Here is a 72,089-nt window from a genome sequence, read left to right on the forward strand (position 1 = left end):
AAATAAAGATTCGTGAGACCGCTTCACAGGAGACCTACTCATAACAAAATTATGTTTATGCATAATATCTGTTTTATATTATTATTCAAAATTAAACTTATATTGTTTAACATAACTATATCACTAAATTATATTTTAAAAATGCATAGCTATTATTTTGAGTTGTTAAGTCAGTATACCCAACGATCTCAAGCTGATCCAACCTCTGATATATGAGCGTATAATCTTTTTGTTCTCCGTAGGTATTGTAAAACTCTTTTGACTGATTTCCAATGTTCCACTACTGGATTACTTAAAAATCGTCTCAACATTCATGTCACGAATGCAATATCACGACGTGTACAAACCTAAGCACACATTATGCTCCACACTGCAGATGCATAGCGAATCTTCTGCATTTTTTTTCCTCTTCTTGGGACATTGTTTAAGATTAAATTTGTCTCATTTATCCACAAGGGTATCCGTTGGTGTACAGTCTTGCATCTCACATCGGTTGAGAACTTTCTCGATATAGTATTTATGAGATAATTCAAGAATACATCGAGATCGATCCCAATGTATCTGGATACCCAGCACAAAAGATGCATCACCAAGATCTTTTTAATCTAAAAATCCTTAGCTAGAAATCTCTTGGTGTTATGCAACAATTCTATATTGTTGCTAGTAAGTAGGATTTCATCAACATATAAAACCAGAAAAATATGTTTACTTTCACTGAACTCATGGTACGCACAATCATCGACCAAATTCATATCAAAACCAAATGAGATGATGACTTGATGAAATTTGAAATTTCATTGTCGAGATGTCTGTTTGAGCCTATAAATGGATTTCTTTAGTTTGCAAACCATTTTATTTGTGTTTCTGCATCATATAAATAGTTTCATCAATGCCACCATTTAGAAACACATTCTTTACATCCATCTGATGAAGCTCAAGATAGAAATGCACCACTAAAGCCATTATAATCCTTAAAGAGCCTTTCTTTAATCAATGTTTTCTTTCTGTGTAAAGCCTTTAGCGACAAGACGAGCCTTATATCTTTCCACATTATCTTTCGAAACTCTCTTGGTTTTAAATATCTATTTGCAACCAATGGGCTTTGTACATTTAGGCAATGAGACAAGATCCTATAATTCATTGTCCTTCATGAACTTTATCTCTTCATTCATGGCATCATACCATGTAATGCCCGAGAATTATAGAATTGATAAACCAAGATTATTAATCTTCGTTAACGTGAGACTCGGAAGCTATGAGAATGCATGAACCCGCGGTGAGGAAGAGACCGCACCCGCGGTGGAGTGGCAGTAAGTTGAAGCATTTTACAGTACCCACACCGCACCCGCGGTATTAGACGGAGCGCACCCGCGCTGATGACACCGCAACCGCGGTAATGATAACACCGCACCCGCGGTCTCAGCTTCTGCAAAATGGATAGGGATCAGAGCACGGAGCGCACCCGCGGTGCAGCAAGGACCGCACCCGCGGTGCGACGTGCACTATGAAGATTTTGCCACTTGGGTTGCATGCAATTGAAATATATATATATATATATATATGTGACTTACACGTCTCTTTCCTTCAGAATTCAGAAAAGGGCGAAACTTTTGAGAGAAAAATCCTTACGCCTTTTAGATTTGTGATTTCGAAGAATCCGTGTATCCGAATTCGAATCCGAACGCAGTATTGTGTTTCTCTCGCTACGAGCTATACAAGGACGTAAGTTTTTTTACGTTTTGAGATATTTTAGAAATATCATATTGTCAGAATTGAATATGATTCAGATATGGTGTTTCTGCTACCGTAGATATTGTATAATCGAAGTCAGATTAAAGAACAGACTGTTTATACAATTGTTATGAATTTCAGAAGATATTATCTGAGATTAAACACTGGAATTGTATTATTCTTGATTCAAGAATAGAGAGATAATCATGCTTATGTGTTCTGGATAGATTATTCAGTATGTTATGAAGTCAGATCGAAGAAATTATACAGTATGTTTGTATTATGACTTTCAGCAGATCCTGAGTTGAATTCAATAGATATTGACATACTAGAATTAGAAGAAGGATGATATGGTATTGATTATGCCTTTAGATATGATATCTGTGATGTTGAGATTGACAGTGTTACAAGATTGTATTATTATACCGTTGAAACATCAGTTGATTCAGATTGATCAGATCGATTATGATTTCGATTATATCGTGATATCATTGATATGAATCAGATTGTATATTGTTCAGATATTGATCAGATTATATACTGAGTTGAGTATTGATCAGAACAGCTTGTGAATTGAGTTATACATTGATTCAGTGTATTTGATATTGTCATTTCAGATTTGATATGGACAGATTCGAGACTTCGTCTTCGTCAGACCAGGAAGACAAAGGTATAATTCATGTGATATTCGGGAAGCCACAACTCAAATGAGATCTCATTTTGAGTTTCCCAATAAAATCACATACTAGACTGTTATTTATACTTTGAGATGTTTATGCTTTGATATGAGATTACTGCCATATTCAGATATGAATATGATTGTGCTTTGTTTACAGATTGATATTCATTGCATCTAAGATAGGAGAGTCGTTGACAGTCATTGTCAATTATCTAGATGTTCGGTGTATCTCAACTTAGGAGCAGCCATGACTCCTTTGTCAGCCGTCGATACAGCTCAGACCGAAGTCTAAGAATAAGACGTACAGTCACCCCGATTGGGAGAGTAGGTGACAGCCATTGACGTCTTATTCACCCCGGGATCCCTAGAGTTATAGTTGAGTCGAGTCTAGACATGATTTGACTAGAACTGCATGCGTTTAAGAATTGGTTTCATAGACTTTGGAACCTATTGTTATTGCTTTCAGTCATGACAGCATGTTTCATGATTTAGATTGTTTATATGCATGTTTATCTGATTTGAGTTGCATGTTTAGTTAGATTAGATTTCATAGAGGATGAAATCTATTACTATTGTTCTTGGTTTTATTCATGACAGCATGTTTCATGAATTACTATGTGTATATGCAAGTCTACCATGTTTTATACTGTGATTTATTCTCACCGGAGTTATCCGGCTGTTGTCTTGTTTTGTATGTGTGCATGACGACAGGTGGGGCTGGATCAGGGTCAAGAATATGAAGAGAGAGGACGAGTAGCGTGGTGATTCCGGACTTACTGTAGACTAGGTTTATTACTTGAACTTAGTAATTGAACCTTAGAGTAGTTGAATGACTGTTGTATAGAATGTTACTTTTATACTGAATTGTATTTATATACAGAGATGTATATTATTTAGATTCCATTACCTTCCGCAGTTACATTTTAAAAAGAAATTTTTTTTAGACCCTGTTTATCAGAACCGATAATTTAAATCCCAACAATAATTAAGAAGATGATTAGCGTCCGGGTCCCCACATACCACTTTTAAGAGTTAGAACTTTACATGGCTTGACGGAAGTTCATATGATCATTCTCCATCAGTCCAATGTCAACCTCGTTTTCTTGAAGAAATATAATGTAATCATCTGGCATTGCATTTCTCCACTCTCTGGTAGATGTTCTTAATGGTATAGATTCCAGAGGTGCTTGAGTTTGTTCATCTGGAATGGGAGGATCTCTAATATTTATTGTCTTCCTATATTTTGTCTTCTTCAAATTGAGAAAGGTGATCATGATCAATGTCCAAGACACCTGTGAGAACATTTACATATTTATCTTCAAAGACAATATCTCTTACTTTATTTCCCCCCACAAACTCAACATCCTCAAAGAACCGAGCATTTTATGACTCAAAAATCGACTCTACTTGTGTGATCATAAAACTTGAACCCTCTGGATCTTTCAAATTATCCAACAAAATAAAAGTTGATCATCCTTGAGCCAGTTTCTTTTCATTAGGCTTATAAGGCCTTGCCTCAACTGGACATCTCCAAATGCGCAGATGCCTAAGAGTAGGCTTTTTGTCCGTCCAAAGTTCATAGAGGGTTTTGGTTGCTGCCTTGATTGGAACCTTGTTAAAGAAATATGATACAGTCTTTAATGATTTCCTCATAGTGATTTTGGTAAAGTAGAATGATTAATCATACTAATCACCATAGCCTTGAGCATTTTGTTTTGTCTTTCAGCAACACTATTCATAGTGGGCAAGCTTGACGTAGTGTACTGCGGGACGATGTCGCATTCCTCTGGGAATCTAGCAAAAGGTCTTGGACGTTGTTCACCTGAACCTTCATTTATACCATATTATTCACAACCACAGTCAGATCTACTTTTAATAATATTTAAGCCAAGTTGATTTTCATTTTCAACTTTATAATTTTTGAACACATCCAATGATTGTGCCTTTTAATGAATGAGATAAATGAAATCATATCTTGAAAAATCGTCTACGAATGTTATAAAATAATGTTGATCATTCCAAGAAGCCGAATGGAATGGTCCACAAATATCAGTATGTATAATTCTAAGACATCTGAACACTTATTGGCTTCAAATCTCCTTTTGTTGGTTTATTTTTCCCTTTTTGCAATTAACAATTATTAAAATCTGTGTAATCCAAATGTTTGAGAATTTCGTCTAACACAAGTCTCATTATTCTCTTTTCAAAAATATGACCTAATCACTTGTGTCATAACGCGACTGAATTCTCACTAGCTAATTTTTTTTTTAATATCTCTATTTGTTTGCAGGGATTTATTTAATGAAGCAATAACATCCAAACAATAAAAATTATCATATCCTAATAAAAAAATCGGAACCAACCAATTTTGAATCATGAAACAAACTGAATATTCCATTTCAAACAAACAAAAATAACTTAATTAGTCCAAGGTAGAAATAGAAATCAAATTCCGTCTAAAAGATGATACAAAAAATGTTTCATAAAGATCCAAAAATAATTCAGTCTTTAACAATAATCTAAATTTTCTCATCGCCTCAACTTCAACTTTGTTGTCGTCGCCAACATAATGAATATTTCATAATCATTTGGGTTTTCGACAATCCAACAACCCTTTATAGACACACTTATATGAGTTATTTTACAAGAATATATCCACCACGTGTGTCTAGACACTGAAGCTAAATTAACCTCGGAACAAACCATATTCAAAAGCATACATTTCTTAACACGCCAAGTGTGATAATTAGTGCATTGCTTCTTCATTTGCCATCGCTGCCACAGAAAAATATTAGAACTTTGTGAATCACTAGGATTATTCTGTTGTTTTTTCGGAAAATGTGTATTAGTAGCTTCCTTATCATTCTTTTTATTTCCTTTATCCTTCGAGGTAGAGGAATAATGAGCACTTTTTGTCATGTATTGCTTCAACATTTCCTCTTCCGAACACAGTGTAAAACGAGCACATTCAGAGGCCAAGTCTTTTTTGGCAATTATAACTCAACTTGAACTGGTTAAACTGAGGAGGATGATTATCAGAACCAGATGCACCAGCAAGCCCTCATAGCTGTCAACCTTTAGTGCTTTCAACCTTGAAGCAAGATAAGACATTGTGCACTGAGAACTATCAATAAATTCTCTTGCCACGATTTAAAGTTTGAGTCATTTAACACATTAATAGAATTTATGTTAGAATGAATATTTGATGGAGTGAAATCCGAATAAAGAACAAAAAACCCAATATACATATTCAACCAAATATCAAAATAAAATAATCAATATATTCAAATAATGTAAACCTTATAAACATGATACCAGACACTCCATTAATGTTTTATCTTTGGACAAAATATTAACTTGTAAGTGATTTCTTAGTACATTGGTCAAACATGGATAGTAATTATCATGTCAAAAAACTTGCTTTGGACCGATTTATTATTCATTTGAAAAATCGAACAACCATCACATATTTACCACCACAATGGCATATATAATTATATTAAATATTAATCTTTTTTTGAGCCGATTAATATTCATATAAATCACATATACCAAATATTTTTATATTTCAAATATAAATAATTTCCAGAAAAGATGTCATTTTGAGGACATTTATTTCAATCAATCTATTTTAAATACATATAGCCTTATCAATATTTGAACAATTGAATATTTAACCATAAATAGAATAAATCTGAACCATAAAATTTTTCTCAGAAAATCCCTAAGTAGGGATGGCAATGGGCCGGGCCGGGCCGGGGGCGGGTTTGCCATTCTCATCCACATCCCCGAATTTCATCCCCACCCCCATACCCGTCCCAATCCCCATTTTTTCGAGTTCAGGGAATCCCCAAACCCGAAACTTCGGGGATCACGTTCTTATCCCTGCCCCCATCTCCGTTTAAAAAATATTACTATGATAAGACGATGACGAATTTGGAGATTTTCTCAAACCAAAACTTATTATTATCTATTATTATTAGAGATAATTTTAACATTAATATCAATATCAATAATAATAATTAGATTATTAATATTTTAGAAATAATATTATTATTATATTATTAATAATAATAATACTATTATTTTATTATTGATATTATTTTTGGGGCGGGTTCGGGGATTTCGGATATGGGGGTAATAACCCCATATCCGCCCCGAATTACATCGAGGATTTAAAAAAATCTCCGAACCCGAAAAAATCGGGGATCCCCATCTCCGTGTCGAGTTTTCCCCGCAGGGCCCAAACCCATGGGGAAAGTTGACATCCCTATGCCTGAGAGGTGCGCTAGGGGCCTGAAATTGCGTTGCCTAGATGTTCTGGGCACGCGGAGCACCCCAAAAATCGCGTGCCTGCGATTGCCTGGACGATCATGGGCGTGCGGGGGCGCCCTGAAAATGCGCCTCTGCCCGTCTTCGTCTATTTGGGCTCGTCGTATGTAGATTTTGATGAAATTTTTTATCCTATATTTTCGATTTTTCTCTAAAATATTTTTTTGTTGAACAAAAACTGGACGAAAAATCGAAGTCATATACCGAATCCTTAAAATTTTCAAACAAAATCTTTTTCCAAAACTGAAATTTTAAAAGATTTGTTTTCAAACAAAATACCCCGCGCCTAACTAAGGGATCCTGCGCAAATTCAGAAACTGTCCAGATAAAAACCAAAAACTTCACAGATGATCCATATAAATAACACAAGTAGACATCTGAAATCATAAACACAACATTACTGCTATCTAAATGCACATTAGAACTCGTAAATATTTATACATTCCAGAAGTCACATACTCATTAAAAAAAGGCCAGTAAAAAGATTGGTTTAACAAGTCAGAAATGAAGTACTGACTAAATTAGAATCGAAACACGTCGAAAAAATAACTAAAATTGATATATAAAAAAATTAAAGATGTAGGATTATTTGACAGGATAAAATACCAAAACCACAAATATGTTAATATATAAAACTAAAAATGTAATTTTTCTTTTACTATATGCTCCAAATTAAATATCAAATCAAATTGACCACGTTTCCGAACCAAAAGATTTAGTATTTGCTATTTCAAACTGGTAATAAAAAAAATTAAAATCGAAAAAAATACGCAAGTTAGGGGTTTTTTATGCTAAAATTTGAAAAAAACGAGGTTATAAATTCTCATTTATTTTACAAAGAAGGTTTTATGCTCTTTTTGATTTTCACTGGGTTGATAAATGATATTTACCACAACTCATTATATCCATTAATTTGTAATTGGCTTGATGCAAGTTTGGAGCTTTACAATCAGTATAACAAAGACAACAATTCTTGGGACAAAGTTCCTGTCTAGTGTCTGGTTATGGATCTTGGTTTCTCATGAAGAAAAGCAAGAGTACTCTCTATCAAAATTCTAATGGAAGAGAGCACAAGCAAACAACCGGGCGAAGAGGATTTGATACAAGTCTACAGCTAACTAACTGCCCTATTTATGGGGATGTATTCAACATAGAAGATTTCATTACTTTTAAATAATTTTTTAGATTTTAAAAATTAAGATGTATTCAATCCATATCCATATTTTTGTATGACAAAAACTTGTATGCAATGTAAATTTATTCTTGTAGCGTAAGCCATGTCTGATAAAATCAGTGTTAAATAAACAATATCCGATGAATTTACTGTTTTCAGACAAAAAAATAATAAAAAATCTAAATTACTGCATGAAAACCAAACATTGACAAGTTACATATTAAAGAGTGAGACTCATGTGAGACCGTCTCACGGATCTTAATCTGTGAGACGGGTCAACCTTACCTATTTTCACGATAAAAAGTAATACTCTTAGCATAAAAGGTAATACTTTTTCATGGATGATCCAAATAAAAGATCCGTCTCACAAATACGACCCGTAAGACCGTCTCACACAAGTTTTTGCCCATATTAAAACTCAAAACATGTCAACTTACAAACTCAAATTTCAATTTCCCATAAAATTTAACATAAAAGCTTAGTTAATGTTCGTTGTCTGACAATGAATAAATGTGTTAAAACCATTGGTAAATAAGTAGAAAATACTCTCTCTTTCCATAAAAATTGATTAGTAAAGCCCAGTTTGTATCGCATTTTAAAATAATTTCAAGAGGCCTTAATAGTAGGAGACGTGGTTGTTTGTGTGAAATAGAGAAGCTGGATATCAATGCTATTTTCGAAAAGAGTTTGTCTTATATGAGACCGTCTCATGGATCTTAATCTGTGAGACTGTCTCATTGATCTTAATCTGTGAGACGGGTCAATCCTACTCATATTCACAATAAAAAGTAATACTCTTAGGCTATGTTTGGAATGAGTGATAAGCAAAAGAATAGATTGTTAAACACATGTTTGTCTCATTTTTTATGGGTCCAATTAATCAAGAAGCACATGATAAAAAAAACTTATTTATGTGAAAAGACATTCCTTTGTTTTGGGAGGATTGAGAATCCAATTCTTAAAATATTACATAAATTATCATTTTACCCACAAAAAAATCCCATTTTTTTATTTGCACACACATCACATAAATAATTTAATGATGAAACTAAATAAAATTTTAAAAATAGAGAAAAAAATAATTAGAAATCCATATATCATCCTCTGTACTTAAAAAAATAGAGAAAAAAATGAGATAAAATGCAAAATCATATTAATTTTTATTAAAAAATAAATTATCGGATAAATACATAATCTATACATTAAAATTTTATAAAATATTTATTTATTAATAGATGAACACATGATTTTGAAAACAATGCTATAAATATCATTGTATATACCAAATTGTCATCAATGTTAGTTTAGGGTATTTTTGTCATAACAACAAAAAATGTAAAATTTATCATTCTCATTAAAATTTTACCAAACAAAGCATTATTCATCACTACACATTATATATCATTATCTTAAATTTTGTCATCAATCCAATTAGTTATCATATCATACACACCAAACATAGCCTTAGCATAAAAAATAATACTTTTTCATGGATAATCTAAATAAGTGATCTGTCTCACAAATACGACCCGTGAAACTGTCTCACACAAGTTTTTGTCTTTCGAAAAAATCAATAATATATATTTCGAGTAGTATGATTTCAATAATTTTCATTTACTTATCAAAAATAAAATAATGATAGATGCATTTACTTGATTTTTTAAAACATTTTAACTTTATTATCTTGTATGTTTACATCTCTAAATTTATGGAAATTAATAATTAAAATCTACCCCACAATGAAATGAAGATTGCATGAATTTTATCTTTTATCAATGACAAAAACGTGTGTGAGACGATCTCACATATCGTATTTTGTGAGACATATCTCTTATTTGGATCATCTATGAAAAATATTATTTTTTATGCTAAAAATATTATTGATTCCTATAATTCTTAGGTAACTTTCTTTGGCACTCGGATTCGATTCAATCATACAACAATTGGAATCATGAATGAAAATGTCGTCGTAATAAGCGTAGACCAAATTATATAATATTACTTCCGTTGCACTATATTTTGGAATTAAATTTATTTTTATGCTCATAATTTTTGTCGCGTCAAATAATTATTCCATTTGATAATATAATATAAATAATATAGTGTTGGATTTGTACTTTTGTCTATTGATTTTTTTTATTATTTTGAATAAAAATTAGATAAGTACCTTAGGAGCTTTTTGAATAGATAATAAATGTGGAACATCATCTACGTTGAAAAATAATCTTAGTATGAGTGAACTTATATTGAGTTACATTTTATGAATATGTATGACTGATTGATCAATAGGTTCTCTCTGAATGATAGTTTGTTGATTGAATAATTGGTTAATAGGTCCTTTTTGAGCTCATGTGGAATGATAGTTTGTTTATTAAAATTGTGCGACGTCGAGCACGACCTGAGAACGTCGAATGTTGATGTGAACAACCTTCTCTGACCTTTCGGATAGTCAGTTTATGTTTGTTCGTATGGAATCTGAGTGCATATATATGGAGACAATTTCGAGTCCTTTAAGCATATCTCACACTCATTATCACTTTCATATCTTTTCTTGTCCTGCTTCCTGATGCTATGCTCCAACTCGTGATAGTTCAGGTATTTGTCCAATTCCCGTTGTAGTACATGTGAACTAGTTTACTGTTGTTTATTCCATTGTATATTGGGAAACAACCGTCCATTGATCCTCGAAACACATATCGGATGAGTCAAATCTGTTTTCTATGGACACAATATTCGTCAAGCTTCAATTTACTTATTGTTTTAATTTTGTACTGATTTGTTTTCTCACGACATTGTTCATTTGCTTCTGTTTGGATTTTCGTATCTTTTAAAAATTTAACGTACTTTATTCTATTAATAACATATAGTTCAACTTATTATGAGTGTTTTTAAACGTTGTAGCAAACTCGTTCAATGTTTGGATCAATATCACCCTTTCGAGGGTCAATATATGTGTTGGTTTGTTGAGTGGATTAGGATGATATAGAATTTTCGTTGAAAATTTAAGCTGTTTTATAATCATCGGTTTCAGCTCCAACTGTATATATGATCTCATTAACCACACATAAAAAATATAATCTATTTGCATACCTAATTTGAAATAAAACAAAAATATCGAAAACAAAGTGTCAATTGCATATGATTTTATTCATTTTAAAATAACTCCCACTTCACTGGTAATAATTAAAAAAAAGGATTGCTTTTTTGTAGTGCACTATAATTTAGAGAGAAAAGTTCTCTTTAATTTAAATAACATTTTTGTTGATGTCACACATTGACCTAGCGAACTCCGATTTTTATTGCACAAAACAAAATTCATATAATCCAAAAAATTTCTAAATTCATATATAATTGAATATATATAAATTATCTATACTTACTATATTATTGAAACCCTTATATTAAAAAAACTTTGATATTGATCCATTTTATACCAAATTATACTTAATTATTCTATTTAGCATTCCTTATTTAAAAAATATATATTATCGTAAATTTATCAATACACAAATCTAATTGAATTTTATTTAAAATTTATCCAAATCCAAATTCAAATAATTTATCATATAAATAATCCACATAATTTTTTATTTTAATTATTTTTTAAAAAAATACACTAAATTTTTTTATGCTAATAAATTTTATCATTCTATACTCACAAATTATATCTATCATATACATTTTCCATAGAAAATCTGATATAGTATGTAATTTTTTTTAAAAAAAATTTGGCAACGAGCCATCAATTAGGGTGTATCTTTTTGGGTAAATCGGAGATAAATCCCCAAATTCAAACTCATTTTTATCTTAACTCTCTACACCTAAAAAATTTGTTTTCACTCTCTAAAACATTGAAAAAGACAAAAATACCCTTAATGGCCTTATAATGTTAATGATTGATTCTCCAAAGAGAAAATAGTATCAGAGCCTAGGTAAAATTATTTCAAACATAAAAACTTTATTATTACACAAGTAATTAAATGTTTGAGTAGGAGAATTTCTCAAATAATATGAATCTGAACTCATGTTCGAGATTGATTATTTGCAAGATTTATTCCAAAAATTTGGAATATTTGAAAACAGGAAGATCTAATCAATGTTAGATATCAAGAAATCAGGAGAACTTATCAGAATCCTAAGGATAAATTTATGATTTAAATATAATTTGATAGAAATAGTCCTGGATTCCTCTAAATCTCTGGAAATCTTAGATAAATCAAAAGACAGTACAAATATGGGGACGACGCTAATATCTTCTAATCATCTTAGGGTTAATTATCAGTTAGATAAACGCTAAAAATTTCTTTTTAAAAGCGGAAGGTAATGGAATCAACTATTATACAACTAGTATAAAATACAAATATGTAAAATGTCTCTAATTTAAATTAGGTTCAACTATACATTCAAGTAATAAAACTACATCCAAGCGTGATCAACTTAAGGCGATCTTCGGACCCTATCTGTTGTCATGCACACAACAAACAGACAAAGCCGAAACCCGGGAGATATAAATATCCCATATAAACATGATTAAAATGCACATATAAAACATATATACAATCATAAACAAACATCAAAACATGTATCTAGTCTGACTACATGAATCAATGACTCATGATCTAATCTTATCTTAAATCTAGGGATCCCAATCTAATTTAGACTTTGGTATGCTGTATCAAATGTGTCTGAGATAGACGTCGATCTACATATGAAGCTCTTCGATACACCGTAAGTCTAGAGTCTTATCGGTTCTGAGAGAGACTCGGCGGTTCTGCCCTAGCTAGGCTGTCTGCCCTAGACTCGGACTCTGACTCTGTTCTAAGTCAATACATTAACATATCAATCTGATAATCTGCAAATATCAATGCAATAAAATAAAGTATGTGATTTAAGGAAACTCAAGTCAAACCTAACTCGAGTTGTGCAATCCCGAATCAACATTTATTTATACCTTTGTCTTCCCGGTCTGACGAAAACGAAGTCTCGTATTCTGATCTGTCCATACCCAGTCTGGCAATGACAATCATATAAATACAACATCAGTATATAACTCGAATCAAAACCTGTTCTGATCAATACTCAAATCAGTATATAATCTGATCTATATCTGAACAAGGTACAATCTAATTCATATCAACGATATCACGTTACAATCGAAATCATTACTGAATCTGATCAATCTAATCAACTGATATTTTGACGGCATAACAATACAATCTGAATACCCCGTCATTCTGAACACCACAGATATAATACCACGAGTCATAATCGGTATTAATACAATTTATAATCTCAACGATAACACAAATCTGATATCGAATCTCAGTCAAATCGACTCTGAAAATCATAACAATTACATAATCAGTCTGTTCTTCAGTCTGACTTCAATTATACAGTGTCTACGGTAGCAGAAACACCATATATGAATCATATTCAATTCTGACAATATCATAAATTCAAATCTTGTCTAAACGTAACAAAACTTACGTCCAGTTGTAGTCTGCGTTGATAGGAACACAGTACCGAAGTCGGATTCAAAATCTGACGGACGGATTTCTCACAACAGGCGTAAGGATTTTCCGCTATCTTCCTCGGCCCTTTCTTCAATTCTGAGAAATGAGTTGCGTAAGTAATTCTGAAGATTTGCATGTGTATATATATATATATATATATATATATATATATATATATATATATATATATATATATATATATATACATCTGTAACATGCACTGAAGCAAATGGCTCATTTCGCCTATTCCACGTCTCGCGCTCGAGCGGTAAGAAAGTACCGCTCGAGCGCGATACTTTCTGTTCGGTGCGTGGCTCCTTATTCCATTGGCGCTCGAGCGGTAAATCTTTACCGCTCGGGCGCCAGCCTTTCTGTCCGAATTCTTGTGATGCCTTGGTGCTCGGACGGTGCTTTTCTACCGCTCGGGCGCCACATATTCTGCCCGAAATCTTGGCTCACAATGCAACAACGCCCGACTTCTCCTTTCACGTTTTATTTGGCTCCTGTGATATTTACTAATCACAATTCAAAGTTATGGCAATATATTGTATTCTGTATCAAAAAATGTGGAGAAAATTTTTGAAAACAAGGAAGAAATTCTTAGGATATTAAAGAATATTCGAATAAGAATTCAAAACCTAGAACAACAACCAAGTTCTAGTAAAAAGACTTCAGAATGAAAGTTACGATCATCTTTTGGTACTGAGCCATTATTACACCAAAAGAAAAGGACAAAGTGATTATATGCTGAAAACCTTGCGTAGCTGAATGTCTTAAAGTTATATGCTTTTAAGAACATCTTCTATAGGTAAAATAATGTTATGTATCATAATTAAAAGAATTAATGATATTTGGAAAATTTTGAAATATTTGGGAGTTAAAATAAAAATGTGAAGGAATGGTGAGTAAAAAAAAATTTGAATAGAGAGATGGAAAATGAATACCAAATTGTCCCAACTTTTTTGCCCTTTTATGTGGAAAAAAAATTTGTAGAAAAGTTGACTAAATGTCCACTCATGGCTTTTGTCCTCGCACCTTTCTCTTCACGTGAGTCCCCGCTTTTGAAATCCTCGAGACCCGGAAGTCCTTCTAAATTATACCTTAGTTTCTGGTGTTAATCCAATTTTATTATTTTTTATCCATATAAACCCAAAATTTAAAATTGGCATAATATATTAATATCTATACGGGGTTTTAATACAACATTAAAAAAAACTGACAACGTAGTCCGAAAAAGTCATTATACATCGTATACACAAAAGAACCAATATAATTCCTTTCCCCATATAAATAATAGAAAACTACATACTAACATACACATTTGAAAACTGGAGTTCTAATGTGTCTTTTATGTGATATGCACTTAACAAAACAAATAAGAAATTAAAACCATGTCTTATATTATTAGTTCATTTGCGGTGGAGTGATATAAATCGCTTTTACCACAAAAATATCGTCCTATTTTTTTATATTTACTTGAAACACAATAAAAATAATGACATTGGATATACTAGAGATATAAAATAGAATATGTCTTTTGTGAGATAGTCTCACTTTTATCTGTGAGACAAATCAAGCCTATCGATATTCACAATAAAAAATAATATTCTTAGTCTAAAAAATAATATTTTTTCATCGATAACTCAAATAAGTGATCGTCTCAAAAAATATAATCCGAACGTCTCACACAAATTTTTACTTATAAAATAATACTTTATTAGGTTATATCTCACTAACATATAAATTATAAATAAAAATATGGAATGATGACCTCAGCTTCTCCTACCCCAACCTAGCAAGTCCAAGAGAACTACATCAACAAGTTTGGATATTTCCATTGATGACTATAATACTACCTCCAACTCTGCCACCACCATGCCGCCGCCGTCCCCGTATTCCTCCGCCTGCAAGCGTACCACTTTCATCTTTCTTGCAGTATTACTTATATTGTTGACTAGCCTAGCAACATCCCACCCTTGCTCAACTCTGCCAGCCAAAACCCATACCTTGTGCCCACCTTTCACCACTGCACCGCCATTTCCGTTCTCATTCTCCGCCGGCTGCGGTCACCCTTCCTTCCGAATCTACTGCTCACCGCCGTTGCGCGCCACCATTTCAATAAACAAACTATCATTCTCAGTTCTCCAATTTGAGCCAAACTCAACCTCTCTCACCATCTCCCCCAATCCACTCCCCCTACCCGCACCTCACCTAAATAATTGCTCTTCCCCTCAAATCATTTCCGCTCTCAACAGATCCATTTCATTTTCCGGGTCAATATTTCGGGTCTCGGATTCTTCGTGCTCCCGACTTTCCGCTCTGAAACCATGCCCGCCTCCAAATCTACCCAACTGTAGCCAGTGTTCTTGGGAATGCAAGCTTATTAAAAATCCTTTGTATCTTATACACGACTGCGGCGGTTCCTCCGGCCGCCACCGCGAAGACTTTCAACCGGAATGCCAGGTTGATGTTCTTGGAGTTCTGGACAGTATATTGAAATTTGGGATTGAAATAGAGTGGGACGAAGATCAAGATTCTTACTTTGGGAGCTGCAAATCTTGCAGACTCAGAAATGGAATCTGTGGGTTTAATTCATCAGATCCCAATAAATCATTCGTTTGTTTTCCGTCTCAAACCACAATCAAGCAGCAAAGCCCGAATAGGGTTGCCATTTTGTCAATTATTTTCTTGTTTATTTGTTCTTTGATTGCTCTCTCAGTCATTATTGTAATATTCGGGTCGAGAAGAAAAGCTCTGAAGAATGCAGAAGAAGATCCCACCATTATTTTCCTTCGGCGGCACCGGTCCGCCAGTCTACTTCCGCCTGTATTCACCTTCGAAGAGCTCGACTCTGCCACCAATTGTTTCGACCCAAAACGGAAAATTGGCGATGGAGGATTCGGTTCAGTGTACTTAGGCCAGCTCCAAGACGGTAGATTGGTTGCGGTGAAACACCTCCACAAGCAAAACTCGGCCGCAGACGGTGGAGCTAAAGGGTTCACCACAAAGTCATTTTGCAATGAAATCTTGATATTGTCATCGATAAACCATCCAAATTTGGTTAAACTTCATGGGTATTGCAGTGATCCAAGAGGCCTACTCCTGGTGTATGATTATGTACCTAATGGCACTCTAGCTGAACATCTTCATGGAAAGAAGAGTATATACAGAAAAGGGGCGTTAACATGGAATGCTAGACTCGATATTGCAGTCCAAACGGCCATGGCCATTGAGTATCTGCACTTCTCAGTAGTGCCCCCTGTAGTTCACAGAGACATAACCACATCAAACATATTTATAGAGAAAGACATGAGAGTGAAATTGGGGGACTTCGGGTTGTCGAGACTTTTAGTATGCTCTGAAACAGCTCTCTCTTCGGATAACTCATCCGAAGGTGTTTGGACGGGGCCTCAGGGCACTCCTGGGTATCTGGATCCCGATTATTATAGGTCATTCAGGTTGAACGAGAAGAGCGATATATATAGCTTCGGAGTCGTGTTGTTAGAATTGATAACAGGGATGAGAGCCGTTGATGAAAAGAGGGAGAAGAGGGAGATGACATTGGTTGACATGGCAGTGCCAAGAATCCAAATGGGGCTGTTGCATCAAGTGGTGGATCCTGTTTTAGTTGTGGATGGGGAAGCCATGGAGGGAGTTAACTCGGTGGTGGAGCTTGCATTCCGTTGTGTTGCGGCTGATAAAGATGATAGGCCAGACGCCAGGGACGTGGCGGCTGAGCTGAGGAGGATAAAGGGTCGAGGACGAGGCAGTGGTGGTGTTCTGAAGTGTTCAAATTCGAGTAATGTGGTCGTTCCTGATGAGTTCGTAGGGCTAATGGTTTGAAAAGAATGTTGTGAACATGGGGTTGCTTGGTTCAATTTACGTGGTGGAGTTCACCACTACGCCGTGCACACAATCGCACTCGGACCTTTCGATGTTTCATTTGCCATTTGTGGTTTATCAAACATAGTTTTGAGACCAGGTTTGGAGTGAACTCTTGTGGTCCGAATGGATGATTCGTTGAACATTGTTAGACTATGTGTGACAGAACACACGTCGTAGGAAAACTTCTATGGATGATTTGATTAGTTTTTGGGGTTAAATACAATGTTAGCATATTAATCTTGTATTTTTGCTTCAATTCAATCGGGCTTCTCCCATTACGTATAAAAATGACTTGTTATTTGCACTCATCTGCAAATATTTTGGAGCTTCATTTTTTGTTTGACAAAACTTATGTGAGACGGTCTCACGAGTATTATTTGTGAGACGGATCTCTTATTTGGATCACTCATAAAAGAGTATTACTTTTTATGTTAAGAGTACTATTTTTTATTCTGAATATGGGTATTGTTGACCCGTCTCACAGATTATGATCCGTGAGACGGTCTCACATGAGACTCACTCTTTTGATTTAGACTTTAGAGAATGATGGAATACGCAAGATTGTAAATTTGTAGTTTCATCAATTATTGTAAAATTCTAAAAACAATAAATGTTGCCGACCATTGTTTCATATATCAATGTAACTTGAACGAGACTACTAGGATTCTTTTATCATATTAATAACATTGGATTTAGATTAACACCAAACTTTTCTAGATAAAATCACGTGTACGTGTATGGTGTAGATCCTCCCTAGTTAAAGTGAGAAAAATCAAAACTAGTGGCGGGCCATACGTAATCGAGTGTCGTTTTTTTGCATCGTGCTACCATTTTTTAATTCTAAATTCATATAATCATATAATCAATTGTATATGGAGTAAAAAATAAGAGTGTTACATGAGTTAAGAATAAATGGATGAGTGGTTCTCACGTGAGACCGTCTCACGGATTCTAATATGTGAGACAGATCAATCTTATTGATATTACACTAAAAAATAATACTTTTAAACTGAAAAAAATAATAATTTTTTCATAGATAACTCAAATAAAGATCCGTTTCACACAATTTTTTGTGAAAATATTATAAGAAAATACATCGTCGTGTACAATTTTACACCACTGGTGTGTTGAATATTTTTGTCATAGATAACTCAAATAAAGATCCGTTTCACACAAATTTTTGTGAAAATATTATAAGAAAATATATCGTCGTGTACAATTTCACACCACTGGTGTGTTGACCCTTTTACTTCTTCCATCCACATAATAAATATTTCAACGACTTTGCTTCTGCCATCATAATCTAGTGAGACCGTACTCTCCGGAATAATATTCTTGATTGTTGAATTGGTGTTATAATTATAAATTATAATAATATAATTAATAATAAAATAACGGTAAATTATAGAAAAATACATCTGTGCATGATTTGTTTAAGATTCAGTACCCAACAGAATTTTTTTATATTTTAGTACCTGACAAAAGATCACCTTAATTTTTACTACATGTTTAATGTATTTTTACATTTTTACCCTTTTAATTAATAAAAAATATATAAATACTTATTTTTGTTGGACATTTTCTCTTTCCACTCATCAATACCGATGCATTTGGATGACATGTATATTTAATTTAAATATTTTTTTATTAAAAAAACAAATTCACAACTAATTGAATTTTTTGAAATACTTAGTTTTGCTTGTGAAATACTTAGTTTCAATTTTAAAATACTTGATTCAGTAAATGAAATACTCAGAATGTTTATTAAAAACTGGATATTCGAATATGCATTTAAAAAAAACAAATTCGGAACTAATTGAATTTTTTGAAATAGTTAGTTTTACTTGTGAAATACTTAATTTCAATTTTAAAATACTTGATTTAGTAAATGAAATACTCAGAATATGTATTAAAAAACTGGATATTCGAGTATGCATTTAAAAAAAAACAAGTTCGCAACTAATTGAATTTTTTGAAATACTTAGTTTTACTTATGAAATACTTAATTTAAATATTAAAATACTTGATTTAGTAAATAAAATACTCAGAATGTGTATTAAAAAACTGGATATTCGAGTATGCATTTAAAAAAAAAACAAGTTCGCAACTAATTGATTTTTTTGAAATATTTAGTTTTACTTCTGAAATACTTGATTTAAATATTTAAATACTTGATATAGTAAATTAAATACTCAGAATGTGTATTAAAAAACTGGATATTCGAGTATGCATTTAAAAAAAACAAGTTCGCAACTAATTGAATTTTTTGAAATACTTAGTTTTACCTCAGAATGTGTATTAAAAACTGGATATTCGAATATGCATTTAAAAAAACAAATTCGCAACTAATTGAATTTTTTGAAATACTTAGTTTTACTTGTGAAATACTTACTTTTAATTTTAAAATACTTGATTTAGTAAATGAAATACTCAGAATGTGTATTAAAAACTGGATATTCGAATATTCATTTAAAAAAAAAAAACAAATTCGCAACTAATTGAATTTTTTGAAATACTTAGTTTTACTTGTGAAATAATTACTTTTAATTTTAAAATACTTGATTTAGTAAATGAAATACTCAGAATGTGTATTAAAAAACTGGATATTCGAATATGCATTTAAAAAAAATCGCAACTAATTGAATTTTTTGAAATACTTAGTTTTACTTATGAAATACTTAATTTTAATTTTAAAATACTTGATTTAGTAAATGAAATAATCAAAATGTGTATTAAAAAACTAGATATTCGAATATGCATTAAAAAATAAATCCCAACTAATTGACTTTTTTGAAATACTTAGTTTTTCTTATGAAATACTTAATTTTAATTTTAAAATACTTGATTTAGTAAATGAAATACTCAGAATGTGTATTTAAAAACTGGATATTGGAATATCCAACGCAAGTTCTCCAAATGCTCGCATTTCCATCCAAGATCCATTTGTATGACATGTTCATTTCATTTAATTATTTTTTTTATTGCTTAAAAAACAAATTCGCAACTAAGTATTGAACTTTTTCAAGTACTTAGTTTTACTTGCGAAATACCTAATTTCGATTTTAAAATAGTTGATTTGGTAAATAAGATACTCAGAATGGGTATTAAAATACTGGAAATTCGAATATGCAACGTAAGTTCACCAAATGCTCGCATTCTATCCAAGATGCATTTGGATGACATGTTCATTTTATTTAGATATTTTCTTTATTTTTTTAAAAAAAAATTCGCAACCAAGCATTGAACATTTTGAAGTACTTACTTTTATTTGCGAAATACCAAATTTCAATTTTAAATACTTGATTTGCTAATTGAGATACTCATAAAAGTTAATAAAATAATGGATATTCTAGTAGACAATGTAAGTTCATCAAGTGCTCGCATTTCTATCCAAGATGCATTTAGATTACATGTACTTTTCATTTAAATATATTTTTTTTATTTTTTAAAAGAAAAGAAATTCGCAACTAAGCATTGAATTTTTTGAAGTACTTAATTTTACTTGTCAAATACTTAATTTCAATTTTAAAATACTTGATTTGGTAAATGAAATATTTAGAATGCTGTATTAAAATACTGAATATTCGAATATGTAACGTAAGTTCACCAAATTCTCGCATTTCCATCCAAAATGCATTTGGATGACATGTTCATTTCAATTTAAAATACTTGATTTGGTAAATGAAATACTCAGAATGTTGTATTAAAATACTGGATATTCGAATATGCAACGTAAGTTCACCAAATGCTCGCATTTCCATCCAAGATGCATTTGGATGACATGTTCATTTCATTTAATTATTTTTTTATTGTTAAAAAAATAAATTCGTAACTAAGCATTGAACTTTTTGAAGTACTTAGTTTTACTTGCGAAATATCTAATTTCAATTTTAAAATACTTGATTTGGTAAATGAAATACTCAGAATGAGTATTAAAATACTGGATATTCGAATATGCGACGTAAGTTCACCAAGTGTTAGTCTTTCCTCAGAAGATACATTTGGATGACATATTCTTCTCAAACAACTTACTCTTACTCCGGGACAAGTATGCTACTATATTTTTGTTAAAAGTAAGTGTTTATTTTGATCTACAAACAACTTACTCTTACTCCACGATCAGTAATGAACTGTTTCATTTCTTTAAATGACATTCATAAGTATTCTAATGAATCTTAGTTGAAAAAACCAATCATGACTAAATTTACGTTGCATATTCGAATATCCAATATTCTATCACATATTATGAGTATCTCATTTACCAAATCAAGTATTTTAAAATTAAAATTAGGTATTTCGCAAGTAAAAGTAAGTACTTCAAAATGTTCCATGCTTAGTGATCGAGCAAAACTTTCATTGTAAAAATTAATAATATTCAAGCTCGAATTAATCATAAGTGTACGATGTCAAGTAATAATATAGCGTAAAAGAGTACGATTATCGTTCCTCTAAGGACTGTATTTCTCAATTATTATTCTCAGTTATTCAATTTTTAGCAGCGATACTTCAGATGATTGTTTACTACTACGATTATTAAATAAAAACTCAATGAAATGGTTCAAGGATTAAATGATGAAATAAATAAGCTAGAATGATTGATTAAAGTTCAATTGAGAAATGAATTTATTGAGAATCTCGGTTCACATACCTCTCGCTAATCTACTTAATTCGTTCGACAATGATCTATGCTTTCGACGAGATTTCATATCCAATTGAACACGCCCTTTCAAGCTATGTCAAAATAATTCAACTCAGTGAAGTAATTAAATCTCTTTAATTATTTATCAAGGGTGAATTGCATGTCGTTTTATTAAATCCACTAGCTTTCGACCTACTGAACTATGACTATCGACGTATAACCGACTTCATATTTCTCTGTAAATTGTAAATCCACGGATTAAGTTACTCGTTCCTATCACGAGATATTCTCTCGAAGAACATTGTCCGGAAATCTTTAAATCTTCGCTCTAAGCCTTTTTTCTTTTTCAAAGCTTTTTGGCTGCTGAAAAGTCCTTGAACATGTCATCCAAATGCATCTTGGATGGAAACGTGAGTACTTGGTAAACTGACGTTACATATTCGAATATCCAGTATTTTAATACTCATTATGAGTATCTCATTTACCAAATCAAGTATTTTAAAACTGAAATTAATTATTTCGCAAGTAAAACTAAGTACTTGAAAAAGTTCAATGCTTAGTTGCGAATTTGTTTTTCTTTTAAAAATAAAAAAATATTTAAATAAAATGTACATGTCATCCAAATGGATCTTAGATGGAAATGCGAGTACTTGGTGAACTTACATTGCCTACTAGAATATCCAGTATTTTAACACACATTATGAGTATCTCATTTACCAAATCAAGTATTTTAAAATGAAATGAACATGTCATCCAAATGCATCTTGGAAGGAAATGCGAGCATTTGGTGAACTAACGATATCCAGTATTTTAATACAACATTCTAAGTATTTCATTTACCAAATCAAGTATTTTAAAATTGAAATTAGGTATTTGGCACGTAAAACTAAGTGCTTCAAAAAGTTCAATGCTTGGTTGCGAATTTGTTTTTCTTTTAAAAATTAAAAAAATTTATTTAAATGAAATGTACATGTAATCTAAATGCATCTTGGATAGAAATGAGAGCCCTTGGTGAACTTACATTGCCTACTAGAATATCCAGTATTTTATTAACTTTTATTAGTATCTCAATTACCAAATCAAGTATTTAAAATTGAAATTAGGTATTTCGCAAATAAAAGTAAGTATTTCAAAATGTTCATTGCTTAGTTGCGATTTTTTTCAAAAAAAATAAAGAAAATTTCTAAATAAAATGAACATGTCATCCAAATGCATCTTGGATAGAATGCGAGCATTTGGTGAACTTACGTTGCATATTCGAATTTCCAGTATTTTGATACCCATTCTGAGTATCTCATTTACCAAATCAACTATTTTAAGATCGAAATTAGGTATTTCGCAAGTAAAACTAAGTACTTGAAAAAGTTCAATGCTTAGTTGCGAATTTGTTTTTTAACAATAAAAAAATAATTAAATAAAATGAACATGTCATCCAAATGGATCTTGGATGGAAATGCGAGCATTTGGTGAACTTGCGTTGGATATTCCAATATCCAGTTTTTTAATACACATTCTGAGTATTTCATTTACTAAATCAAGTATTTTAAAATTAAAATTAAGTATTTCATAAGAAAAACTAAGTATTTCAAAAAAATCAATTAGTTGCGATTTTTTTTAAATGCATATTCGAATATCCAGTTTTTTAATACACATTCTAATTATTTCATTTACTAAATCAAGTATTTTAAAATTAAAATTAAGTATTTCATAAGTAAAACTAAGTATTTCAAAAAATTCAATTAGTTGAGATTTTTTTTAAATGCATATTCGAATATCCAGTTTTTTTAATACACGTTCTGAGTATTTCATTTACTAAATCAAGTATTTTAAAATTAAAATTAATTATTTCACAAGTAAAACTAAGTATTTCAAAAAATTCAATTAGTTGCGAATTTGTTTTTTTTTAAATGAATATTCGAATATTCAGTTTTTAATACATATTCTGAGTATTTCATTTACTAAATCAAATATTTTAAAATTAAAAGTAAGTATTTCATAAGTAAAACTAAGTATTTAAAAAAATTCAATTAGTTACGAATTTATTTTTTTTTTTAAATGCATATTCGAATATCCAGCTTTTTAATACACATTCTAATGTAAAACTAAGTATTTCAAAAAATTCAATTAGTTGCGAACTTGTTTTTTTTATATGCATACTCGAATATCCAGTTTTTTAATACACATTCTGAGTATTTCATTTACTAAATCAAATATTTTAAAATTGAAATTAGGTATTTCACAAGTAAAACTAAGTATTTCAAAAAATTCAATTAGTTGCGAATTTGTTTTTTTTAAATGCATGTTCGAATATCCAGCTTTTTAATACACATTCCGAGTATTTCATTTACTAAATCAAGTATTTTAATATTTAAATCAAGTATTTCAGAAGTAAAACTAAGTATTTCAAAAAAATCAATTAGTTGCGAACTTGTTTTTTTTTAAATGCATACTCGAATATCCAGTTTTTTAATACACATTCTGAGTATTTCATTTACTAAATCAAGTATTTTAAAATTGAAATTAAGTATTTCACAAGTAAAACTAAGTATTTCAAAAAATTCAATTAGTTGCGAATTTGTTTTTTTTTTTTAAATGCATATTCGAATATCCAGTTTTTAATAAACATTCTGAGTATTTCATTTACTGAATCAAGTATTTTAAAATTGAAATTAAGTATTTTACAAGCAAAACTAAGTATTTCAAAAAATTCAATTAGTTGTGAATTTGTTTTTTTTAATAAAAAAATATTTAAATTAAATATACATGTCATCCAAATGCATCGGGATTGATGAGTGGAAAGAGAAAATGTCCAACAAAAATAAGTATTTATATATTTTTTATTAATTAAAAGGGTAAAAATGTCAAAATACATTAAACATGTAGTAAAAACTAAGGTGATCTTTTGTCAGGTACTAAAATACAAAAAAATTCTGTTGGGTACTGAATCTTAAACAAATCATGCACAGATGTATTTTTCTCTAATTTACCCATAAAATAAATTACATTTTATGTAATATTTTGACCGATATTATATATTAATGTTACATAGATAGAAATCAAATCGAGATCTGTAATACAAAATTTGATATACGTGAACTAAATAGGACATGAACTTTTCGAAGAAGATTTTTAATTCAAATGTCATTTGATTGTTCAGAGAAGTAAATTTTATTTAAATTTTTTAAAAAATAAATATTTTTTACTTCTCAGAATAATAAAAATCATTTGAAATCCACTTTTAACATATACATATAATTTAATTAAAATTGATCTGGTTCAAATTCTATTACATAACTTAATTAATATTTTATTCATTGTCAAAAAAAAAAAAAAAAATCAAACACGTACTACCATTATTTCTTCTTCTTCTTCTGCACTCTCCTGATAATGGCTTCCGATCAAGTGAAGCTTCTAAGTTCTTGGATAAGCCCGTTTGTGTTGCGGGCCAAAATCGCACTTAACATCAAGCGGGTCGAGTTTGAGACCATACCCGAAAACCTTTCTGCAAAGAGCGATCTTCTTCTGAGATCCAATCCTGTCCACAAGAAAGTCCCGGTTCTCATTCATGGCCACAGGATCATCTGTGAATCTCTCATCATTGTTCAGTATGTTGATGAAGTCTGGGCCTCTGGGCCCGGGATTCTTCCCTCTGATCCCTATGATCGAGCCACAGCCCGGTTTTGGGCTGCTTACATTGATGAGAAGGTCAGGATTTCTTCATTTCTTTAGTTTTATTCTCTTTTCTCTCTAGTCTCGGTACAGGTACAAATTAAGTAAAAGTCAGCACATCGACCATCCCTTGAGTATGTGATAATATCATCCGATCTATATTCCTTCAACCCGTTCTTGGCAAATCAACAAGTGCTCCATCTTATGATATCCGACAAAGTCTTTGTTATTTTACTAAAAGATATAGCGCATAACGTTTGGTCAAATCAAATTTTAAAACTGTGGGACGATCTGAGTATTTTTTATTGTTGCGGAACAAAGGCAGTTATTACTCAATCATTCTTCAATAATTGTACCATTTCGAAGACATGACCTTTAACTCTGTTACCAATATCAGCACTCAGTGCCGATCATTTTGCTTGGTTGCTCAATCATGTGAAATGATTAAGATTTTCAAATTTTATTTGCAAAACCGTGGCAAATTGCAGCTACAACAACGGTGAAAAACCGTTGTCTTTGACTGAACCCTTCAACCACAAGGGTTTTAACAACAGTTTTTCAGGACTTCTTTCTTGCAGTGATGCATTCTTAAATAAAATATAAAACAAATAAGATAGTTCTTGTCATGACATAATTCTGATTTCAACATTGAAAAAGAAACAATTTAATTGTGCAGTGGTATCCAAACATAAGGGCAGGGCTGATGATTGAGGGAGATGAAGCTAAGAAGGCAATCCTAGAGGAAATAACTAAGGGACTTGCTTTATTTGAGGATACCTTCACAAAATGTAGCAAAGGTAAAAAGTTCTTCGGAGGTGACACCATTGGCTACTTAGACATTGCGTTAGGTTGTTTCTTGGCATGGCTTCGAGTTATAGAAAGAATCAATAATGTCATCTTGCTTGATGAAGCCAAAACTCCCCGTTTGTTCAGATGGGCGCATGATTTTTCGGCCGAACCCGATGTTAAATCCGATATGCCCGAGACGGATAAACTCTTCGAGTATTCGAAAGGTTTCATGCTGAAGCTTAAGGCACTGGACAAGAAGAAATAATCCCACGGTGTTTATTGTGAGTGTTTTTCGGATGAGATAAATAAATAAATAAATAGACTATCGATGGACTGTTTACTTATATGAATGAGATTTGATATGATAAAATTGTATGAGTATTAAGATACTTGAGTTGGATATGGATAGTAATGAATAAATAATAATAATAATATGTTTAGTTTTAATTGATTGACTTTGAATTGAGATGGTTATCTTTTTATTACTTAATTAATGTAAATAAAAATAATATATTAAAGATACTACTGTGATTTTATATGCATTTATATGACAAATAATTAATGGATTGTTTTATTGAAATTACAACTAAACATTTTATTGAACGAGATTAATTCAATCAAGACTTTTGCATACTCTATAGAAGTATTGTGGTATTCAAAATAGACTTTCATGAAGTTTTAAAAAGTCAAGTGGTATTCAACATGGACTTTTATAAACTCTATAAAAGTCTACATGTATTCAAATTTTCCATGGACTTTTAATAACTCCATGGAATTCATTGACATACAAACATTAAAGCCTAATGTACAACTACAAATTGTAAAAAAATGTATTTGGTTCACCCCAAAGATTTGAATGGATTTTTAAAACTTCTAACTCTCTCTCTGTCGCTTCACATCACATATCTTCATATCTTCTCTCCTCTCATCTATTTCTATTACTCTCTCAAATTTTCGAAGTGTATCTCTATATATATTTTCATCTTTCTTTTTCAAATTTTTCATTTTTTGGCTGATTGTTCATTTAATAATTTTTTATTTTAATAACACGGGGAAATTTTGAATTATAGAATTGATTTTGTGATTTTTAATTTATGATTTATACAAATTAATGTAATATTCAATAATAATAAAAGATGATCAAAAAAATGTTGTTTAATTCTTAATAATTGAATAGTTTCGTAACAACAATGATTTTTTAAATTCATTTTCGTATTTTTAATTAATATGTAAGCTATGATATTTTTATACAAAATTATATTCACACAATAATAAATAATATTATTTTTACATTTATATTATCAATTTAAAAATAAGATTACATGTTAATCAATTGATGTATTTTAAAAAATTTACAAACATGCATATAAACCCATATATATATACATGTATGGATTAAACGATTTAACTTTTAAATAAGTAAATTTATTTATTAATATAAATATTAAAAATAATTTCAAATTGAATATATTATATATGTCAATTAATTATTGGTTCAAAGAAATTAATAAAAAATCACATGTTATAGTTAAGTACAAAATTTATAAAATTCTATAAAAAAAAAATCTACAAAAGTCTATAAAAATCTTGCAAAAAAGTCTACATAAATCCACATAAATCTGTTTATAAATCTGTGAGATTCCATAAAAGTCAATAAAAATTTATCAAATCCATAAAAGTCTATCATTTAAAAAAGTCATTAAAAGTCATCAAAACTCTGAATTGAATACACCCCACTAAATTTTTTATGCAATTTAATCCTTTCAAATTTTGGGTTCTTTTGTTTATACACAAATCCCCTGGCCACTTCCTGGGCCTATTCTTCTTCCTCTTTATCCGCGCATGTCTACGCCTTTGCTCGGTGTTTCTTACATATGGCGCCAATTGATGTTGCTGAAATTCGAGATTGTAGCTGAGAAGCCGGATCTTCACTTGGGGAGCTTAGATCGGACCTTCGAAATCTGGAAGCATAAACAAGAACATTAAAAGGGGGCAGGAAGGTTGTTCTGGCGTAGCCCTTCCGACACTCAACTCAAAGAATAGAAAACAGAGATAATATTGTGTGTATAGAGTGGGTGAGTATATGAATGAATAAACACTGAATCAAACTTAGAATTTATAGGAGAAAAATAGAATCCTGATTTGGTAGATTTAGATTCTAAGAATCTTGTACAAAATTAAGTTAAATCTTAATGGGCTTTATCTTTTCGGGCTCGATTTCTGTGGTCTGCCCGTTAATGTATAAGTAAGAGCTCTCATAGGCATGAGACTGCCTATAATCTTGGTCTCTTGAAAGCTCGGCTCGGGAGGTCGGTCAAAACATTTCCAATCGGCACGATAACCCCATCTGGGAGGTCGGATCGGGTCATGTTGGGAGGTCGGTATGTGAGATCGGCATGGGAGCTCGACACCATCTTTTCTGTCACGATTATGAGCGTTTGGGATGACCTACCGCCAACTTTGTGCGAGTGAGAGAACTTCCTGTCAAGCTCTATCGCATAGATGATCTCCCAAGAATTTCTGAATGATGTGTCATTAACTATCTGGGATACCGAGAGTGGGCCTGACCCGTCTTAGGTCCGAGGGTATCAATATAAATATATAGGTATGTAGATAGTGATGATGATGTTATGTTTGAAAAACTTTTTTAATGAGACCTATTATTTTGACTGGCCTAACTTTTTAAATTAGACTCATGCCCTAAAAATTAAAATAAATTATTATTTGAGCTAATTATTTGTGTACATAAAATTTAGCAAATTAAAAATATACAGTGATGATTTTCACGATTGACCTATATGAGGCATTCATTTTAATTTGGATCAATTACATCCCTGTGAGTTTCATGATTTTTTTACGGGTTTAATTAAACATTGCACACTACAGATAGACGTGATCATCTCGGTATTACTCTCGCTACATATCTAATAGTCATAATTGGTAGAGTATGATGATCGAAAAACTCGTGAGAATTTTAAATGAGATTAGAGAATATTCAAAGGTAGATCATGTAGCATGATAAACTCGTTTTATTAGGTATAAATTCAATCTACAGTTACTTTATCTTTAAAATCAGTAAAAACTAATTATACAACATGAAAATAAGAAATTGATACAGTGTTGACATTATTAAAGTAAATTTTAAAAAATTTCTTATATGACAAAAGTAATACTAAGAAGTTTAAAAAAAAAATTAAAAAATATTAATTCATCCATCACATTTTTGCACGATTGCCTTTCAAAATAAATTTACTTACAAAATTATAAGTAAATATTCAATTATTTAATCCAAAAATTGAAAGATATATCTATTAACAGACTATAGGATAATAAAAGTACTATAGGAAAAATATCTTGACCAGTTGATTTTAACCTTCCCAAATACAAAATTCTAATTTCCCATTAAAAAAGCAATGTTGATCATACAAGTACCTAAATATTAAATAATAAAATAAAATATAAGAATTTCTTTTGTTTGGGAATTGGAGGGAAGTGAGAAGAAAATATTAAATAATATATTCAATTTTTCCCTCATGTGTTTCTCCATTTCCTCCTATTTTCCTGGATATTTTTCTACCCCAGCTAGATAACCCACGTTTATATTCCCGTCGAGGAAAAAAAAACCCAATTTTTAACGTTGCGGAAAAGTTGATGCAAAGTGTTCATACGAACACTAAAGACACTTGTTTTGTCCTCTTAACATAGTTTTTAACACTCACAAATGCCACAAAACAGGAGCATCTTCGAAACCTAGAGACGTATATACAAATCGACGATTCTCCCAAAGAGAAATATCACAAATTCACAATCAACGACAACACACAGTCCCTCTTCCAGAAAACAAGAATTCACCAAATTCCATGGAAAGCTCATCAAGTTGTCAAATTCTATACATCTTCGGCGCCAATCGTTGTCATTCAAATGCTCACGTTTTTGTCTCTTTATCAACCACTCTTCAATACAAGAATACACTGTAAATCTTATATATATATATATACACACACACACACGCCTTCGTCCAACTTTATCCTCCAACTAAACCTGACCTCGAGAGCATTAATTGACAGATAGATCTTGGGTTGTCAAGAATCTGCTTCCTTTTTCCTTTTAATTGATTCGTTTTTTGCCTCAACGATTTCGATATATCGATGGCCGATGCATCTTTTCCAAGTGTCGAGGATTGCGCGTCCATTGGAAGGGAGAAGGATACAGTTGTTGCAGACATGGATGGAACCTTGCTGAGAGGAAGAAGCTCTTTCCCTTATTTTGCATTAGTTTCTTTCGAAGTTGGTGGGATTTTAAGGCTTCTCTTCTTGCTTCTACTCACGCCACTCGCCGGGTTTCTTTACTATCTAGTCTCCGAATCCGCCGGAATCAGAGTCCTCATCTTCGCGACTTTTGCGGGAATGAGGGTTTCGGATATTGAATCAGTGGCGCGGGCGGTGCTGCCAAAGTTTTACTCAGAAGACTTGCACCCGGAGTCGTGGCGGGTGTTTTCAGCCTGCGGGAGGCGATGCGTGCTGACGGCGAATCCGAGAATTATGGTTGAGGCGTTTTTGAAGGAATACTTGGGGGCGGATATGGTGCTGGGGACTGAGATACTGAGCTACCGAGGAAGGGCGACCGGGCTAGTGAAGAAACCAGGAGTCTTGGTCGGAAGAAATAAAGCGGACGCGCTGAAGGCAGCGTTCGGGGAGAAACAACCGGAAATTGGGTTGGGTGATCGGCATACTGATTTTCCTTTCATGGAGTTATGCCAGGTTTGCGATTTTCTTTTTATTAAATATAATATATAAGATAATAAACAGTAAAGCCAATCGTAAAATTTATTTTAATAATAAAAGTTTTATTATAAGTTCTATAATTTTAGAGAAGTAATATTTATCAGTATTATTTTACGTTTCCACTAAATTTCATGAAGATCTCTAACTTGTGAGATATTGTAGTGCGAACTTAACTTGATTAATAAAAATATAATGTCAAAAAATTGTGTGAGACGGTCTCACGTTCATATTTTATGAGACAGATCTCTTATTTGAGTTATCCATGAAAAAGTATTACTTTTTATGCTAAAAATATTATTTTTTATTGTGAATATCGGTAGAGTTGGCCCGTCTCACAGATTAAGATCCATGAGATGGTCTATCGTTAACCCACTCAAATATAATTATCAGACGAATACATAATCATATATGTTTTACATTAAAAAAAATTCGTACATGATAATTAAATCTGAAACTGAAATTATGAAAAAGAACTCCAATTTTGGTGGATGAAATATAATATTTCATTACAAATAACTAATATAATATTTATTGATATAAATAAAAATTTACCATAAATTGATAGTATGATATATAAAGTGATAAAAATATCATTCCACGAAAGGGTTAAGGTCCGGTAAAATTAAATTGGGTCAAATTCTTTAAAAAAAAAATCAATTTTCCATTTTTTCCACGGTTAAAATTGTAACTTTTATTAATGTTCTTCGTTACAAGATTAATCAGCTAAAAAGAGAAATTCTCAAGTACCCAATAAAATGGATCAGGTGAAGCACACGAAAATTTTACTAAAAAATGGACAACTTCACTGGTCGTCCTCCTTACAAGAGAGAAGAAGATTATAGTTAAATTAGATATCAAGTCATGAATATCAAAGCACATGAACCAACGTAGCTCGAACCATTGTTTAATTAGAACATGAAATTTCGAGGTATTTTTATTTTTTAACATTGGTCAATTATTTATTTAAAAAAATGATCTACTCAAATGAATTTCAAATACACTTGAAGGGATCAATGTTTTGAATAAATAGTTATTTAAGGTATTTTATAAATTTTCCCGAATTTCGGAGTTTAAAAAAGAACATCGATCTAATTTTAAATTAACTACAATATCCATTCCTCAGATAAATTATTAATGGGATGCAAGTAAAAACTCAATTTTAAATGAAAATTTTAAAAGCAGTACCAATATTTAGGTACGTAATCTTTTTGCCTTCTTAAAATTAAAATACATGACCTACTTCATATGAGATTTGATTTTAGTACATTAAATTTTGCTTTTTGATTATTTTGGTCTATATGTTTACGTGACATCAGACAACTCTACAACTTTCGATGTTACATCAACATTTTATAGTGTCACATCAGCATTTCATTGTCACATTATCATTATGACGAAATAAAATTGAATGTCAAAAAACTTCAATGCATCAAAATCAAAATTTGAAAATTTAATGGACCAAAACTCAAACTAAATACAGTTAATAGGCTAAAAAAATTATGTTAAGAAAAAAGACATCGATGTCCTTTGTTTTTATTAGGGCTGACAAAAGACATCATATAGTTTTTATTAGAGGAAATTTGTAATTTAGTATTTTATGTTTCTCTTTTATAATTTTGATTATATATATTATCAAATTTCAATTTTAAATTTTTATAATTGTTTTTTTTTTGTTAATTTTAATTATTTTTATAGTGTTTTTTATTCAACTCCGACATAAATTTGGTGACTGGAGTGTCGTATACGCACTTTCTTATAAAAATGACTAGAAATGCAACATAAATTGTCAAAATTGTCAAAAAATAAAATATATATATTAAAATTCAATTTTGATATTATAGATAAAACAAAATCGAAAAAAAAAATTAATGTTTTTATTAGTGATTGATATGATTTTTTTAATAAATTTATCAATAAAGTATTAAAGTATCTATAAGTGATAAATTATTATAATCATTTAAATAATGCAGGAAGGTTATCTGGTGCCACCAAAGCCAGAAGTAAAAGCTGTGACATGTGACAAGCTCCCGAAGCCGATCATCTTCCACGACGGCCGGCTGGTGCAGAAGCCGAGCCCTTTCATGGCTCTACTCATCGTCCTCTGGATCCCAGCTGGCTTCCTCCTGGCATGCTTACGTATCGCCGCCGGCTGCCTCCTCCCTATGCCACTAGTCTACCACGCTTTCTGGGCATTAGGCGTCCGCGTCACAGTCAAGGGGACTCCTCCTCCGCCGGTTAATAAATCCTCCGGTGAATCCGGTGTTCTCTTCATCTGCTCGCACCGCACTCTCCTAGACCCTATTTTCCTCTCCACTGCACTCGGCCGCGCCATCCCCGCCGTCACGTACTCCGTGTCTCGACTCTCGGAAATCATCTCTCCCATCAAAACCGTACGCCTCAGCCGTGACCGTGCCATCGATGCTGCGATGATAAAAAAGCTTTTGCAAGAAGGGGACCTCGCGCTTTGCCCAGAGGGCACCACCTGCCGTGAGCCATTCCTCCTCAGGTTCAGCTCCCTCTTCGCTGAGCTCACAGATGAGTTGGTTCCGGTGGCCATGGTTAACCGTATGAGCATGTTCCATGGCACGACGGCGCGTGGGTGGAAGGGAATGGACCCGTTTTACTTTTTCATGAACCCGAGCCCAGCTTACGAGGTGACGTTCTCGAACAAGCTGCCGCGAGAGCTGACATTTGGAGCCGGGAAATCGAGCCATGAAGTGGCTAATTATATACAACGTGTGATCGCCGCTACTCTTTCGTACGAATGCACCAATTTTACAAGAAAGGACAAATACCGAGCGCTAGCAGGAAATGATGGCACGGTAGTGGAGAAGCCTGCAAGGATCAAGTCGGATAAAATCATGGGTTGCTAAGCCATTGGAAAGGATATAAATAAATTTTGAGAATAAATCTGCCCCAAAAAAAATTGAATACTCAATTTTATATTCTTGTATTGTCTGATATGAACGCTAGAATGAAAATTAATGTAATACATTGTGTACTCCACACATAGGAATTGTCTTTCTGTTATTCAGGGAGAATAATGGTACGTGCGTATAAAGGAAATATATTTTCTCCAGTTTTAATAATTTCTCTCATGTATTTAGCATTTGAACTGGTCTTGCGGGCAAAAATTCTTCCATATTTCATTTCGTTGACCAAAACGCAATAGAGATAACGGTGTTATGTATCTTTGAGTAATAATAGTGACATCATATGTACAATTAAGAAAACACATTTCTCTAAAGCACATGTCTTACATTGGCCAAAGACTCTTTGGACTATTAACTCACATACGTATTTCTCTACCACACCCAACCTAGCCACCTGTCGGTCCTCAATGGAGTCGGTAAACGAATCAAAGTACATGCTAGTATGTAGAACCTCTATGTTGCCCCGAGTCAAAATACTAATGATGTACAACAATAACCACAGACTATTCTACTCAATAAGTGATACCTACTTGAACAGTCTGAGGGAGGCTTGTTCAGTGTATAACCAAATGATCACTCATCTATACGAACAGGCATCTCCACGCCCTTACCAATTAAACATAGCGTTCACATCACAGATGCTATTCTCAAACTCAAGCAATCTTTATCTTTATTTTAGGCTAATGATTCGACTAGGAACATGTTTAGTATATACGATACACTTCCTAATTAGTTTTATGATTTTACGTTGCGAGACAAACCTCACGGTACTTTTTGTATATTCAAATACTTTATCTATGAATCTTGCATGGGTATACAGATAAATTTATTGTCATAATTGGATAAAATCGCAAAATATTATTAAAATAAAGATTGTTTTTAAATGAGAGTCAATAATATTCAAGTCACAAGTTAGCTCGCCAAACATGTATTCTAACAATATCACACTTGTCATATAGCCAACAACGGTCCTGACAGGTGTTTCGTTAGTGAATCAGCAATGTTATTTGCAGATGAGACTCTCTCTACTGATGTGTTTCATCTTCCTACAATCTCTCAGATTATGTGGAATATCTCAGTATATGTTTAGATTTCTTATGAGACCTCGGTTTCTTTTTTTGCACAACGGAACAGGTCTTGTCGTAGTAGATCAGGATTAGATCAATTATTTGAGGAATGACACCCAACTCTTAATAAAATTTTCATCCAAACAGCCTCCTTAGTTGCAGCTCATGCAACTATTTATTCGGCCTCAGTGGTTGAATATGTTGTGGTGTCTTACTTGGAACTTTTCCAAAAAAAAAACACTACCATCGAGCTTGAATATAAATCCAGAGGTTGATTTCGAATCATCCACATCTATTTGGAAGCTATAATCATTATAGCATTACAATTTTAATTCTTCACTCCCGTAAACCAAGAGCAAATTCTTAGTTCTTCTTAAGTAATTAAGAATGTCCTTCAGAACTTTCCAATGCAATGGACTGGGATTTGACTGATATTTTCTTTCAACAATTAGTGCAAATACAACATCAGGTTGAGTATATATCATACCTTACATTATATTGCCTATAGCAGACGCATATGGAATGCGGCTCATGGTTTCTATCTCATCATCAGTCTTAGGCACATAGACTTAGATAGAGTCACACCATGACACATTGGGAGATATCTTCTCTTGGACTCTTCCATAGATAATGTAGTGACCCGTTCCAGAATCACCTACTAATCAAAAACTAAGCATGCAATTAACCTAATTAACAATAATCAGAGATAACAGCGGAAAAGTCAACAACAAAACCGATTATACAACCCAATCGAAGTCTAGAATAACTCAAAATAAAATATCCAATACAACCATATCGAATCAAAACAATACCGATAAACTAAACCAACCAGATACTCACGTCCTCCTCCTGCTCCTCCTGAGCTGTCCAACCTGAGGCCTGCCCCGTGGGAATGGGGTGTCCAAGATAAACAAAAACCGAGGACGTGAGCGATAAGAACGCCCAGTACAAAAGTATGAGTATACAGACCTATATGAAATGCACATGCTATGATCATGATACCGGGGTAGTCAAGAAACAGGAGTCACAAAAGGATCTCAACAATGCTCAGTCTAGAGGCGCCAAGTGGATAGTGCCGCGCGGTACACCTCTGGGTCACTGCATCCACTACAAGACAGACGTGGACCTAAAATGTCCCGGACCACCGAAGCCCTCCCGACCCGTCGGCCACTGTGTACTCTCGGTGTCCATGCGTCCACAAGACAGGGCTGAGCGGCCCCAAGATATAGCTTATCTCGAAAGAGATACAGCTCAACAGTAAAGGCTATCTCAAAGGAGAATACGGCTCAACATGATATGCAATATGCATCATAACTCGTGACATAATAGCATGCATCATATGACATATAACAATGCAGCAAATACTCATGCAACACATATATGAATGTATACTCAACCAGGATATCTCGGATAGTACTTTTGTACCTCTATCACAGCAAGCCTAGCCTTACGCAACACCGCTAATCAGGTCTAGAACAAGCCTACGCATCAAAAGCATACTCAATCAATACTACCATGCTCGACTAGCAAAACCAGTACTCCCTAGTACTACCAAAGGTTTAGGGTTTACCTTCGTCCGTCGACAGCCCTTTGATGTCGATTGCCTCGTAACTCAGACGTCGCTACGCTACCACTCCTGGCAGCTCCTGGCTATCGCTCGACCAACAACTACCCTAGAACCTTCCAAATCTCTCACTAAAGACTCAATCTCAAGAAATGGCAATACCAAAATGAGGAATTCGAGCACTATTTATAGGCCATGTTCGGATCCTCCGAACAACACTTCGGAACGTCCGAACGCTACGTGTCCATTGGCTCTTGACAGCTCATGATCGGATCCTCCGATCATACACTTCGGACCGTCCGAACATGCACGTGTCCAGCTGCTCTTGACACCTCATGATCGGATCCATCGAACCCACTTCGGACCTTCCGAACTCTTCGGTGCTTCCGAACCATCTTCGGTCCGTCCGATCATGACTCGGTCAAAACTACACCTTAAACCTTCTTAATCACCATTACTCCGTTAATTACCCAATTTGGAATTCGGGCTACTACATTCTCCCCCCCTTAAAACGATTTCGTCCTCGAAATCAAGTTTAGAGGATGAACAAAACGAAAATAACAACATCGTTACCCTCAAAATCTAAGGGACAACCCATCACTAGACGCTTGGCTAAAACCGAATGATCCATCGGAGTAGAAACAGAAAGAATGACATCTAGAGAAACATGCGGTAACTTATGACGCTTAACAAATCGTCCTGGTCACCCCAACGACCTACACTTCCCTGACTACTCTCATCACCAAAGTGGTCAGCCATCGTTACAACATAGAATGGGGAAACTAGTAAATTGGTCAACGGAAATCCCAAAACAGAAATCTATATCCCAAAATCGTATGCATGCTCTGATACCATAAATGTAGTGACCCGTTCCAGAATCACCTACTAATCAAAAACTAAGCATGCAATTAACCTAATTAACAATAATCAGAGATAACAGCGGAAAAGTCAACAACAAAACCGATTATACAACCCAATCGAAGTCTAGAATAACTCAAAATAAAATATCCAATACAACCATATCGAATCAAAACAATACCGATAAACTAAACCAACCAGATACTCACGTCCTCCTCCTGCTCCTCCTGAGCTGTCCAACCTGAGGCCTGCCCCGTGGGAATGGGGTGTCCAAGATAAACAAAAACCGAGGACGTGAGCGATAAGAACGCCCAGTACAAAAGTATGAGTATACAGACCTATATGAAATGCACATGCTATGATCATGATACCGGGGTAGTCAAGAAACAGGAGTCACAAAAGGATCTCAACAATGCTCAGTCTAGAGGCGCCAAGTGGATAGTGCCGCGCGGTACACCTCTGGGTCACTGCATCCACTACAAGACAGACGTGGACCTAAAATGTCCCGGACCACCGAAGCCCTCCCGACCCGTCGGCCACTGTGTACTCTCGGTGTCCATGCGTCCACAAGACAGGGCTGAGCGGCCCCAAGATATAGCTTATCTCGAAAGAGATACAGCTCAACAGTAAAGGCTATCTCAAAGGAGAATACGGCTCAACATGATATGCAATATGCATCATAACTCGTGACATAATAGCATGCATCATATGACATATAACAATGCAGTAAATACTCATGCAACACATATATGAATGTATACTCAACCAGGATATCTCGGATAGTACTTTTGTACCTCTATCACAGCAAGCCTAGCCTTACGCAACACCGCTAATCAGGTCTAGAACAAGCCTACGCATCAAAAGCATACTCAATCAATACTACCATGCTCGACTAGCAAAACCAGTACTCCCTAGTACTACCAAAGGTTTAGGGTTTACCTTCGTCCGTCGACAGCCCTTTGATGTCGATTGCCTCGTAACTCAGACGTCGCTACGCTACCACTCCTGGCAGCTCCTGGCTATCGCTCGACCAACAACTACCCTAGAACCTTCCAAATCTCTCACTAAAGACTCAATCTCAAGAAATGGCAATACCAAAATGAGGAATTCGAGCACTATTTATAGGCCATGTTCGGATCCTCCGAACAACACTTCGGAACGTCCGAACGCTACGTGTCCATTGGCTCTTGACAGCTCATGATCGGATCCTCCGATCATACACTTCGGACCGTCCGAACATGCACGTGTCCAGCTGCTCTTGACACCTCATGATCGGATCCATCGAACCCACTTCGGACCTTCCGAACTCTTCGGTGCTTCCGAACCATCTTCGGTCCGTCCGATCATGACTCGGTCAAAACTACACCTTAAACCTTCTTAATCACCATTACTCCGTTAATTACCCAATTTGGAATTCGGGCTACTACAGATAATCTACTTAGTATTGTATCGATATAAGTGGATTGGGTGAGCCGTACATCCTATCTTATCTATCCCTATGGATGTGTATTTCTAATACATAGGATGTTTCATTTATATCTTTAGTGGAGAATTTACTAGCTAAACATACTTTAGTTGACTGCTACATCCTTACATCATTATCAATGAGTAGTATGCCTTCAATATAAAGTATTAAGAATGTCACTGCCCTCTTACTAATCTTTTTGTATACACATGATTCCTCATGATTTTTAACAAATTCAAACTCTTTGATAGTGTTGTCAAATATGATATTCCAGCTCATTGATGCATGTTTGAGTGCATAGATAGATCTCGAAGTTTTCATATTTTATGCTCACTTCCTACTGATGTAAATCTTCAGGTTGAGACATGTAAATCTCTTCCTTAGTTTTACCATTAAGGAACGTTGTCTTCATACTCATCTGTCATATTTTATAGTCATACCATGGAACTATGCCCGGTAATATCCTAATGGACTTGAAAATTGCAACTTGAAATAATATTTTCTCTTAGTTAATACCTTGTATTTGAGTATATCATTTTGCTATCAATATTGATTTCAAGGTCATTACCTTCCAATTTTCCCCAAGTTTCTTTTTCTAAATCAATTTGCTTTCTATGAGAACAATTCTCTCACGTGGATGTACTAAAGATGATACTTGGTTTGAATACATGAAGTTTATTCCGGATTCCATAGCTTCAAGTCATTTAGATGAATCGACATCAGATAGTGCTTCTTTGAAGTTTCTTGGATCACATCCAAGAATGAGCTCAGCTTGGCCTTCTTCAAGAATTATACTCATCCTCTTAGGTGGCCTTAATACTCTTTCGGATCTTCTAGGAGCTTGTGTTTCTTCAACTGGCTGTTGGGGTATGGGTTCCACTATTTCATAAGTAGGTGTTCCCGAATCTTTTCTTGTTATATCATTCCGCCTCTGTTTCATGGGAATATAGAAATAATATCCAATAGAATTCTTTGGATATCCCACAAAGTAGCACAAATTGGCTCTACTATCTAATTTGTCTCTCATTGTCTGTTTTACATAAGCATGATATCCCTTATTCTTAAGAAAGAATATTTGGGTGGTTTTCTCATTCATATCTCATATGGAGTTTTGTCTATTGTCTTTGTATGGACTTGGTTCAACAACATTGTCGCAATTTCAAGTGCAAATCCCCGTAATTGATCAAATCATATCCTTCAATGTTCGATTACGTTATTCTGACACACCATTCAACTGGGGTGTGGAATGTGAGGTACAGTATGAGAGAATATCATTCTTTTTAAGGTAGTATTGAAATTCAATACTAAGTATTTTTCACATAGATCAGATCGAAGTGTTTTGAAACTTTTTCCTAATTGTTTCTTTACTTTAGCTCCAAATTCTTCGAATTTTTCAAAGGCTTCAGACTTGTATTTTATTAAATACACATATTCATACCTCAAGAATTCACAATAAAAGTAATGAAGTAGGATTAGCCATATCTCGTACTAACACTTAGCGAGCCACACACATCTGTATAAATCAAATTCAATAGATCAAGTGCACGTTCTATTTTCTCTAGAAAAGAGGCTTTGGTCATCTTTCCTTTAAGACCAAGGGCGTTACCTGTCACGTAATCTACGTCAAGTGATCAAGAACATTATAAGCAAAGCTATTGAAGCAGTGCAGGCAACTAAGATTGATCCATACAGGTATGACACTTTAGATGACAATAAGCTACAATTATTTAACGTGCACCACGCACCTGTCATGAGCCCTTGGACGCAAGGAGTAAGGCCATATGTGTGCCATATCAAAGTAAGATGCACCAAGATTGATTTCTGTTGATATACATATCATGAAGTGAATGTTACTATAATATTATACATCAACTAAATATTATATATTATGAAACAATAATGTAAAACAAAATTCATCAGTTAATACTTGGTGCAACAGAAGTAAAAACTCCTATCATCAAACACAAAGATAATTTTTTTCTTCACCATTACTATTCGATCCCCCGTCAACCATTTGTTCATATCATTAATGTTATCCAAAAAAAAGAAAAGGAATAACGGTGTCGGTGTCATGGAAATTATATCTGTGCTTCGAAGCTCGAGATATAGATAGCAGTGAGTTGGGATTGAATAATTGTGGTAAACAAAAATTATGTCCTACTCGTTAAGATGATATAATTGATGAGCATGAAAAGGATTTTGATGTTTTAGATTACTCAAAAATTTCACTTTAGTTGTCTCTACAACTCGTGAACGACTCGGTGAAAACTCGACGTTAGTAATCAATTTTATGGCTCGAGCTCGATTGCACCCCATTGCACACTTCACCAATAGGCCGCCTTAGTGGAGTTTGCACCTTAAATATTTATTAACAAGCAATTGAATCTTTGCATGAAACTTAGGCTGTGAAAATTGAAAACTTTGCAATTTTTGGCAGCGAGCTACCGTAGGATGAATGGTTTGCTGATGTTGCTCAAACCGCAATAAAAATGTTATCTGGGAAAGAAAATTTCGGAAACACGGATCGCGATATGAGTAGTCCCACGGCCTCTGTTTCAGCAAGATCGGTGTCCTCTGTTCATTCTCATGGAAGTATGTAACATGAGTTCGTTAGATATTTCAGGTATTCAAGAAAATTTTGGTGTACTTGAGTTCATCGTTTATTTCGAAGGATGTATGGAATCTTGTGAAATGGATTAGTAAATTTATGACTCCACCATTGCCTAACTCATCAAATTTCAACACCCAACGCGCAGAAAACTCTCTGTGGCACTGTAAACTTGAAGGTCTATTGCCTGAAAACATCAGTAAGGCATAGCTAAATTTGAAGAAATATGCAAATACCTAAATGGTCCGAGTGTTTCTCCCCCACGGATCTTACAAAAGGTCTCAGAAACGAACCATAAATAGATGAGAGTCGAAAGGAAACAAAAAGACGACTTCCAACTCCAAAAATTTCACTTCATCATCAATTTCTCGGATATTACAAGTGTTCACGGCTTCTTCAGAAGAACCTGAGTCGCTGATAATTCGAATAATCAATTTCATTTAACCGCATGCAACACAATATTTGTTCCGGCAACTCTTCAGCCTTGTTACCCTGTCAAGCACATATTAGCATGCATGCCTTTGGAGTATATTGTTTCATTTGATTGCTAACAGGAAGATTTAAACTTGCCTGAATTGTTAATCCAAAATCCAAGACACACAGCTTGAGTCTATCTATGAAAGTTTCGAATCCCTTCCTTGAAATGTAGCTGAATCGGTGCATGTCTAGATCGATTTCAAAATAACTTTCACCCTAAAAAGAACGATGATAAACAACTTTAAAATTTGAAATCGATTCAGGTTTGATTAATATGAGGCTTATACTTACGGAGTAGAATTCATGTTGAGGACGTGAAAGAACGGGTTTCTCGTTGTAGGCGTGCATGAGCTTCCTTTCTGCTGTGCTTAGAGGAAGGTCGTCTATATTTGCCACACGACCCAATATCTTTAACCTTTCTCTGAAGGGTGTATTTGTGTCTCCTCGGAAACCTTTGACTTTTTCTACTTCGTCGTCAATTAGCCTCTGTGAATCAGACGTTCATATATTTATATACAAATGAAAAACAATATCGAACCCTGTTGATTTGAATTCATTGTGCATGTGACGAACAATCATCCATGTTAAAATAGAGCACAAAACCTTGGAATTAAATTCATCAATCACTAACCTGAATATTTTCTTGAAAATGGGGTGGAATTTCCTTGGCAAATCTATCAGAAACCTTAAAATATAATACAAAACTTATTCCTTCCCCATCTGTTTCCCCCTGAAAAATTGATGCGGGATATAATGGAATCTGTCAAACAAGAAAAACAATATGATATCAGCATAATGATGGAAAAACCAAACCAGCCGGTTTCTTCATCGTACAGGATCATAAAATATGTTGTTGGAACCAACTGCAAGGTATCACATCATTTCACATGGTCAAACAAAAGCTGTTGCCTTATGATCTGCTACGGCATACAAGCACCTTTCTGGTCTACTTTGGGTATTTTTGGTACCTGAACGTTTAAAACGAGAATGGGTGGAAGTTTTCCTGAAGAAGTGATGACAGGAAGATCCACAAACTGAGCAATGTGATCGATTTTTCTCTGGGATAAAAATACATCAAGGCCGAAAGGATAATATGCAGCACAATTTGAAGCAAACTCCTTCTTTTTATCCCTACACAGGAAACGGACATATGAATATGGATATAGAAGACGAAACCACATTCAGAAGTAGATCGTGCTTTTACAACAGAAGTAAAGAAAAGGATTAGAGTTAATTACTTGAAATAATTTACTCCCCGAATCTTGAAAGTCCCTGGATCAATATCTGACCAACTGTCAGGCACTCTCTTCTCCAAGGGACAAAACGGCACTTGGGAACCAGCTATAGGTTGGCGTAGCAGCACTTTCGAAGAGACTGTAATGCATAAACCAAAATATATTAATTCCTCCATCTCCATATGCGATATGCAGTATTTACCAGAATTCACGAAACTTGAGCAAGTTTGTATACTATGATGAAATGACACATAAATGTAATAACTAAATCCCATTATCCCAATGTTAATATTTGCGCCATATTGACCAGCATCAAAAAGATTCATCTATGCTCACGTAAATTGGCAGCAGGATTTCCATCCTTCCATTTGAGTGAGAGTTTCAACGCAATCTTTTTCCTTGAAGCGGGAGGTGGGCTAGAGCTTCCAGATCTTCTTTTTGCGACTGATGGAACGGTTGAAGCCAGACAAGGCAAACAGTTGCCAGGAAGAATTCCACAGTTATCCAACAAACTATCATCCCCTCGAGTATTTTCTCCATCGAAGCATGATATTTCATCAAGAAACACATGCTGCGTGTCGTTCACAGGTTCATCGGATTTCCCTCGGATATCAGAATCAATTTGAGGAAGTGAAGTTTCAACAGCTCCACTCTCCAAATTTCGAGCAGAATTTTCCCTAGATGAATCTCCTCCATCAACGCCACTTAGAGACGGAGCATCTTTAGAAATAGAACAACAGATTATAACTGTATGATTAGCAAGATATACTCACTAGCAGTTGGAAGAAAAACGAAATTATTAAAAATACCATCAGGAACACTCTGAAAATCTTCGTCACTCCAGTCCGATTCCAGTAATGCATAAGAATCAAACCATGTTTCCTCCACACTTCCTGGAATTCCCAAGATGATGCATATAAAAATCTTAACCCAAAATCTATTATCATTTCAGAACTCAAGAAATCATTAAATAGGCCTAGTTGTCAATAAAATCAAACAATGATCCCCTGATAAAATCTACTTTGAACAGAAGATAACACCAAATACAACAGTTTTACTGTCTCGTTAACATACTTCTCGAAGAACTAATCCTCAGCTACTTCTGAAATGTGCCATGACGAAATTTAGAGCTTCAATATGCAAGAAATGATTCTCAAACATAAATTTTCCAATTTTCTATCAATGTTACACACAAAGTAATACGAGGAAAGAGCCTGAACCATGAAAAGTAGGACTATTGAAAGGACGATCCACTGGTAAAGTTGGAATCTTTTCAACTCTCTCCGACGATTCATCTCCTCTCCTCAAAGCCTTACTTCTCCTTCTATCATTTTTCTTTCTCGAGCCTCCAAATTTGGCTCCCACGCAATTCTCCTGCAGAGAGACGCATGACCCCATCTCGTTCTATTGTCGGCAAAGGGAAGAGATTCTTCCAAGAAAATCAGCCTTCAAGAAACGATCAGTGGCTAGTTCTATCGAAATCCCAAGTGATCATGCCTTCATCTCTCTCTTCTTTGTATGATAAAATATCGGCATCAATAGTCTAGAGAGAGAAAAGAAAACATTTTAGAGAGAGGAAGCGTGAGAAAGAAGAGAATCCCTCCAACCATACTCCTCTCCTGCTCCCCGTATCTCTTTGTTACAATATATTTGCCATTAATTTATTCAAAATCAACAGAGATGCACGAATAAACTGACACAAATAGATGCACGTCAGTGTAAGGCTGTACGTGGATTTTCACAGCCCAGTCGGCCGAAAAATAAATATACACAAAACAATCAGCCGGATTCAACTGGATCCAGTCCACCAGGATTTGTGAATGACGTAGAAATCAATTCAACCAAAAAGATAGGGGGAAAATGGGTCATGACACGTGTCGGAAATCTGAGGTATCGTTGAGTTTTCGCTTTCGCTTGTCTGCTTCTCATTTCCATATGATGATTTTAATGTTCTGGTCTCGACTCACCAGTTTAATGATTTGGGGCTACTGTTTATTTAAAGGTTTCAAGTCCGTTTCATAAAAAAAAAAAAAAAAAAATGAGTACGTCTCTTGTGATACAGTCTCACGAATCTTTATCTGTAATATGGATCAATCTTAACCACATTCATAATAAAAAGTAATACTCTTAGCCTAAAAAGTAATATTTTTTTACGGATAATCTAAATAAGAGATCTGTCTCACATAAGTTTTTGTCAAAAAAATAGTACTGTTTGGTTACGAATGGCACCGTCATCTCCTTATGTTTTCAAACTCATTGACATTATGATTCCATCCCGGTTTTTATTTAGTGATTTCGTTGTTTTACATTTTAATTTTTTTGTCGAATTTAAAAAAAAATAAAAAATCAATGACGTATGATCGGTGAAATTGATGTAATTGTATGTTGACTTCCAAAATCAAGAAAATTTAATTGTTGTTCTACGTGCATTGCCCTCTACGAATTTGGATAGTAGCTATAGAATCAGGAGTGAGTCTCATATGAGACCGTCTCACGGATCATAATCCGTGAGACGGGTCAACCCTATCCATTTTCACAATAAAAAATAGTACTTTTAGCATAAAAAGTAATACTTTTTCATGGATGATCCAAATAAGAGATCCGTCTCACAAATATGACCCGTGAGACCGTCTCACACAAGTTTTTGCCATAGAACCAGTAACTTGTGAAGCCGGTGATTTTATTTGTTAGTCCATTTTCCAATAAAAAGGGGAACTTTAATTTATCCAAGTTTGTGTGTGTTTCGTCTTAAAGTTAGAGCCAAGATAGACAAAGTCTTTCGAGACATTAATGAGTAATTAAGATATTTGACAATTTTCTCGCCTAAAATATACCATTTCCATCAACCAAACAAGTATTGTGATTAGTCGTGAAAAAAAATATTGAATTTTTTATATATCGATATTATTGAACTGTTAAACTTCTCAATTTACTAGGGGTGGGCATAAAACCCGAAAAACCGAAAAAACCGACCGAACCGAATAATTCGGTTTAAATGGTTCGGTTTTATCGGTTTTTCGATCGGTTATGGTTTTAAAATTTATGAAATTCGGTTTTTTCGGTTCGGTTTTCGGTTTTCATCCCCGAAAAACCGAACCGGCCATATTATTGTTAAGTATAAGGTTTTTATGTATAATGGGTCATATTATTGTTTAGTATAAGACTTTTTATGTATAATGGACCTATTAAGATTTAAGAACTTATTATCATTAGCTCTCAATTTTCAATCCGATTGTTTTTTCTTCTTTCTCACCACTCACCAGTCGATGTTTTCTTTTTCTTTTCTGTATATATTTCTTTAATTTTTTATATAAAAAATTAAGTCCCACAAATTAAATGTTTGAAATATACTATGATTTATATTTTAAAGACATAAAGTGACGTATAATTTTATTTCGTAACAAATTTTAGCTAACCGTATATAACCGGCCGTATAAACCGAACCGAAATACAAAAAAACCGAACCGAACCGTAATAAAATGGTTCGGTTTTGGACTAGAGATATTCAAAACCGAAAACCGAAAAACCGAACCATTGTAGAGTAAAACCGGACCGAACCGTCCGTTGCCCACCCCTACAATTTACTGGACCGAAAATTTCGATACGATAGAGTAACAGTACCTAATTTTTTTGTACGATAATGATATGTAATTTGAAAATTTTGGTATATATCAAAATATCGAAAATATATAATATTTTAAAAAATAAATTTATAAAATTTTAAAAATGTACGTTTTTTCGGTATAAAACAGTATATACAGATATCATACCGAAATCTCGATATACAGTACACTTTCAGTATAATCGGTATGTTAGGTATATGTACCAAAATTTCGATACACCGAAAATTCGGTAAGATATCGGTATGAATTTTCTTATACTGTAATTTTCGATACGATATACGAGATATAATTTTCTGTACGGATCACTCCTAAATATTCCTTTTACATGATGTCAAAGAAGGAATAAAAAATAGTATTCCTTCGTAGTACAAAAATGATCATTTAGAGCAACCATTTTCATAGTTGGGATGAAGGTCAGATATTTATTATTTGATTGATAATGATTTTTAATATGATATTATTTTAAGAAAATATGAGTTATATTGTTGCATCAAACAATAATTTTTGACGAATAGTTTGCGATGGATCGTCGCACATCCGATTTACATCAATCGCAAAAGGTTGGAATTGCTGAAAGCAAATTGTTTTCGAGGAATAATTGTTGTTAGTACGAAAACGATTGTAACAAAATGTGACTTCCCTTATCTCACGTCTTAAAAATTTAAAAAAAAATTAAAATGAGTTTATAATGAATTTACAATGGATTCTTATAATAATTTGAGTTAATCATTTTCATATAACGATAACGAATACGAAGTAGTTGCTATATAGGCTCATCGTGCAGTCACGCAAACGCGGGCTCAAGCTCAAATCGTAACACACAATACTTAAAATATTGTATAATTTGAAAGATTGAATGATCGGTTGTATGTTTTGATAATTATTATAAAATCAACTCTTTTACTAATGATCACATTGAATTTTTTTTAAAACTACTGATCACATTAGATTCTTAATGAGCATTTTAATTTTGTTACTTCAAAAAACGTAATTCTGAGATATAAATTATAATGGTCGGTTAATTTATGTTACAATAGTTGGTATTCCACTGTTTAGTTCAGGAATTTACGTCAAATCTTTTTGGTATGCATGTGTACGCAAGGAAAAAAGTTCCCTTGATTTTTTATGTAATAATAATCGGGTTTTTTAAATATCATTTTCAAGGAAAGAAAAAGGTCAATAAAAATGTCCAGAAGAATAAATTATAATAATAATTATTATAATATAATGAGAGGAGGCTTATAGGTATGTAAATGTCAATATCTCTAAATATAATATATATATTATTTTATATATATATATATATATATATATATATATATATATATATATATATATATATAACTTATTTGATTGGTAGAATATATATATATATATATATATATATATATATATTTATATATATATATATATATATATATATATATATATATATATATATATATATAACTTATTTGATTGGTAGAATATATATATATATATATATATATATATATATCATATTTTCTTTTGGAATTTATATTTCCCCCCGATTTTGTCTATTGCTAATAAATAGAATTGAATATCTTCGAATTTCAGCCAATAATTCAGTTTCCAATATATGGACAACTCAGGTGTACCCGGATCCATTATCCACAACTGGACTTTGAACCCACCATCATTTTTTTGCCTCACCAAAAATTCAAATAACAATTTGCTAATGATGTGACTGCACTTTCGAGGCATTGATTACATCTTACACATTTGTTTAAGAAATATTCTTATTTTGATGAAAGAAAACATAGTAAAATGGAAAGCCTAAAAATTTTATAGCCTAAAATTGTGGATGGGTTGTTACGGTTAATGAGATCCTATCTATGTGGGCACTACTTTCACTTCACTTTAACGGGTAAGATATTGCTACATATACAATTTCAAAAAAAAAAGTGGGTCTTATATATGAATGGACAAATCTTGATCATTTATCCTATCATGGGGACAATACCCACATGGGTAGGATGAAATAAACCGGTTGTTACATAGTCAACAATCCTTGTTTCCTCATTTGTTGTGAAAGATGAGAAATTAATTAATTATACATATTTATTTTATTTAATATTTAGCTCACGTTTTGCAAATGACTAAAGTTATAACTCATCATATTATTCAAATATATATACTATTCGATTAATTTTGAGACATTTAGAATAACTAACTTTAGTGTCATAATTATATATATTAATAAAATGTTAAAACTTTAATATAAGTCAATTCAGCGGACAACGTCATTGTTTCTTAAAAATTAAGTTATATGTTCAATTCTTATCGAGATTATTTTTTTATTCTTTTTTTTTTAAATTATATATCAAAATTACATTGTAGTCTTTCATTATTTTTTGTAATTATATTTTGATCCTCATTTAAATATAAACCAAATGAATTATAAAAAAAAAAACATACAAGCATGTAACATATACATCGGTGCACTAATATTAATGAATTATCTCATCCAACAAATCAAACGATGACTAAAATGACATGTGGTGTATTTAGTTTCTTCTAAAACGTGTATATTATATGAATAATATTCTTAATGTCTCATTAATGAAGCAATAAATACTAACTTCAGCGTGGAAGAAAGGATAAATCGGGGCCCCTGGTTTCATTTCATTTCAACATCTGTATAATTTTGTTGCTGCGGAGGATGGATTGTCACATTGAAACTCAAGTTCCAATCTCAACAGATTTATAACACCGTGCGGAGGAATTCAGACCAACTCTCGGTGGTTGAAGTATTGGTCTGAGTTCCTCGTTTGATTAAATGTTTGCTCCGATGCGGCAAGCATTCGAATTACCTGGATTCACATCATGCAGGCTTCTCTTCCATTTAAAAAAGGAAGAAAAATTCTCAGTGAAAATATAATATTAAATCCATGTCACATGGCGTCCAGTAGCTTTATATTTCTCAAGAATTCTTATTTGAGAATATGTTTCTTAAATCATCAAAGGGAGAATCTGGCAGGAGGCGAAAGGATCTGGTCGTTGCTCCTCAAGTTCTGAAATTTCATTTTTGCATAATACGTGTACGTCTTACAAAGCGTAGACGAATACGAAGTAGTTATTATAGAGATTCATTGTGCAGTTATGCAGGCGCGAGTCCGGGATCGAGACGTGATTGAATGATATCAGAACCGGTACGTGCATGAGAATCACCTCTTGAACTTGCGGAATAAAGTGTTACATGACGGAAGCCACCTTTTGAACCTGTAGGATCCGCGCTGGTGGATCGAAGGTCATGCATCAATAATATTTGAAATTCATGTTTGTTTTTTAAAATTTTCATTCAGTAAATCCATCTTCATTCGATGAAAAAAGGTTTCTAGAATTTCATTGTTTGATTAGTGCCATAATTGTTTTGTCAGGGTAATTCTGTGTCAACTATGAAGTATGATGTTTTGACATTTTTACCAAAGGGGCTATTTGAGCTGGTAAGTAACCTCAATACGATGAATACAATGTGAATATTGATGGTATCTTAGGGCTTTGCATAGTTGCCGGAGTTGTAATCTTTTCTTGAGAAATATTCTCTAAGGTCATCTCCAACCCATATCATCTATTTTTCATCCTCTATCCTCTAAAATAGAGATTCATGATCTCTATTTTTAAAAACCTTCTCCAACCCATATCCTCTAAATATTACCAAATACTCTATTTCTTTAATTTATTTCATTTTCAACCTGTTTCTTTTAAATATTAAGAAATACTCTATTTTTTCAATTTATTTCATTTTCAACCCATATCTTTTAAATCTTACCAAATATTTCGTTTCTCTAATTTATTTCATTTCAAATACACACACATATATATAATTACTTAATATCATAATGTATTATTTAACTAAACTTAATTAATTCGCTAAACATAACACAACTACATGTGTATTCGACTCGTTTATTTAAAACAATACATTTATTTTGTCATCAAATTGCAAACAAAAGACAACATTCATCAAACAGACATAAAATATAAATCAAGACAAACATAAACGACACATGATTTAAAGAACAACACACAAATTGACCATTAAAAATACTAATATTCCGAATTACTGTACTCCTCCCACAAATGGTCAATAAGAGCATCTCGGAGTGCATTGTGAGCCGATTTATCTTTTATTTTACGATGGCGTGCAAGAAACTCTTGAAATCGGACATGCTCATCACGTGCCATTTCAACATCTGGGATGGGTGACTCGCGATAATCTGTGACTGACACATTCAATTCTCTTTCGTCTTCAATAATCATATTATGCATTATAATTCATGTTGTCATGATATCATGCAGCACTTGTTTGCTCCAAACTCGTGCAGGTCCAGTGATTATCGCCCACTTTGATTGCAATACTCCAAATGCTCGTTCAACATCTTTTCTACAACTTTCTTGTCGCGGTGCAAAATATTTCTTCTTTGGACCTTGTGGATTGTGGATTGTTTGCACTAGAGTAGCCCACTTTGGATATATACCATCTGCTAGGTAGTATCCCATGGTGTATTCTTTTCCTTGTATGACATAGTTAGCAGGGGGAGCTACACCATTGGCCAAATTAACAAAAATATGAGATTTTGATAACACATTAATGCCATTGTTTGAACCTGGCAAACCAAAGTATGCATGCCATATCCACAACTCATAATCTGCTACGGCCTCCAAAATGATGGTTGGTTTTCCGCTACGACCAGCATATTGTCCAGCCCAACCTGTTGGACAGTTTTTTCACTTCCAATGCATACAATCTAGGCTTCCTAGCATCCTCGGGAATCCACGTTGTTTTCCAATAAGGAGAATCCTTTCAATGTCCTCAGCATTTGGAGACCGAAGATACCAGTCACCAAAAACCTCCACCACAGCCCGACAAAATCTTTTTAAACTTTCAATCGCAGTAGACTCCCCGATTTTAATATACTCATCCGTTGAATCTGCCGCCATACCCTATGCTAAGATACGCATTGCAGCTGTTATCTTCTGGTATGGAGACAACCCGGGCCTCCCCAACGCATCTACTTTCTGTACGAAGTAATTGTCATGTTGTTGAACTGATTCCATAATTCGCAAGAATAACCGACGAGACATTCGAAAACGTCTCTTGAACATTGATTCATTGTACATTGGAGACTCAGAAAAATAGTCATTGTACAAGCGTTGTTCGGCAGCTAATCTGTCTCGATTAATCACAACATGGCTAGTGATCGAGCCTCGACGGTGCAAATTATCACTTTCTTCGAAGTAATTGGAGACAACGGTAGCACTGTTTATGAGCTGGCTTAAAACCATTTGTTGTTCGTCAATGCGATTCAACTCATTCTGTATGTTGGCACTAGGTTGATCTTCGTCGTCAGATGACGACGAGGACGCATAGAAAGAAAAACTTGAAGGACCTCCTTCATGAAAATTCATTTTTGAGCAAGTTGAGTAAATTATCAAGAAGTCACTGGTCTTTAAATAAGTGGTGACACTTATTAGTTTAGTTATGTTAGATATTTTAATTTAATTTTAATATTATATGGAATAAAAGCCAACTCATTTTTTTTTGTCACGGATTGTGTATTTCAATAAAGCAAACTGAGATGCATTTCAAATAAAAGCCATGTGATAGGTTGTCTAGTGGTGTCTAGTCACAATCGGAGACAACTCAATAGCCCACTATTGTCTATATACTAGCTGTCACGAGTTGTGCATTTCAAATCAAAGCCATGTGATGGGTTGTCTAGTTGCTGTCATCTAATAAAGAAACTCTATAATATGTCAGAGATGCATTGTACATTTAAAATAAAGTTCTTTCAATACACACCTTTAGATCAGATTTAATTTTAATTGAGACCGTTGATCCAGATTTTTTATCAAAATGTTTTGGCTATAAATTGAAGCATCATACGAATCATTGAGACCACTCCTACAAATTGAATAATTATTTACAATCAAATGACTTCATCTAAATGTGGTGCTGCCTTCTCAATCGAGGAGGACAAACTACTAGTGATGGCTTATCTTGATATATCCCAAAATCCAATAATTGGTATAAACCAATCACGCGATAGGTTATGGTCACGAGTGGCAGCCACATACAACGAACAACTCGCTGGTAACTCAACAGAGCCTCGAAGTACTAAGGCCCTCCAATGTCGCTGGTTCAACATAAACAAGATTGTCCAAAACTTTAGTTCATGTGTTAGCCAGGTGGAACTTAGCCGTCCAAGTGGTGCTTCTGAGAAAGACATTGTGAGTAATTAATTTTTTTGATCATATTTCTGTGAAACTATATTTTTTTACTTTATGTGACTATGATACAATTCATATCTTATTATAGTTGGATCAAGCAAAAGCCTTATTTAAGCAATCAGCTGGGTCGACTTGGCGGTTGGATCATGTATGGTCTTTGCTTAAGGACCAAGAAAAGTTTAGGTCATCAAACGCTATTTTACCTAATTTCATACCAAACCACGGGAGTATCGACTCATCCCAGTCTGACTATTCTCCCAACACCGAATCACCGACACCCGATTCTACAGGGCTATCTGGGTTTGCTATAAACCTGGATGAAGATAATCCGTCAGGAGGGAGTTCTCTGCGTCCAATTGGCATAAAAAAGGACAAGGCCAAAAGAAAAGCTACTGAAGAACACTTGAAGGACATCTCCACCATGGCCAAATGTACTGAGAAAATGGTGGCTGTGATGGAGAATGCTGAGGTACATCGACAACAACTCATTGATATTGAGAAACAAAGGAATGCGATAATGGCTTTTAAAGAAGAAAATAAAATACTAAGGATGAACCCTATGTGCGTTGATGAATCAGTTCGTGCATACTTGATAAAAGAACAACAAAAAATTTGGCATAAAAGAATGGAGACGGCGGATGGCTCTGACGGGAATTCTACACCGTTTGGGGAGTTCCTCGGAGGAACTTCACCATCCGAGTCCGACCTTCCACCGTACTAATTTACTCTCATTATTGCAATGAACTAAAAATATGTTTATCTTTATTGTTGTTGTGTGTGTGTTTTTTTTATTGTTGGTGATACGTCACTTTTAGTATTATCTACGTTTTTACGTCTAAAAATATCACATGTTTATCAATTTAAATTAAGTCGATAATAAGTGTTTGTAATAAATTGTGTTATGTATTTCTTTGTCATTAAATTGTTCACTAGTTCCATTTGATAACTATTATAAATAATAAATTATAATTAATTCATTAAAAAATTAAAACAACATTTGATCAACAAAACCGACCGACTTCCAAACTTTATCTTGGTCGACCAAAGCAAGAAAGTATCTTGCTTTAGTCGACCATGGTATGCTTTGGTCGACCAAAGCACATGCTATGTGCTTTGGTCGACCAAAGTCCATGTTTTGGTTGGTGCTTTGGTCGACCTAAGTGTGAGTGTGTGAGTCGACCAAGTTTGTGTGTTGGTCGATCTTTTCTTTTTCAAGTCATTCGTCGATCAAGAACAATGATACTTTCTTAAAAAAAATTTCAAAAGGACTATATTGCAATTGTTATGATGACATTTCAGTAATTTGGTGGAATCTCTATATTGATCTTCAAATGAATAGTGATCCTCCAAAAATAGAAGATCACTGTTGCAGTCTCTAAAATGGAGATTGCATTTGGAGTTGGGTTGGAGCACCAACCCATACTCTATTTTGGAGATTTCCTCCAAAATAGAGATGGGTTGGAGATGTCCTAATATGTTGCTGTCATCAGAAAAATATCTGGGAGAAGAATTTAGATTAAACTAGTTGTCTGACTTGCCAATTTTACGTTGTCATCTACGGATAACCGATAATAGAAAGATAAAATTATTATTTTGAGATATATGTGCTTGAGAAAGTTTGAATTCTGGGTTTCTTAACTGTTGAAAAAGTCAATTCAACTAATCACTTGTATTTGTTGCATTTTAGCCAGAAGATTGTGAGAGTTATAAGACTTATAGACGAATGTAACCAGGTGGCTTTTAGGATTTATGAACCCTAGCTAGTCAGTGAAAGATCATAGCTGAACTAGAAATATGAGACCTATTTTTGCGAAATTTTGTGTGTATGATGTCAGTTTTACTCACTGGTTTTACCTGATATTCCCTTGTTTAATTTCTGCTAACAGGGTGGCTAATCTCTACTTTCTCATGTTATCAATCTTGTCATGTACCCCAGTCAGGTATGTCACCTCAATAGTAGTTTAGCTTAGTGAGGGACTCAATAAAGATGGAACAATTTGAGTATTTTTATCATTATATTTTTTTAATTTCCATTTGGTATATCATATATGTATGATTTCTTTGTTCTGCAACTTCAGGAACGAATGGTGGCAATGTGTTGACAATTTTTTTTCCTTCTGTAAGTTGATATCGAATTTATGTATGTTCATGCTGTGTAGAAGTGATTGGTTATACTCGGTTGTGATTAGGATGTAAACGATCCAAATCAAACAGTATCAGACTTGAACTTGGTTTGTTTAAGATTGTTTGAGGCTCGAGCTCGATTCGAGCTTCTATTATCCAGCTCGAGCTCGGTTTGTATTGAAATTACTGGGCTCGAGAAAAGCTCGAGCTCGGCTCGGCTCGGCTCGTTAAAAGCTCGTTTAGCAAGTTAATCAAACCAGGCTCGAGCTTGATTCATTAATAGCTCGTTTAACATGTTTAACAAGCCTAGCTTGAGCTCGTCTCGTTTTCGAGCTCGATAAGCATAGAATTGAGCTCGAGTTTGAGTTTGAATCGAGCTTGTTAAAAATTAAATATATTTGTAAACTAATTTTAAATCATACGTAAAAATGTAAATTCATTCATAAATAACCAAAACGACACAAATAAGAGCTAAAAAAAACAAAAATCAGTGTATTATTGAGCATTCCAAAATCTTGTTTGCGAGCCACCTAAACGAGCCGAGCTCGAGCTCGCGAGCCTATTATCGAATAGCTCGCAAACGGTTTGGTTCATTTACATCCCTAGTTGTGATATAGCTACAAGTGTTTGTTCTTCAAGTCTATCGGATGTTTTCAACTCTGGGTTAGAAAAGTTGTATGGGAATGAATCAACTTGGTTCTTATAGACGACTCCAGAGTAGTGACTTTGCCTACACTCGTGTGTAAGTCTGAAAGCTCTTCTGATATGTATCCTGTTCAATACCTAAAAATACCGAGTATCTCTACTTCTTTGATATGTGCGTTGGTTCTTTATTTGTTTGAATTGTTTAATTAGTAGCTGAAACTTTAGAATTCTGGAGTGTGTATGCATAATGACATGGGAGTTAGGTAACTGGTCTTCTGATCACGGATCTCGATACATGCCTGTTAAATGTAGACACATTTATGAATTCTTTGTTCACATGCAGTCGTGTAAGTCCAATAACAAATGTGCTTCCGCTGAGCCTTGTGCTTCCTTAACGAGAGATACAAGAAGCTACAAGTTGGAGATGCATAGAAGTGTTGCAACAGAAGTATTGGAAGTTCAAAACTGGGTATGCATCCCATGGAAGAAGCTACAATTGGAGATGTTGTTAGAGTAGTTTAAATTCTATTGTATCTCTTCTCCTTTTTTGTGCCGTACTGTCTATTCTGAACTGTCTATAATGATTTCATTGGCTTTGAATGTTATTGCTGTTATCTTGGTGGTAAGCTTGGTGAATCTCCTGTCTTATCTATATGAAAGTAGCATTGCCAGAAACTCCTATGAGGTGCCATTTTGGATAATGGATTACCGACATCAGGGTTTGTAATTCGCATCAGTAGATGGAGATACGCTTGGGATTCTGTTGAGTGAGTTACGGCAATTTAGATTACACGAGGGAATATAGCTGTTTAGTTGCTGCTATTAGGCTTTTTCGAAAAAGTTCACCCATTGTTTGTAATAATGAATCTGCTCAAATTCTTAGACAATGAACTTAAGATTGCTCATAGTTGTCAAACATAATTTTGATGAATCGTGGATACGCATCAATATATTTAAGTGTCAGTGGCTAAAACTCACACTTGATGGATGAAATTTTATGAAGCCTGGTAGTCATGAACTTGATTCTTGGTTTGCACCTATCAGTCAAAGGAACTAGATGTGGGGGATGGCTTTGGACCGACAGCTTAACACTGTTTAAGATTCATGACCATGATACCCTTTCTAGAACTTCAATATTTTAGACTGCTGAATTAATCATTCTATCCCACATGCATAACTATTCTTGTTGGATTTTGCATGAAAGTTGGATGATTGACTGTTTTCTGGTTGCAGTTGCAGGTAAGTAAAACAAGATAAATCCTTTCCAGCTGGTATTCTATTCCTTGCCAGCACAAATCCTGATGGGGTCTAGGTTGTTGGTGTAATAATTTCTGAGCCAGATTGTTGTGGTGTACCAAAACCTGTTAAATCTTGGATGTTATGTAAAAATTATAGGACAGGACTACATATATAATCTCTTGTTGCATCTCCTTTATATTCTGATCGAATCTACATTTTAAATGCAGATGAAATACAATGTATGCAACCCAATAATTCGCTGTACACTTTTACCATAAACATGATTGTTAATAAACAAACCTTGTCAGTCCTAATCAAATTTTATTGCGGGTATGTTATCAGATCAATATCTTCTGCGCGCCTATGGCGATATGTAATTTTGCTTTGTTTTGTAACAGTTTTTAAGTTGAGCTCAACCCTTAATTTTGTGTGATCTGCTCTAGCTGTTTGCTGCATTAATTGTATGTTAAAAGAAGAGAGATATAGAGCTTGCTGGAATGGCTATATTTTAAGAAGAGCGCATCTGATTTCAGAATATATGTGATGAAAATGTAGATGTGTGTGTGTTTGGAAATCTTTCCAAACTAAATCACAATAAAATCACATCAATGATATAATTCTAATAATATGTGAGATTCCAGAAATATTTTTTTGATTTCTATCACTTTCTAATGACTATATTCTAATTTTCAATTTGCTCTTTATTCCTTGTTTGTTCCTTCTTTTATTTTGTTGCATCATATTTTAACTCCTGTTTTACATGTGTCCAGGGAAGTAATCTCGGAAACACCGAATACATTGTTGGTGCAGTCATATTTACCGGGCATGAGACAAAAGTACCTCAATTTACCTATGTTGTACAAATTGCTCTCATATATTTGCTTTTCATTTATCTAGTTGAGTTGTTTTTCATTTCTGACAAATGCTGCTTGGAATGTCCTTTTGCCGACGGCATTTCGTTAACATAGAAATAACAATGGATGATTGTTAAGTTTTATTTAAGTGATATTTGATATGTCTCAGTGTTTATATGTGTGTTGTCTTAATCTATTTGTCGTGTGTTCAATCTTGTCCTTCCCACATTTTTGTATTCGTTTCGCATTTCAATGATGGCCATTGTATGTTTGAGGCTATGATGAATTCCAAGAAAACTCCATCCAAAAGAAGCCCATTGAAAAAGAAACTTGACAAGCATATACTTACTCTGTTTTGCTTTCTCTTCTGCGTGTGTTTTTTTAAAAGCAATAGGCAGGTTTGCGGTTTGGCAGCTCGGAGAAGCAGTTTGATCCTAACATTAACTTTGTGGTGAAGAGAGAAATCTGTTTTTTCACTTGTCTAGTTTTGATACATGTTTTTTATAAATGTATCTCAGGTTGCTATATTGACTTTTTTTACCCTGATTACTCTCTATTAACCTATCATTCCCTTCTCTCTATATGTTTCCGTCGAGGTAGGACTCACACTAGTTTCCTCTGCTATATTTTCCGTGTCAGCTTTTCATTAATGTTCAGTGACTTGCTTTTGTTTCAGATGATTAAATTTATTCAGTCCACTCAATTTAGAGTTTTTCCTTGATTACCTCTTTCCATTTGAAGAGGAAATTTTGTTAATCACTAGCTTTAATTTTGAAACATGGCAACTAAATGATGAATTCATGTTTTAGTGAACATTTAATTGTACTTTGGATTCTGCTGCTTGTTAGTTTCTCTTGGTAAAATCTAGATTGGTTCATTTTGGCCTGTTCTTTCGACAGGTGGAGTATATAATATCTGATAAAACTGGAACTCTGACAAGAAACTTGATGGAAATGTTCTATTTGTGGAGTGGTATACGGTTCTGGTGTCAGTGAAATTGAGATGGGAACAGCTCAGATGTTCTATCTGCCATTGAAGGTGAAGTAAGTAATCTGAAGCTTACCATGTCTTCAACTACTGATCTCTATGATTTCCAGATTCTGATGCAATCAAATGCAAACCATGAAAAGGGTTTCGACTTTGATGATGCGTGGCTTATGCGAGGTGCTTGGAAGAATGAACCTAATCCTAAATCATTCAAAATAGGTTATTTTAATTGATTACTAAGAAGCACAATTACACCAAATGTAAACTTAAATTTACTCATAGCTGGTTTGCAACTTCTGTCCATATTGCTGCTTGCCAGTCTTCCTGCAATGATTGAGTGATTGAGACAAAAGAGCTGGTTCTATCAGATGGTTACATTTCTGTGATCATTTGATTTTAAGTTTGATATTTTAGAATCTGCTTTATTCTAGTGTATCACTATAGTTTATCATTGACATTGTGCATTTATATTAACAAAGGTTACATGAAATTCTGATGTCTTGTATTTTTGTCAACTTTCTTGTACTTACTTGTAGAGGTTGGCCTTTGGATGTTTCTTGCGCTTTAGTAGGTTTTGTAGAACCCATTGCTCTATGTCAGACTTGTTTTGGCTTACATGGTTTTCAATGTGTTTAGAACTTTGGCTTATTTTCAACATTTTATGTGAGAAGACGGGAAAGGTTCAAGATGTTCCATATGAAATTCTGAATGTGCTGAAGTTTAACAGGTATCGCCTTCCGATTTGTACATGAACTTTGTTTCGGTCCTGATCCAAGAAATGTCGTGTTAAATGAATGTTTCGGCATGGTGTAGTGCGAGGAAATGCCAGTCTATTGTGTGCCACTTTGCAGATGGCAGACTTGTACTCTACTCCAAGGTTACTTACTTCAACTGTCTGTGTACACCTATTGGTTTAAAGTTGCTTCAGGAGAGAATATATATTTATTTTTAAGTTGTTCAGTTCCAACCTGGTCTTATATCTTTTGTTTTTGGCAATTTTAGTCTTTTTTTTTAATAAGAAGTATTGGTGTGATATTGCACACATCAACACCATATATAAGTGTTGCATCAACGTCACGTCAGAAAAATGATTAAAATTGTCAAAATTAAAAATATATGGGATAAATACTAAGATTTTACAATATAAAAAATTAAAATTATATAAAAACAAATGTACATTATAAAAATTGTATTTTTCCTGTCAGAATACTTGGTTCGATACAACTTGGTTCCCTACCTAAAATATTATTCTTGAATCAAACAACTCCTCTTCAGTGGGTCTGGTCTCTTTCAAGATATAGGGTATGTTCGGTTTTCGTTTTCAATATTGCCTAACTTCGCTTTGAAAACAATTGGGTTTTGAGAAATTTACTGGAGATGAAATATATATTTTGTTTATTTTTGGAAATGAATAAAATTCATTGTCGAGGCAAATCGTGCAACTTTATCTCATAATTAATTTTTTATAATCATATGTGAATATATGAAAATTCTTAAAAATAATACTCACTACCAAAAACACAGGACTTAACAACTACAATAGCGATCAAATTAGCTACGGAAATAGATACATCCGAGGCTGAATTCCAAATCTTTACTTTTGAATTTCAGTAAATATTTCGGAAAATAAAACTAAAAATCAATATAAATGCACGAGCATATTTATGAGTAAGTCTCTTGTGAGACGGTCTCACAAATATTTATCTGTGAGACGGGTCAATCCTACCGATATTCACATTAAAAAGTAATACTCTTAGCATAAAAAGTAATATTTTTTCATGGATGACCCAAATTTGTCTCACAAAAATACGACTCGTGAAACCGTCTCTCACAAGTTTTTACCTATAAATATATAGGTTAATTATTAGTATTTTTATTATTAACTAGTAGCAAAGCACGGCTGTAAAAACCCGATTTTTTTTACCATATCATTTAATAATTGATAGAAAAATTAGGATTTTAATAATATATTTTTGGGTACATATATTTGGATAAGATACATTGGAATATTTTGGAAATACAATATTAAGTCATTAAGTTATGAATATCATGCATAATTTCAAATTTGGGAGAATATGTTGCAAGATTGGAGATAATATATTAGACTCAGAAGACTAAGGCACAATATTGCCTATTTTCGAAAATCAACTAGATATTTTGCCTAAATATTGTATTGCCTAAAGATGTAATGTCATGCTAGAATAACCCTCAAGATGGGAAGCAAATCCTCCCTTCCTTTGCACCTCAAATTCGAGCCATTAGATTAGGAGGGAGGGGAGCTCGATTTGGTAGAAATCAGCAACAATGGAAAGGAGATTAGGGTCAAATATTGTGAGATTTATGTCAATATTGGGCATGATTTTTATGCCATAATTAACTCCATCTATTCCACCTATAAATACAACACCACCCTAGTCGTTCCTCCACACCACAAATTCGAAAATTCAGAGCTCCATATTCTCGAAAATTTCAGCAACATGTCTTAGCCAAACTCTGCACAAAATCGTCCAAGAAATCGAGCCAAAACGCTGTCCGAGCAAGAACGCGAAGCGATCAATTCTCGAAGCCAAATAGATACATTGCTAGCATAAATACATACGGTAAGTGGGCTGTTTTAAATACTTATAATCTCGGTTTTTATGCATATGAAAATTTTGGTTTTTGGTTTAAAAATACGGTCGAGTACCGTCATTTCGTCTATACGTTTTTACGAAATTTTGGTACGAATATGTTTGGCACTGTGAGGATTCCCTGAAAATGGGTGGAATTCCAACATATGGCCCTTAACAGTGGGATAGAACTGTTTTATGGCCTCGCCCCCTTAGAGGATTAAAACTTAGGGACTGACGTCAGTAAACCGTTGAAAGGTGAAAAATCGCAGTATTATTATGTTATGGAATTTACGTTACGATTATGAAAAGCATGTTTTATGTTTATGTTATGATTCGAAAATGTTATAAAACTTTTATGTAGTGTTCAAAGTCCCTCATTTACTGAGTATTCCCAAAATACTCACCCCCTTACGACCCTCCCCAGATAAAAACGAAGAACAGGTTGAAGAAGAGGAGTCCGAGCACTTTTTGGGTTGGTGATATGCACGACTAATAAGAATAGAATTATATTTTGAATTTATGATTAAATAAATTGTAAGACGCTTCCGCATTCATTACTATTTCGTTTGGATTTCATTATTGTAAAGACAATTTTATTTGAGGTTATGATTTATAAACTGGTTTCGGTTTATACTGTGCTACGAAAGGCTTGTTGTTTCGATTGTGTGATTGCTAAACAACGCCGGTGTCAAATCCCGAGTTTCGGGGCGTGACACGTGCATTGTACATAGGTAACAAATTTGAGTGCACTATGAATATTGATCGTAAATTTACAAATCAATGTAGACACGTAATTTTTTCACAAATTATTTAATAAGAAATATTGTTTCACAATTTGCCTATCATTTCACACAACCATGATTTATTTTCTCCAATCTTTTCTTTGTTTGATTTTTGAATCATTCAATATCTTTTTCATCTTTTTAAAATATTATTTTATTTTTCCTGTTTCTTTTTTCGATTAAATTCACCAACTGATTTTCATGTTTTTTTCATAATCGGATTTGATCAAGTTGATTAATTTTTTCGATATTTACCTTGTTTTTTTCTCATGATCTTCTTATTTTGTTTATTTAAGTCTTCATACTTTGGGTCTGACTTTATTTTATTTCATGTTGTTTTTTGGAAGTCTCACTTTTTTTCTCCACATCTTTAACCACCATTGACAACATATCGTTGTTCTTTTTAAGTAATTTTTCTAATTTGAAATGAAATTTGTCATGTTTCTTGTTTGATTACCTAATGTTCTCTTTAGTTAAGCCATATATTTTTCTTGTAAATGAACTAAACTTATACTTAAATAAGTTTTCAGCTATCTCATTTGAACACATACAAACAATTTACAATCATAAAAACTTTCAGTCTAATATTACGCTCACACAATTCTCATTTATTTCACGTCTCTACGTATCTATATATTCCAAAAAAAAATATGTTATTTTCAGATTATTATTCTTTCACAGGACAAATGACACACACTACAACCTCAAAACTGGTCTATGTTGCCGTTAGGTTATGCATCACTCTAAATCAAACAATAGTAATATAAATTTTTGCTTCATAGTTGTTGGATTATGTCTCAAAATAAGAAAAATTTCAGCGAATAAATAATAAATCATCATAAACGAAACATGCGAATCAATTATTTTAAATCAGAGGATAGAAGTCCATCTTATCGTGTCTAAATGCAAATAATAAATGGTGAGAAAAATGAATGTATATCTATATATCAAATCTAAAATACAAATTAATTTTTTTACTTATATAGTTTCTATTTCTAAGAAATGACATTTACTTCGACGTCATAGTCCAATTATTTAGGGTATGAACTTTGATTTACAATCATGTTTCAAAACGGAATGAGAGGGAAAAAGAAAATAATGAAGAAAAACAATACAATATCGTGTTGATGAATCTGTATTTATTGACAAAAAATTGATTCAAATTACATGAATATTAATATGAAATGAAATAATATAAATCATTAGATATTGAATTCCTAAACATTTTAACAAAATACTCAAACTGAAATACAAGAAGACATGTATATCATGGATAAATTTATTTTTTATGAGAAATATGACAAAATCTAATGCATATGAATTTTACTCCCTGATTCAATTTTGGTATGAAAAAAGTTAGAACTATCATTATTAACGTAAAAATCTATGTACCCAACAAATAAAAAGTAGATTAATAAAAAATGAAGAACACACATCAATTATATATAGATCAATCATAGCAATGCACATCAGATTTAAACTAATATGGTTTTCTCCATTTTGATTGTTTTGTGAATCGAAGTATATTAACTCATTTGATTCAAAAAAACTCAATACATTCACATGAGAACAAAAATAATGATCATTGTATATAAAAAATTTATTTAAATTAAAGTTGTAAATTGAAACTATGCAATATTAAATCTGGTTGTTTTTTTTAACATAACCGAAGTCGGAAAATTTCTAGGTCTCCAAAGCAACAGAGATAATAAAAAGATTGAAACTCGAGACTCGAGATATGATTATGTAATTAAATCGTCGAACCAAAAATGAAGAAAGAAAAAATTCAAAGCTAAATATACGACAAATGACAAAATTAAAAAAATACAATGTAATAGTAAAAGTAGTACATATAAATGTATCCACTCATCAACTTTTTATTGAAATACGATCCATACATGAAAAAACATGACCTATCATTCGTAAGTTATTAACGGCATCCTGAAAACGTTCGGATCGAAATATGACTTTCAAATTAAGTTTTGAATAAGTAGATGTTGTCAAAAGTAGTGGTAACACAAAGATTGAACATCGAGATGTAATTATAGAATTAAACCATCCAATCAGAAACAATAAGAAGAAGAAGACAAATCAAATTTAAATAGACAAATGACAAAATAACTATAGTGATACCAAAAGACAAACATAAAACATATCAAAAAACAAACATAAAATGTGGAATTAATATTTTTATAATAATAATAATAATAATAATAGATAAAAGATAACAAAACAAAATAAATGTTTTTAATATTTTGGAATATCGGCCAACAGCAAATCTTGGTGAGATTTGAACCAAATGGATGCTGGCTTAATTAATTTTCGCATCAAAAGAGAGCCAATTATAATAACTTTTACAGCTTTAAACTAGTAATTTTAAATTTCATTCGTCTACTTTTGTTTGAAGCTTGGCATCTTCTTTTTCTCACCTTTCTAGTCAATTAGATCTCCACCAAAGCTTCCATTAAATGATCAAGCCGCCATTAATACCCTCTCCATAAACTATTAACGTGCAGAATTAATTTTGTTCTTCGAAGTGAAAGAAATAATATTCTTGATTTCTAATATTGTAAATTATTCAAATTAAGAACATAAATCTTAGCACGTCAATTAATTATTTTCATAAAGTCACGGCTATATATATACCTTGCGCTCGTGAGAATTGCCTGAGTTCCTTGTGAGAGTTTTTTAGTCGGCGAAAACTATCAAAATCGGTTATATTATAAGTTGGTCTGATTTAAATTTTATTTTATCTTTTAATCAGTCAAATTCGGTTTTAGTATAATATCTCTACTTCCTCTGCTATTTCTATCTTTTCGTGTCTAAATACAACGTGACATTGGATTTTGCTGACATGACACTGGTCAACATAGTGTCAAAGATCACTAACATGTCCAATGCATTTCAACACTGAAGTGAAAGAGGTACTAAAATTGGTAGAGAAACATAGTTGTTGAACTTAAATCTAAAATTTTACAATTAATTAGATTTCTAAAATCAAAATTATGCTAAATTTAAATATAATGCAATTTTCTCATTTAGTTAAAGCTCAATTTGAGAACAGCTTCCATTGATTGAGTTCAGCTTAAATTTGAGCCTCTCAAGAGTCAAGCACATAATTAAGCAGAGTAGAGTTGATAATAGAGTTGTACATGCAGATTTTGGCCGGAAACCAAAAAAAAAATCGAAATTCAAAGGACTTGTGCTCGAACTAGATAGAGTTCGGATTTTCGAAATCAGACTCGACAAATTTGATTTTCTCGAGCATCACAAATTAATTTCCAGTTCGAGCTCGAATTGATAAAAAATGTTGTTCACTTTTAAAATTTTAATTTTATAAAAAAAATAATAAGGAACAAATGGTGATTTAATTTAGAAAGAATTCGGATTTTTTCTTTTTAGAAAAAAAACAGAAGAACACCCGATCTAAATAATAAAAAGACATTATTAAAGCAAATTGGGAATCGTGCTAAAATATTATCCATCGTACGAAAGGAATTAAGTTTGTTCTAGGTCATGTTGGCATGCATGCATCGTAAGTGCATGAAAATATACAAAATTCAAAGCAAAAAAGAACATTGTCACATTGAAGATAAAGCAAGATATGTTCTCTCCATGTCACGTAATTAATCTTTTTAATTATCATTCTTTTACACTCTCCTCTAATTTCGTGAAAGTAAATAGAATCACCCAACTTATAAAAGGAATAACCTGCAGCCACAATAAGAATTAGTGGAGTGAAATAAATTAATTATTATATTTAATCCATATTTTTTTTTCACAAGAAAAAAAAAACTTTTTCGTCTCAATCAAGTCTTAGTTTTCTATCTTTCAATTTATTTATATTTTTGGAAATTGATTTTGTTGTTTGTTTTGCAAGTTTAGTCATTTTTCAATTAGAATGTATACGTTACATCGGATATATTGTCACAGTCGTCAGCATAAATGAAAATTGCAATTTTTCCCTTGTTCGCTTCATATTTTCTAGCAAGTACTATTTTACAACTAAAAACTGAGCCGACCGAATTTATTTTAAAACCAAGTGAATCTAATTTATGACAAAACTGATATAAACACCTACACTAACTAATCGAATCTACCGAAATCAATTAAACATTTTAAGAAAATAATTAAAATCGAGTCAAACTAACCAATTATATTTTAAAAAATAATAATCAATCTAATGAAATAAAGAAATTAAAAAATGAATATGTGGAACCATACTTTCACAACTCCACCTTTTATCCCTGCTGTAAAAGAGAAAAACAGATACTGCCAAAAGCTCAATACTCCATCAAAATCCCACAAAACCTAGCTAGCTATTCTTCCTTCTTGCAGAGTCATTTGTTAAGCTCGAATCCCATTTTTCTTCCAAGCTCTAGTTTCCTTTATTCTTTAGCTTTCCGTCGTATGATACGGATACGAACTGTTTCTTGGCAAGTTTTCGACACAGATTATAGAGAAATGAAGAGTTGTAGTATTAGAAATTTTTCTAAGTTGTTTTTTTGCGTACTTTTATTGGTAGGAGTTGAGTTCTTGAAAACTGATGCTGCTGAAAACGGAGGAAGCAAGATGAACACTGGGTTAAACGGGCCTGTTGGGGCCATGTCAAAGTTCGATCTCAACCACGCGAGCAAAAGAAGGATTCCCAATGGACCTGACCCGATTCATAATAGGTACAGCATGTATTTTTCATCTCTGTTGATCGTTTAAATTCATCGTAGGCAAATTTACGACCGTGTCAATTTTGGTTTTTTATGTTGTCAAAATAAAGTTTTATTCTTGTATCGTTTAATTTTTTAAACTTAATCCTTTTTCTCATTGAGACTGTTGACGTGGTAATACACACGTGAATGTCACATTGACACCACATCAGTGTCACAATAGAAAAATGATCAGAATTACAAAAATAGAAAAATAGCGGACTGAGACTGAAAATCTGAAAACATAAATTAGCAAAATCATATATATGACCAATATTGTAATTTTCCCAACTAATTAAAATAATTGTCTTATTGTAAAATATACGTGATTTTATGAACATAATAAAACGTTGCATGTGCAATATTGCATCATGTTTTCATCAATTATTTTGATATAGAATTCTTTTCATTTCATGTTGTTAAAGTTCTTGAATCTTAAGCCTGTTGAGAATTAAAGCATAAAAGAGTTTGCCATATTCCATCGTAATATACAGCTTTATCTGTATTTAAGCAGATTTTTTAAAGCTAAATTCAAACATTTCAATCTCTTTTCGGCTCTTTTGATGGCTTCAACCTTTTTATGTCTGTGGTTTTTACTTGTATTCCCTTTTCCCTCTACTTTATAATTTTACCAATTAACCGAAATAATCGAACAGCATGGCCTAATAGACATGCCGAGGATTTGATCGACGGCGAGAAAATGAGACTGGTTTTGTATATAGTTCGAGACTGGAAAATTTGGAGCGAGGTTGGGTTTGCCTAAATCTTTTTTAAGATATGACCCCCGTTAGGTAATTTATTGAGAAAGGACATGTATTTCTTCTGGAAAAATAAGTATAAGTATTTGGCCTTGTTTTTTCCATTTCGGGACAATATACCTTTGTTTAATTTCCCATATTCAACATTTAAATGTGTGCTTCGTAAACTTATATAAATTTAGGAACAATGAAATATTCTAAATCCAAATTCTTATTGCATACGTACAAGAAAACATGACTTCAGAGACAGATTTTACGTTTTTTTTTCTTTTTATTTGAAACAGAAGATCTGGAAACTCACGTCAACCACCAGGTCGTCAAGCTTAGATAGAAGCATTGAGACGATTGCTACGTGGATCTGGCAAATTAGAGAGCACTAAAGATGTGTATATGCATGATATTAATTAATGAGATCTCTTGAATATACATATACATATATATATATATATATATATATATATATATATATATATATATATAGTTTTGATATGTTGTATACCTATCATGTATATTTGTGTGAGTACCGATGATATGTCACTTGCATATTGGATGTACAGTTTATATTTTATTACATCCATAGATGAGTATCACATTATCGGTGCACATTTAAATATTCATGATAAGTGTATAAGATATCAAAATTATATATATGTTGAGGAATCTTTTTTTTTTTAAATTATTGCTTTGGTATTTGGTGTGACAATTTAAAGGAGGGAGGTTCCATTATGCATTTATGCTAGCTATGCTTGTATAATTTTCACTAATTTCTTTTAAATGATAACGAAACTAAATAATTAATTCTTTGAGAATAAACTAATCAATTGTTATTGTCTATCAAAAGATTTGTCCAAATTTATGATACGTACGTTCGAAGAACATAACTTTTCCAACGAAAATCAGCCTAACCGATTTATTAGTTTAATTGAATCCTATTACCTATACCACTCAAAAGGATTAGATTAGTTTTTTTTTTTATTAACTTGTTATAATTTCACGTAGAAGTTTAATATAATATAATATAATATGATTATTTAATGATGATGGGGAATGTTTTGTTTTAATCATGAGTTGTGTATTGTTGGCATGTGTGTTTTTAAACTAAAGCAAATCCACCATTTAAAGGTGCTTTGCATATCATGAAAAGAAGAAAAACAGAATTGGGGGCATAGCATCTTTGGAGGGGTTAGTCTTTTTCACTAGATTCTTTGGTGAGAAAATCTTTTGGTTGTTTAACATCCTCTCATATTTTTCTGATCGTGTCAAGAAATTATATAGATCGAAAAAAACGAGTCAGCTTGTAAATCGTCATATATTTGATTCGTATTTGAAATTATCTATTTGAATTCAGATTAAAGTTATTGGATAGAAATTTCTAACATGTTTTGGGTAAAGAGACGAGAAACTTTAAAAGAAGGCAAAAACTTGTGTGAGATGCTTTCAGGGATCATATTTTGTGAGACGAGTCTTTATTTGAGTCATCCATGAAAAAAGTATTATTTTTTATGTTACAAGTATTATTTTTCATTGTTAATATCGGTAGGGTTGACTCATCTCACAGATTAGGATCTGTGAGACGGTCTCACATGAGACTCACTCTTGAAAGAATCATAAATATATATATATATTACCATGTTTGAAATTATGTCTAAGTTCCAAGTATTTCAACTCCTATTTTCATTCCTTTTTTGGGGAAATATACATGTTCAATTTTCCCATTTCATATAAACATTGTATTTTTAAAAAAACATTAAATATTCATAAATTTCAAATTATTCCGGTTACTGAATTGAATTTTGACCCATTCGACTATAATTAAATTTAAAATTCTCACTTATAAAATTAAATAAATTAATATGATCTGATACAATATTAAATCTGTAACAAAAGAATATGTTTCTCTAACAAAAATTTGAAAATGTATACAAGAAAATATTTTTAAAAAAATCGAATTCTTTTTGGGGAAGTTATTTAAAAATCCCCAATCATAATATTTCTTTGCATTCACTCCCTACCCACAAAATTGTGGTACTATTTCATACAAAATGTGGTACACTTCATGTGGAAATGTGGTACACTTCATGTGGAAATGTGGTACTAAAAAAGTACTTAGGGACTGAAAACAAAGAAAAAAGGTGGCTGGGGACTGAAGCCAAATTTCCCGATTTTTTTTCCTCTTTTGGAGAGGATTTGAAAATACTTTCAACCAGTGGACCCCACTAGAACTATTGGGCTAAACCAGCCATGAAAAAGGGTCCATTCTATCTCACAAGGGCTGAAGCTATCTTACGCGGTAGGTGTAGGTAAATGCCTTCGGTGCTCAACAGCTCGCCACGTGTCACGCATCTTCGTTTCTTTGACCCGGCGGAGCCACCGGGGCGAGAAATTTTTATAATATAAATAATAAATATAATGTACGGCCCACTCATCCTCCATTTGACGTACATTTGAATTTCATTTCGCATTCCACCATTTCCAATTTGTTCAAAGTTTCTAATCCGATCTATACTTACATATATAGATCTGTCTCTGTTGCATCTGTTTTGTGAATAATCCGACGCAAATCTTGAAATTTTCCTCGTTATGATTGGATATAGATAGTGTTGAAAGGGTTGCGAAATCTTTTAATCATCGAGAATCATGGCGAAAATGGTGAACCGATTTTTGCTCATACTTAGATCTCAGGTGATGTAACGGCAGCATTGATTTGTATTTTTACGTGCTTGAAAGTCGAATCTCGAACTCCATTTTCAGATCGAAGTGCGAAAACTTGAACGGGCGTAGCAGAGGTGAGGTGTTTTCGAAGAAATTTTGGTGAAAATGCCTGGGTACGGGGATTTGGATAGGCAGATAGAGCAATTGATGGAGTGCAAGCCGCTATCGGAGGCGGAGGTGAAGATTCTGTGCGATCAGGCTCGAGCTATTTTAGTGGAGGAATGGAATGTGCAGCCGGTTAAATGTCCTGTCACTGTGTGCGGCGACATACATGGACAGTTTTACGATCTGATCGAGCTGTTTCGGATAGGCGGCAATGCTCCCGATACGAATTATCTCTTTATGGGGGATTATGTTGGTACTGTTTTATTATTTCCATTCATTTTAGTGAATTAATTAATTTAGTAAAGCTGTTTGCTTAGCCGTATCTGTTAGAACTTAGGGGCATGAGAACAGAATGTTTTGAGGTTTTTGTAGCTGTTGATTGCTAGTGAGTTGGATGATCGTGGATTCATCTGTGATGGGTGTTTATGGAGTTAAGAAGGGTGTTTCTAATGTAATTGGTATTATTAATCTTGTCCGATACGGAAATAGAGAAATGATAGTTCTTGTTTGATGCATAGATGCAATAGGTTGGTCCGTAGCTCTGTTTCCAAAGGTAGATTCTTTTGATGGATTGATTCCTTATTTGCGAATCAATTATCTTGTTAGACATAGACTGATAGACAATAAATCTAATCCAGATGATAACTTTGCTATTTGTTCGGTTTGTCTCTAACTGGGAGGTTTTCTATTGAGATTTCTTCACCGCCGGTTAGCTGAATACAAAATTATTTATCTTTATGGCATGCTTATCCAGTGATTTTTGTACTTGACACAAAATGTCCAACTGGGGGCATATGTTTGTTTGAGATGTTTATTGAACATGGCAACATTTTGATTTGGGTATGTTGTGATATGGGATTCTGGGATGACAGGTGGCTTTAGAATGCTTAGTTGTGTCAGTGTGGATGAGGTCACAAAGCGAGAAATGAGATTGAAAATGGATCTATGATTGAGGAAATAGTGGCGTAAGCCCTGCGATAATGTTTATTTATTTTCCATCCGATCTTGTTTACTCCTGGATAATGTTTGTTTGGGCCTGTTGTTTTATCTAGTACACTACTGATAAAATGGTCATGCAACTTTGATCGCAATTGCATTCCACATCTCAAAGATATATATTGAAATGTCCGCTCTCCTGCTAACCGGTAAAGACAATGCTGGAGTTTGCATGCACACAACTCACAAGGGAATGAGGGTTTCTGTTTGCTTTTGGTTCTTGTTGTAGTCACTTAATGAAACACGTGGTTGAATTTAGTCTCATATACTTAGATTATGCTCAATAGCTTAC

At 33.2% G+C, this 72,089-nt stretch overlaps 6 protein-coding genes across 14 annotated transcripts in view; 5 read left to right on the plus strand and 1 right to left on the minus strand.

Annotated features, from left to right (window-relative positions):
- Positions 1-15,203: 15,203 nt before the first annotated feature.
- On the plus strand, positions 15,204-17,649 carry LOC140830644 (LEAF RUST 10 DISEASE-RESISTANCE LOCUS RECEPTOR-LIKE PROTEIN KINASE-like 1.5). Its single transcript, XM_073194060.1, has one exon. The coding sequence runs from the start codon at positions 15,305-15,307 to the stop codon at positions 17,270-17,272; it is 1,968 nt and encodes a 655-aa protein (XP_073050161.1). The 5' UTR covers positions 15,204-15,304; the 3' UTR covers positions 17,273-17,649.
- Positions 17,650-25,270: 7,621 nt separating this feature from the next.
- LOC140830646 (glutathione S-transferase U17-like) lies at positions 25,271-26,875 on the plus strand. Its single transcript, XM_073194061.1, has 2 exons — positions 25,271-25,658; positions 26,299-26,875. The coding sequence occupies exons 1-2, from the start codon at positions 25,341-25,343 to the stop codon at positions 26,674-26,676; spliced, it is 696 nt and encodes a 231-aa protein (XP_073050162.1). The 5' UTR covers positions 25,271-25,340; the 3' UTR covers positions 26,677-26,875.
- Positions 26,876-30,159: 3,284 nt separating this feature from the next.
- On the plus strand, positions 30,160-34,304 carry LOC140829702 (glycerol-3-phosphate acyltransferase RAM2-like). Its single transcript, XM_073193008.1, has 2 exons — positions 30,160-31,171; positions 33,166-34,304. Exons 1-2 carry the CDS (start codon positions 30,560-30,562, stop codon positions 34,066-34,068), a joined length of 1,515 nt encoding a protein of 504 aa, XP_073049109.1. The 5' UTR covers positions 30,160-30,559; the 3' UTR covers positions 34,069-34,304.
- A 7,597-nt stretch (positions 34,305-41,901) lies between these two features.
- On the minus strand, positions 41,902-45,221 carry LOC140830647 (uncharacterized). The gene is made up of 9 exons (XM_073194062.1): positions 44,623-45,221; positions 44,212-44,295; positions 43,739-44,122; positions 43,406-43,541; positions 43,136-43,298; positions 42,799-42,927; positions 42,459-42,653; positions 42,261-42,383; positions 41,902-42,182 (listed from the first exon to the last, which is right to left on the minus strand). Exons 1-9 carry the CDS (start codon positions 44,798-44,800, stop codon positions 42,087-42,089), a joined length of 1,488 nt encoding a protein of 495 aa, XP_073050163.1. The 5' UTR covers positions 44,801-45,221; the 3' UTR covers positions 41,902-42,086.
- A 5,089-nt stretch (positions 45,222-50,310) lies between these two features.
- On the plus strand, positions 50,311-59,695 carry LOC140830648 (uncharacterized). 9 transcript variants are annotated; one of them, XR_012117653.1, is made up of 6 exons: positions 50,313-50,492; positions 55,167-55,220; positions 56,022-56,553; positions 57,283-58,124; positions 59,042-59,180; positions 59,240-59,695. XR_012117653.1 is itself a non-coding variant. In XM_073194063.1 (4 exons), the coding sequence occupies exons 2-4, from the start codon at positions 55,206-55,208 to the stop codon at positions 58,254-58,256; spliced, it is 339 nt and encodes a 112-aa protein (XP_073050164.1). In that variant the 5' UTR covers positions 50,311-50,492; positions 55,167-55,205; the 3' UTR covers positions 58,257-58,812. The 9 variants fall into 9 exon arrangements, 1 of the variants encoding a protein (XP_073050164.1); XR_012117657.1 differs by having other exon boundaries at positions 56,022-56,518; positions 58,059-58,124; XR_012117656.1 differs by having other exon boundaries at positions 56,111-56,171; positions 56,458-58,124.
- Positions 59,696-70,430: 10,735 nt separating this feature from the next.
- Positions 70,431-72,089, plus strand: part of LOC140830649 (serine/threonine-protein phosphatase PP2A-2 catalytic subunit-like) — a 4,158-nt gene continuing 2,499 nt past the window's right edge. The window contains exon 1 of the mRNA XM_073194065.1: positions 70,431-71,054. Coding sequence (XP_073050166.1) covers positions 70,802-71,054 — 253 coding nt within the window. The 5' untranslated portion in view covers positions 70,431-70,801. The remainder of the gene's footprint in view (positions 71,055-72,089) is intronic.

Source organism: Primulina eburnea, chromosome 4, assembly GCF_022965805.1.
Source record: "Primulina eburnea isolate SZY01 chromosome 4, ASM2296580v1, whole genome shotgun sequence".
Classification (NCBI taxonomy): domain Eukaryota; kingdom Viridiplantae; phylum Streptophyta; class Magnoliopsida; order Lamiales; family Gesneriaceae; genus Primulina; species Primulina eburnea.

Bases quoted from the DNA above. Each gene is read 5' to 3' on its own strand.
- LOC140830644 (XM_073194060.1), top strand. From the start codon at position 15,305: ATGCCGCCGCCGTCCCCGTATTCCTCCGCCTGCAAGCGTACCACTTTC.
- LOC140830646 (XM_073194061.1), top strand. From the start codon at position 25,341: ATGGCTTCCGATCAAGTGAAGCTTCTAAGTTCTTGGATAAGCCCGTTT. The intron at 25,659-26,298 runs GTCAGGATTTCT...TTAATTGTGCAG, and splicing joins CTGCTTACATTGATGAGAAG to TGGTATCCAAACATAAGGGC.
- LOC140829702 (XM_073193008.1), top strand. From the start codon at position 30,560: ATGGCCGATGCATCTTTTCCAAGTGTCGAGGATTGCGCGTCCATTGGA. The intron at 31,172-33,165 runs GTTTGCGATTTT...TAAATAATGCAG, and splicing joins CTTTCATGGAGTTATGCCAG to GAAGGTTATCTGGTGCCACC.
- LOC140830647 (XM_073194062.1), bottom strand. From the start codon at position 44,800: ATGGGGTCATGCGTCTCTCTGCAGGAGAATTGCGTGGGAGCCAAATTT. The intron at 42,928-43,135 runs GTACCAAAAATA...CTTGTTTGACAG, and splicing joins TTCTCGTTTTAAACGTTCAG to ATTCCATTATATCCCGCATC. The intron at 42,183-42,260 runs GCAAGTTTAAAT...TGTGCTTGACAG, and splicing joins ATTTTGGATTAACAATTCAG to GGTAACAAGGCTGAAGAGTT.
- LOC140830648 (XM_073194063.1), top strand. The intron at 56,519-58,058 runs GTATGCATCCCA...ACATGTGTCCAG, and splicing joins TATTGGAAGTTCAAAACTGG to GGAAGTAATCTCGGAAACAC.